This window comes from Crassostrea angulata, chromosome 6, assembly GCF_025612915.1.
Source record: "Crassostrea angulata isolate pt1a10 chromosome 6, ASM2561291v2, whole genome shotgun sequence".
Taxonomy (NCBI): domain Eukaryota; kingdom Metazoa; phylum Mollusca; class Bivalvia; order Ostreida; family Ostreidae; genus Magallana; species Magallana angulata.
This window is the reverse complement of record NC_069116.1, coordinates 3493046-3546518: the sequence shown is the minus strand read 5'-3', so window position 1 is coordinate 3546518 and position 53473 is coordinate 3493046. Positions and strand designations below refer to the sequence as shown.

The 53473-nt window shown below is 31.4% G+C and overlaps 4 protein-coding genes and 1 pseudogene across 4 annotated transcripts; all 5 read left to right on the top strand.

Annotated features, from left to right (window-relative positions):
- Positions 1–4492: 4492 nt before the first annotated feature.
- LOC128190773 (multiple epidermal growth factor-like domains protein 11) lies at positions 4493–13279 on the top strand. Its single transcript, XM_052862963.1, has 7 exons — positions 4493–4840; positions 5147–5199; positions 8106–8267; positions 8543–8599; positions 9353–9434; positions 9527–9558; positions 13260–13279. The coding sequence occupies exons 1-7, from the start codon at positions 4740–4742 to the stop codon at positions 13277–13279; spliced, it is 507 nt and encodes a 168-aa protein (XP_052718923.1). The 5' UTR covers positions 4493–4739.
- Positions 13280–17901: 4622 nt separating this feature from the next.
- On the top strand, positions 17902–20671 carry LOC128188620 (uncharacterized; annotated as a pseudogene).
- Positions 20672–24726: 4055 nt separating this feature from the next.
- Positions 24727–33741, top strand: LOC128190469 (uncharacterized). The gene is made up of 6 exons (XM_052862538.1): positions 24727–24827; positions 25093–25145; positions 28917–29078; positions 32648–32735; positions 32847–32881; positions 33016–33741. The coding sequence occupies exons 1-6, from the start codon at positions 24727–24729 to the stop codon at positions 33651–33653; spliced, it is 1077 nt and encodes a 358-aa protein (XP_052718498.1). The 3' UTR covers positions 33654–33741.
- Positions 33742–35862: 2121 nt separating this feature from the next.
- LOC128190561 (uncharacterized) lies at positions 35863–41852 on the top strand. The gene is made up of 7 exons (XM_052862649.1): positions 35863–35963; positions 36261–36313; positions 38670–38831; positions 38945–39001; positions 40744–40831; positions 40944–40978; positions 41071–41852. Exons 1-7 carry the CDS (start codon positions 35863–35865, stop codon positions 41685–41687), a joined length of 1113 nt encoding a protein of 370 aa, XP_052718609.1. The 3' UTR covers positions 41688–41852.
- A 4378-nt stretch (positions 41853–46230) lies between these two features.
- LOC128190764 (multiple epidermal growth factor-like domains protein 10) lies at positions 46231–49434 on the top strand. The gene is made up of 6 exons (XM_052862941.1): positions 46231–46331; positions 46488–46540; positions 47564–47725; positions 48931–48997; positions 49233–49295; positions 49431–49434. The coding sequence occupies exons 1-6, from the start codon at positions 46231–46233 to the stop codon at positions 49432–49434; spliced, it is 450 nt and encodes a 149-aa protein (XP_052718901.1).
- Positions 49435–53473: the final 4039 nt, after the last annotated feature.

Genomic DNA, 53473 nt, shown 5'->3' with positions numbered 1-53473 from the left:
AAATTTTCAAAAATCTTCTTCTCACGAACCATAAGACCAGGAAAGCATCCTCAGGTAGTTTAGATTCAAAATTGTGAAAATCGTGACCCCGGGGGTGGGTGGGGCCACAATGGGGGGGGGGGTCAAAGTTTAACATATGAATATATAGAGTAAATCTTTAAAAATCTTTTCCTCAGAAACTATTCAGCCACGCGGGTATGATAAGGCAACTCTCAGCGATCAAATTTCTCTGATCGATATGACGTCACAATAAGCAGCATGATGTCATATCTTACTCAGAAACTTGTCGATTTTAACTTTATCTCTGGTTTAAATTATAAAAAGTAAAGGCATAAAATATCACTAGAAACTCTTCTAACTGAATATATCTTCGATTTCTCTCTATTGCGTATAATTATCATTGATGACGTCACAAGCATGTTTAATAGAGAAGATCATGTCGGGAGACAAATCATCGGAATGCAGTGTAAACAATGCCGAAATAAAACTTATTTTATACAGATACCTTAGGTTTAGAAGAGTTAGTTAGGATATAATCAGGATAATACAGGCATGGATATTTTGTTTAATTAGCGAGTTTTATAAGGTAAGCAGATCGACATTTATATGGCTTGACCAGCCTTTCCTCTGTCAGTGTGTACAAAAAAAGACAAAAGTGTAACACTACCCCGGATGTCATGAAAGATGACTTTGGTAAAAATCAACGGTATATGACCTAAACTACTTGAAAAGTGCTGCTAGAATCCTGTGCTTCGATGTTTTAAATGCAAAATACGTAGTATTTTCAATGAAATTATAGAAGTTGAGAGGGTTTCCAATAAATATTTACAATATTTATTTTATGCGATTAACAATAGGATTCTAGCAGTAATACTAATAAACATGAAGTAATTGCCGATCAAATTATTGTACCAAACATACAAATGAACTTCGTGGTAGTGTTACACTTTTTGATTTTTTGTTAAGGTAAAAAAGTGATCTATTTTTAACTGTCACGTGATACCATGGTACGGCAGCTTCAAAGATCGAGTCGAATCCGAAGTTGAAAAATAATATCTTGGTGAACACATTCACTTGGTATTCATATTCCGCACAGTTTTCATAAAAATAAGCAGTTTTTAAATTGATCATAATTTTGACTGTCATTAAACTCGGAGTTGCCTTAACCTACCCGCGCAGGAAAGCTGAAACTTGGGTGAAAGCATCCTCAGGTAGTGTAGATTAAAAAAAAATTATGACCCCCGTGGGTAGGGTGGGGCCACAATGGGTGATCGAAGTTTTACATATGAATATACAGTGTAAATCTTTAAAAATCTTTTCCTCAGAAACTAATCAGCCAGGAAAGCTGCTGACACTTGTGTGGAAGCATCCTCAGGTAGTGTAGATTTAAAGTTGTGAAAATCTTGATCCCCAGAGGTAGGGTGGGGCCACAATGGGGGATCAAAATTTAACATAGGAATATATTGAGTAAATCTTTAAAAATTATCTTCTCAGAAACTAATCAGCCAGAATATTCTTTATAATTGTTAAGACTTTGGCCCCAGGACAATTCTTTGGCCTTACAAGAAGGTTAAGAGTTTGATGAAGCTTTATATCCCGTATATAAACTATTGTTAAGGATCTTTTTGAGAACTGCAATACTCAACATGTGATATGACTATAAAATCATCCTGTTAGAAAAGGGACTAATGATTATAAACATAAGAATATCCAGGGGGGGGGAAGGATTTTATTTATACAGGATCTACATGTATTATTGTACATTGTCCAGATAGTTTATATTGTGACTCCATTAAGCTGATTTTATCATACCTATTGTTCCTCAGGTGAGCGATGTGGCCCATGGGCCTCTTGTTCTTAAAGTATGAGTAAATTCTCTTAACCTTATTTTGTGAAAATAGTGTAATATCTATTTGTTTTGTTAATTAGATACTTGCAACATTAATTCATTTCACTACCACTCAAACGGTATACAAATGCCCTACTATTTCTATTTTTCTTTTAACTTGAAACCGAATGATATTTTTGGTGATTATTTTAATAACTGCATAAAAAACATATATTCTACATTGAATTCATTCGATATTTAAAACTTGTAAGTCTTATTTAAAAGAGTACTCATATTTATGAATATTGTATGTAAGCTTTAGTTTTCAGGTATCTTTGATATGCTTTTTTACTCTTTGATTTATTATTCGATTCTTATGAATGTATATACACTACATGTACATATCACGTTCACAAGTTTTGTTGAAAGTAAAATAAAAAAAAATAAAAATGTTGTTGGTTGTGGACAGACACCGAAAACAACTTTTCCCATTAAGTGACCCATTTCATATTAAAACAAGAAAAGTAGAAACAAAATTCGCCATGATCGACAGCGGATGTAAGAAAATATTTATTCAATGACAAGATTAAGTTCCTGCAATGAACACTACTTTAACAACTCATACCACAGACAACTCAGAAATTGTGACACAATATAAAAAACCGTCAACAATAAAGCAAAACTGAGATATTTTTAGTAGAAGATGATGGAGCGTAAAAGACATTGACACTCAATGACGAGTGATTGGTAAGCTTTGATTTATACCTAACCTAACGTGATTTAACATGGATAACGACAAGTTCACAATAATCCACCGAATGTTTCTATAAATTACTTTTGTTTGTATACCGTATCTGTACTTTGGATACCTATCAAAAGCAAAAAGTGTTTCAATGGTACATTTTTAACATTTGTTACCACGCTGATCAACAACGGAAATCAGACTTTGATCTTTCATAGACTGACTATGTTTTGCTAATGTTGTTACGCAAACGGTATACCTTTTATTTCTAATCTTATCACATATTATGTATTATTTCAATGCATACAACTCATTCTTTTATTTTATTTTTTAAAGTTATTTCAAGGGTTTTATTTCTCGATGCAGGTGTAGAAATTAATATTATAAATCAACAAATTCTGACAGAATTAATGCTTAGTTTTTCATGTTTAGATGACATCTATGGCACAGGAGTGTGCAGGTAGTCCAGAAAGACTGTAATATAGATTGCAGTTAATTTCTCATCGGTCAGAAATGTAAAGCATTTTTTTAAAAGCCCTTCGAACATCTCTTAGTGAATGTAGAGATCAGGTACTGATCAACCGTAGGAGCACAATCAGGTCAAAAGCTCTCTTGAATATTCTTGGTCAAAACAATGACAGAAGTAAGAAATTAACAAGTTTTTAATTTCCTAAGTTATGTATCAATATTTTTAAAGTAATTCATAAGCTGACAAGCATGACTAGAATAAAGGTCTTGTTATTTATTATTTATCTTTGAACGGAAATGCATGTAATAGTACTAATTTTCCTACAGAATCGGATTTAACCAGCTGTTTTTATTTTTCAGGAAGGAAGGTTGAAGTAATTACAAAAACAGAGTTTACGCAACAAAAACAATGCTATATATAAATAGACAGCTGACTTTCTTATACAAACTCCGATTTCATAATCATGAAATGGAATACAACAATTTGTTATCTATTAAATGACGCATTTTCATAACTAGCTATGCTTTGTTTGTGATGTAGGCGTTTCTATGATAGATTCAAAGAGAATTAACCAAATTTTCTTATACCCCATGGTGGCTTTTATCTCAACATAGCAAATGTTCCCTTATAATAAGTTTGGAGTATTGTTCAATATTCCTGTAAAAAATCACATAGTATTTATATTTTAGTAATTATGATACGTTCAAAATATCGTCCATGATTGCTATGTTTAATTAAACAAAAATAATTTATTTGCATTTATTATATCCCTAACTTTTGCTACGCATGATGAAAATGTGATTTGCCAAATCATTAGTCCCAATATATAACAATATTTAATTATGTTGTTCTCTATTATTTGCATTAAAATTCACGTTATGTTGTTGTTATAACGGGTTTAAAATTAGGTTATAATATTTTGAGTTTAACAGCAATATGCTTTAAATTCTACGTTAATTTTTTTCTTCAAAATTGATTGCAAAAATAACGTCAAACAAATGCAATGAGAAGTGCACTTTGTTCAATTAATTAAGATATAAACACGTTAAAACGTTCAAACGATATGAACTTGGTTGGTCACGTAATTAAATTCTGATAAGCCCAAAAGGTATAAAGCATAGGTTGTACATAATTTATCAATGCCATGATGTCGAAGAGTTATTCCCCTTGTCACACTATCTGATTAAACATCAAATCTTTACATGATACATGAAATCTAAACTTTTGAAACTGTTAAAAATTACTTTTGAATAGATTTGGACTTGTTTGTATTCTGATAAAAAAATAGATAATACAACAAAGCCAGATATGCTTATTTCTATGATATTATATTGATTAATGCAGATTTGAACTGTTTGCTTGAACATATACAATTCTTTCTCTGAATGATACGACGCTTAAAATAAGGACGTATGAATTTATAATTAGGACATCATAAGGTACTGCACTTCTACATGAAATATTTTTGATTTTTTTGCCCAAAGTAAGTACACAAAATTAATGATGAGGAAATAAACACGTATGTGTTTGTAATATAATGAAGTGAGCAGTCAAAGTACGCGTATCATTTACTATAAGCTTATGAGCAACAACTAGGAAATACCTCCGACAACGTTTGACCGTTCTTTGTGAAGCACTGTACAAGCGTGTTTCCCTTTGTTTCTTGCTATGTTTCATTTGAACAGCAACCAAAATTAGTAATGGAACACCGTTCATTGATTTGTTTGATGTATTGTGTAAGCTTTTCTTTGACTGTCTGCACAAATATCACTGGACCAGGAGTATGTATGCAACCGAACAGGTTGGTTTATGCTTTAATTGAATTGAATTCTTATCAACGAACGTTTTTCTCAAAATCAAACATTGAACATTTGCAAACATGAACATGAACGACAGAGCAACAATGTGTGAAATAAATCTGCGTAGAATATAATCCACAAGACTGAAAGTGGGCTTGTGCTCATTAACCTTAAAATTATTTGCGATGGGTTTTCATACCATTTAATGAAAAGGTTTAGGGTTAATTACAGGCTTATTTTTTATGCTTGACTATTTTTTGTGCTAACCGTTAATGCTAATGCTAAATTAAAGATATATTATGTTTCAGCTCAATCATCACATGTTGTTTTGGATATGTTCTAAAAGAAAACATGTGTTTCGGTGAGTAAAATTGTAAATCGTTTGAAAGAATGTAGCTTTCATAAAGATATGTTCTTGGATGTGTTAAATTCATTATAAAACGTTTATTTAGTATCACTCTAATCTTCATTTCATACTATTATATTTTTTTAAAATAAATGTTTTGTTTGCTCATTCTCTGTCGACGTTCTACAAAAAACAAACCAACCAAAATTGCTTTATAGAACTAACAACGAGAATTATATTTCAGGTCAATTAGTGTAAATGATTCACGAATTTTATTATCAATCGTCTGTTTATTTGACAATGGATGTAATCCATGTTTAAAAAGATATGATTTGCTCAATATTTTGTCTGTCGATATTAAGACGCTTAGACAATTTTATTTTATCAATCCAATTATTCAGAGATCTATATCAAATTTAAAAATCCGATAATGAAAATTTAATAAACACAGTGTAAGAGATAGTAAAGACTATTGTCTATTATGCAAATACCATTTCAACGGTGGTTTGATCCTATTACGGTGATAAATTTGTAAGAGAATACATTTTATCTTGAAACATTAAAATTCATGAATTTTTTACACTGTCAAACAGATCATATAACCTTATAATTCTATCAGTTCAATCGAATTTTTGCAAAAGGGCCAGGTCGAGGTCACTACCAAGGTCACTTCTCTCAACGAAAATGATGATAAAATTAAATGTAGTTATCTGCAGTTATCTAGACACATGTATCAGATATGAAGTTGCTTTTCTTTAGTGGAATAAAAGGGAAAAAAAGTTTGTCTTTAAGCTTTAACACTACTATATCACAATAATAGACTCGAACTTTTGGCCTTTGATACCGAAAAATAGGAAAAGTACTGAAATTTGTTTTATATATTTTAAAAAATATTTGTCTTAGAAGATTACCATTTTGTTTTTAATTTTTAAATCAATTTTCGCTAATTGATAATCAACAAAAATTGCTCAAAAAATTTCCAAAATCATCTGGATTTTCTGGATTTTACAATCTTGCGCATGCACATTGCATTCTCGCTAAATCACGGGAGGCTTTTTATTTTATGTTTCCACAATTTCACATTTTGCATGGATAAACTCAGAAACGATAATACAAATACGTGTAAATTATTTTCATTGGAAATTTGCTCTATATTCTGTTATTAAAAGAAGTTACGGAAAATTACTCTAGCACATTTCATTTAATTTGATAAATCCCGATGTGTGTACACGGTGTATATTTTTAAAGCGAGTTATAAACGTTAGTGGAAAAAGTGTTGAATTCTTTAATAGTTTGAATTGAATTTTAAGATGAAATGTATCTACAGCCTCAAAATAGTTTGTAAAAATAAAAAAAAAATTGACTGTTTTTTTCAATGCAATTTCATTACTTTTCTCCAAAATCGTTTAGGAAAAATTCTGCAATTTTTTTGCTACATTAGGGTATATGGAGGCATTTTAACTGTGGTGAAATCCTGTTCCGAGACACAGCTTGTTTATTCTAACTAAGCAGAGTATAGTGAAATTAGTTGTAGGCTTAAAGCTTGGTTCTGTAAATGTAAACAATACGGTGTGTCGATGTATCTATTTCATAATGTACATGTAAATTTCCGATAACATATGCAATGTCAACCCGTGCACGCATGGGTCAAAGTCTAGTATAGTACTAAATCGGAAGAAATATTTAAACTTAAATTAATATTGTTAAGCCCGCATTTTGGCTATTTTTTTTAAATTTTGAAAATATTTTGTTTATCTTTTTTATGCTTTAATTATGACAAATGTTTCTGATTTTTACATTAAATGAGAGAGAAAATCCGATATTAGTTTTTCACATAGATCTTTTTATAGAGTGAGGGCTTAAAAGCTAATAAAAATGTTGTTTGATAGTTTAATCAAATTTTAAGAACATATTTGAAACCCAAGTATCTTATCATTAGTTCACATTATTTGCAAAAAAGTGATACCTACGCCAACGTTCCGCCAAAATATGGTCCTTGTTAGATTTTAAACCTTCATTACTATTTCTATCAAAAGTGTTGTGATACTAAAAAAAAAAAAATATGATATTTTAATGTCCTTTTATCTTCATTTAATGAACAATTAATCAAATTAACTTTTGATAAGTCGAAAACAGTGTCTTAACAATATGTAACGACATTTATTCACAAAATTTTAAGAAGTTCATTTCCTTTGCCGCTCTCTACACTTTCGAGCAACTAACCTTTTTTACAATGTTTTTTTCTAATTATTGCAAAGATTACGATTTGCAATTGCCACTTTTATCTATGAACTGAAAACGCAGACTTCTTATTTGGGAAAATTCAGGGTTTTTTTAAAGACGAACAACGCTTGATACATCTTGACATATACAATTTCCTGCTTATACTAATTAGCATTTTAGATCATTTTAGATCAACTGTTTCGTACTGCAACTTCAATAAAACTTATTTCATCTTTTCAGATTTCGCTCGAAAAAATTTCGTTTATTCAATTTTATCTTATGTCATTTATTGATATTTTATCGTTAATGATTTGTTTGTTTTAAGAAAGATTGTTTTATTTGTTAATAGATAAACAAGCAATTTTTTTCTTTCTTTTTTTTTTTTTTTTTTTTTTTTTTTTTTTTGACTTGTCGTATGTACTGTTTGGCGTTCGTTTATAGACATGATAATACATTTATAATTACAACAGTTTAAAATTTTCAGTAATATTGAAGACAGCAATCGATTACAAGTTGTTCTGCTGCAAATTGAGTATCATAAATCAAAGTATATTGCTTTATAAATTATTTCTGTTTTACCCATTAATGTTTTAGCTCATTGTCATGTGTGTAAAATACCTTAATACAATGAAGTTAAATTAGTTAAGACTCACCATTTGGGTTTATTAATCATTCGTAATGACAATAAATCGTTGCAGAGTGTGAACCAGGCACTACAGGTGAAAACTGTTCCAAGACCTGTCAGCCTGGATATTTTGGACTTTTTTGCAGTAAACCATGCCTTTGTGTCTCTGAAATGTTTTGTGATCCTATAAGGGGTTGCCTTTGTAGCTCAAACAGTGTTAACTGTACAGATCAAGGTACTCGTATATCTTTTTAATTTACAAAAAACAAATGCAATACTTAGTAAATCCTAATAATTTTTTACGTGATTTTTGGCACAACATGCCAAAACAAAAACAAAATTATATGCATACGCTTTAGAGATATGATGCACAAAAATGATAACGTAATAGTTTGTGAAGCTCTCTGATATTACTTTTGCAACATAGAAGAAAACCAGAAAATAGGGTTTATTCAAGGAAAATGGAATAACGGTTTAACTCTTTACGGATAGATCAATGTGTATTTACAGATCAGAAATTGTCAACAGAAAATGCCGAGAATTCAACGGTTTATAAGTCAAATCATAGTAAGTACGTACAAAACACCATAAGATTTTGCTAAGCAAGAGCAAGTAAGAAAGAACTATTTAGATTATTCAATCATTTATTATTCTTCTAAATATTGACGAATTCGGCTTTCCTCCGTGGACCTGTTAATGAAACTGGTTAAAATCTGGTTAAAGATTCTTGATTTTGTGGTCCTGGTCTCTATGCTAATTACAAACCAACCACTGTTTAGCTTACGGAATGATTTTTTTCTGGTGTCCTCACGGTGGATTTCCAAATTCATTCCATCACTCTCTGAAATTGAGACGTAGTACACAATTAATAACGTTTAACACTTTTGAAGAGAGCTCGTCTTAAATATTTTCGTTGAATAAGAAAACACTGCACATTTTATCATATTAAGATAGCTTTGTCATTTTATGGACAAGGGTTTTCTGATCCGACCGTTTGGATCAAGGTACTGCTATGATAGATAGATAGATAGATAGATAGATAGATAGATAGATAGATAGATAGATAGATAGATAGATAGATAGATAGATAGATAGATAGATAGATAGATAGATAGATAGATAGATACTGGCATAGGAAAAACATAAAGCATACTTAATTACCTTATGGTCATTGATCTAGCCATATTTGTATTGTATAATTTTAAATATCAAAACAAATATTTACGATAAATTATTTGCCTGCGTCATCCAACGGTCATTTACGGGGTGTTTCATAAAGTATAGTTTGCGTAATTAAGTTGTAACTTTTTTTAAAAACAGAATCACAATTCATTTGGGATAACATCCTCCCCTCGTTGGTATTTGCTATCACAGTATTGGTCATCAGTATTATATGTATCAGGTATGAATATTATTTATCTGAGCATTACAAAAACTGATAAATATATTCATTCCAAATAAGGACTATATGAATACTGTATTTTTGTTATGTAGATTGCTGTATTCAAAGATAATGAAAAGAAAAGGTAAACATGTTGGGATATACCAAGCTAGCTTTAAAATTTTTTTTGTTTTTTGTTTTTTTGGTAAATAAAAGAATGCAATTCAGTGGTACTGGTCAATCGTCAAGCTCTGTAGTAATGATGACACTTTCTATTCAGATATACAATCCGCGCAGAACGCGCAAAACATGCAGACAGACAACCCGGCGCCTTGTCTAGGGTTAAACCCGGATGCCCTTCCACAGCAAACCATAAAAGGTGTAAATATAAACTGCCATCTACAGAATAACACCAAGCAAAGAGATGATGAAGAGATGAATAACATTAGCTGTAAAGCAATTCATAACCAATCGTCAGATCGACAAACAGACAAAAACACACATCCGTGTAAAACAACCATTAACCATTCTGTAAACACAAAACAAGGGAAACAGAAAAATGGCGGTAAAACTGTGATGTTAAAGTTTCCTGACTCAGCGTCTGATTCAGCTTCTCGCAAAAGAAAAATGCAAGTAAAATATTCAGTAACCCAAGAACCGTCTTCCGATAAAGAACTATATGCGAATCAAGCTCATTTGACTCGTGCAAACAAATCTTATACACCAGACAGTCCGATGGACAAATAGGACTCTGAGGTTAAGTAGTCTATATAACATATGACAACATTCCAGCATTGTAAAATTCTAGTCTGTCTGACAAAACAAAGCAGAGGGATTAAAATGATGTTAAAACAATTCATAAAGTACTGAAAGCCGGGCTCTTTTGGTGTGTCTTTACGCATATTGTGTAGTAAAGACTGAAAATCGCTCTCTTTCATACGCATTATATGTGTCCAAAATGCATACTCTTGTTTTTAAAATACGTTATTAATAAGAGAACTAAAAATAGATAGAGAATTCTCTCGAAATTAAAAGGAAACAAAATGCCAACACTTTTGAGAAAACGTGGCTCTTTGTGTAACTATTTGGTATAGCGGAAGCTTTTACTTTGACGCTCTTTAGTTTTCTGTTTACTTTTGAAGTTGTGCTTTTTATAGTAACATTGGCGATTTGCCTGCCTACAGCCAGGACTCTGCTTAAAATGCGAGGAAAGAAGTAAAATGAAAAACTACAAACGTAAATTACAATGTGGAGATATTTATATTTAAACTTAAGCTTGTGTGTATTCTAAATAACGCTAAATTATGTCAAGTAATTCTTACATTTGCAGGCATATTTTAAAGAAAGAAAAATAATTAAATTTAATTCAGTTGAAACAAAAGCATTAACAATGTTACGTTTTGCTTTGTTTAATTTGAATTGTAACATTGTCAGATTGCACAACATTTGCTCCAGTAACCAAGCATTGATATAACACAGATCAACGACTCAATCATTTGACTGCAGAATGAAACTCTGACTGCTTTTATCTTAAATAAAATGTTGTCAAAATTGTACTGCATTGATTTTTCTTAAATTTGTCCAACCTGACATAAAAGTATCTCCGGATGTACATGCACCGAGGGAAATAAGCCTATGACAAATGTAAACCAAGGAAGTTTTCTACGTATTACAGCTGTCTTTTTTAACTGAAACTTGGAACAAATAAGGAAGAACCAGGTATGAGTGTTTTCTTAATCAATCTTAACAATATATACAGTTAAATCAACCATATTTGTGAACATCAAATACGAGTAATACGTGTTTAACAATGTGACATGCTATTTACAAAGTCAATCCTTAAACCTTGCTTCAATCATATTTGGTATTTATTTTCTTTAACATTTAATGTCATCTCATTTATCAACGACGTGTTGAAACAAATTTTTATCAAAACCTTATAAATGTTCATGTGGATCAATTACCTTAAAATTTGGTTTTACTCAGTATATAATCAAAAAATATTGACAAATATATTAATTTCTTTTCAATTTGAATATATGTCCCTTTTAAACAGTTTATTCAAGCATTGCATTAAAATATTCAGATTTCATAAAATATTATTGAACTATTTATTTCTAGTTATAATTGATACTTTTAATTCTAAAAACGAAAACTAATTGAAGTAACATACGGTATACGTGTATTTAATGTATTTCAACCATATTTTATTTTTATCACTTTATAAATGTTAGGTTGTGACAAGATCGTAGTTCTTAACTGTAAAGTCATGCTAGACTTACACTCTAAAAGCAATTACACCGTACATGTATACAAACTTCCCTTTGTATTTTACACATGTTCATACCATTACCATAACCCCTTGGGCCAGGAAGCGGCCACAAAATTAAGTTTTTAACTTTACATATTTATATTCAGTGTATATTACCCCTTATATTTGCATTTGAAATCTGCAACGTTCAATTTTCTATGTTTTCATCTACCAAGTATTATTTCCTCTATTCCTTACGGAAACTTATAGTTAATTAATAGCTGTATAGAAACAGCCCGACTGAAATCTACACGCCCTGTTCATCGATTGGTCAAAATCTACAGCGACCTAAGAAAGATCACGGACTGCATAATATAATCATGATGATGTCAGATTCCAAGTCTCACAAGAGACGATTTCACTGTTTCTTTAAGCTAACGTACTAATGTACATTAACAGTGATTTAGTGAATTTTACTAACTCTTCAAAATCAATTTATTAATTAGCTAAAAGAAAGATGTTAATATAAACAATAAATTGCTTAATTTGATGATTCATTCGGGTTATGAAAATAGCGATTAGTGCAAATAAAATTACATAACCCGCGAACGGGGTTTATGTATTTTTTCTGCAGAAAGGAAAGCATTTTATTGTTTAAATGAATACACTTTGCTAATTCATGCGTCATGGGCACAGATACAAACGTTTTCACGTTTTTTAGTAAATTTATTTTTGTAGGATTGAAAGAAACTTTCAATCTTTCATAACCAAGTCAATATGTACTTTCGAAATACGATTATTAATATAAATCTTCTTCTTCATCAAAAAAGATTTTTCTCCAAAAACTTTCTGGCTTTATACTTTTGTCGCGGAAGCTAACTAAATAACATGTTAATATGGATGTTCCATGTACATGTATGTTTCATATCTTTAAATTAAAGCGCAAATCATGGCTTTAAAGCGGCGATTGACAATATCTCATAAAATTACACATCAGTATGAAAATATAAATATAAGCATTAAATGCTTATTTTTGAATGTCGTCGTTCCTATGACAAACCAATTTCAATTTGTCTGCACCACTTGGTGGTTCATAGGACCGAATATGAAGATGTCCAAGTAGTGTAGTGGACAATGTAATCGCTTGTCACCGCTGCGACTCGAGTTCGATCCTCGTGATCGACAGTGGCTGTAAGTGATAGGGTATGGCTGTCGCCATCTTGGACACGTGGGTTCTCTCCGGGTACTCCGGCTTCTTCCAACCCCAATAACCCCCCCCCCCCCCCCCGCGCTTACATCCGTGCCAACGAGAGATATTAATATGAGTTGTAGAACTTGCTTGTCAATCGTTGTAAAATAAATAAAGATCAGTTTATAGGACCGAAATTACTACTAGAAACGGTCACATCTTTGTAAAAGCGAGCTAATGTATAACATTGTATTCAAATATTAGTCTCAGTTGAACCAATGACCTGGTCCCGACGTCACCAACTTTCCTCAAGTCAATACTCAGCTTCAATTTTGAGATTTGAATTTATGCACTTCTCATATAAGGATTTGTGTTGAGGACTGAGTGCGTGATTTGAACATTTTAGTGGCCGTGGTGCCAGGTTGATTAAAGTTAAGTTTGTTCAAGTCTTGGCTTATAATAATCATAAGGGTCAAAAAGAGGTAATATTACCGACTTTGAATACTTTTCAAATTTACATGGTAATTAATTGGAAAAAAAATGATAAACAATACACATTGTTAGTCTTGTGAGTGCTAGAAAAAAATATAGGATTATCGGATTATGCATACAACTTTCACCTGAAATGACAAGCGACTAATTAAGCATGCCATTTTAATAACTAAAAATCTTTACCTTTTCCGAGCTTTCTTTAAATTTAAACATTGTGAACTAAAACGTTATTGTATTGATGTATGAGCTGCTATGCCTTGTATCTTGAGTCAAACTAAATCTTCCAAGGGTAAATAGAGAGATATCATGGATTGTCACGCTTTGCTAGCGAAGATGATCCCGTTGATATGTCCCAATAATGTACCCTAACGTTTAGATATCATCATATGGATATTTAATCATCACATACTTTGTATATCAAATGAAACTTTTAATTTAGAATCCCATTTAAAAAATTTTAAAAAGTTATTAGAATAAAACTGTATATTAAAACATTGAAATGTACATATTTATTTATATTAGCGACACCGCTTTCTTGCTACATATCTTCAACTAATATAGAAATGCATACCCAACTTTTCCTTTCCTGTCATATTGTTAAAATCACAGACAAATCGTTAAAGTAACAATGTAAAGTAACAATGTAAAAAACCTGTTCTTTGTTACAGTACTTGACTCATATTTAATGAAGAAAAATGAATGGGTGTTTAATTCCAATCCTAAATAATGAATAAATTCCTTTTGATATTCTAACCAAGATCACCATCCTGAAACTATCATTGATACATTAATTTCATAGATTTATTTAATAACATTGTTATTAAATAACTGGAATTATTAAAACTCTTTGGGACACTTTTAAAAAAAAATAAAACAAAACAATAGCCCTACACAATTTGTCAAGTGGTACTTGAGAAATGTCACAGATACCAAACACTTGACTGACACCGCACAATTGCTTCAGATAACGCTCTTCGAAATTTACTTCAGAATATATAAAAATCTAACAAAGGCAACCTCTATCTACAATACTGTTTTGATGTTTATGTGTGTGTAATATGAAAATATACTTTCCTGTAGCAATTAGGTTTAGCTTAAGCTATATCATATATATCTAGGGTTTGTTTTTTGCGTCATTGGTCGTAATAGAAAAGTGGTTTGTTTAATCTTGAGTGTAGTTTGTTATTAAGATTGAGATGATTATCTATTACGACCACAGAGTTACAGCTTTGTAAAACATTGAGTAAATATGCTTTTCTAGACATTCTTCACAGTTCGTACATGTTATCCGCATTGCAGCGGTGTCAGGACAACATTGCACACGATCTTATTGATTGTATATGTGACTAATCCACTCTCAACATCATTTCTTTTTGTTATTAGTTATCTATAATTCAGGGAGAAAAACAGCATTAGATAAGTAGATAACACGATAAATACCGCATTGGAAAATTCGCCATCTAAAAAAAATATGTGATTTTTGGAACAAAAGGGAAACGATTAGTTTAAATTTCAAGTCTGGCAGTACCGTATAGGATACGTTAATTCAATTCATTCATTTATTATTCTATTCTAATTTAACAATGGTTCATCATCCGTGGATCTTTATTTTACATCTTTTAAGCATTTCTTTGGGTGCTTGCCACTCTAACCCTAATATAGGAAATTGTACAGAACCGAACAGGTAAGCAGTTCCTGGAATATATTTTAAATAGTCCTAATATAAGAGTATATAACATTGTTCATCAACAATGAAGGTTTTTAATACTGTCTGTCAAGTATTTTTTACTCTCATTTTCTTGATGGCGCGCTAAGTAACTTTGCATAGGCGATCAAATAGTGTTCTCCATTTATATCGTACAAAGATTTCTCTTCTATTATTATTTTCATTATGATCAGTGTTATCATATACACTTCTTATTGTATTTATAAACACTGTTTATTTTACCCTGTGTGATGATCTGCCTGTTTGAATCACCACATTCGGGGTTTAATCTTTATCAACCCTCTATGAAATTGATGACGTTATACAGAAAAAGCGTTTGTGTTTGTTTGTCTGCTTTGGGTTTTTTGGGGGGTTTGTTTATTTTATTTTTTTTTTTTGGGGGGGGGGTGGTTTTTCTGTGTTTTGATTGTGATTGTTAAACATTACCTGTTTCATTTAAAGGAAACATTGTACAATTGATTTTTAAAAAGGTTGTGTTAGTAGTTTAACCTTTTAATAGATTATATAAATAAAGGTTATCTTACAAATAACAATTGAATTGACCTATAGGGGAGAAGGATCTCCCAGAAGAAATCACTATTGAAAATCAAAGTTTTTTGTTATTTTCTTTCGTACATATTTCTAAATTTTTCGACCGGCCTGCCCCTAAAAGATATTTCGATAGCTTTTGTTCGAAAAAATAAATTAAGATAGTATCTTTAGGAGAACCCGGCTTGGCCCTGCGCTTGAATTTTGCAACAAAAAATTTCGAAAACCAAAGTCTATCATAGTGGTTTATATTAAACCGCTCGCTACGAAACACGTGATGTTTTTGGGCCCTGGTTCGATTCCATTGGGCATACTTTGTTTTAAATTTAACGACATTTATAAACACCTTTTCTTTTTTATGCAGCATTGTTCATTTTGTACATTTAATTTCGATCTTCTTCTTCAATGCAATTTGCACCCTGAATTAAAGATAAAAATGGGGAAAAGTACATGTTTCTACTTAACTACATGTGAAAGCAATCAACCGGAATTATACCTAAGTGTAAGCACGCTTTGTTTGAGGACAAGAATCAATTACTCTGTGTTACTCAAAACAGGTGGCAAGTAAAAAAAAAATAATGCCAAGCAAAAACTATTGCACGTTTGCTTTTCCAGAGCATCTATAGGAAATGGTGCAATTGTGAGAGAAGTACTGCAAAGTAATTGCAGTTCGTTCTTTGCAAAGAATGCCTGCATTGGTAATATTTTATGCCAAAAATTGCAGGAGGAAGGTTAGATTAGAAAAAAGAACTGGGGGGGGGGGGAGTTACAGTTTGAAATCCGTCCCATTTTCATCCCGGCATCAGATAAGCCCTTTATACAAAGGATGCAGCTATTAATACGGAAAATGGGTCAGTTGAATGTACGGTGAATGATGATAGTGTTCGAACGCCTAGTAAAAATCCTTCTACTTCTAAAAACATCATTCTTCCTGTTATTTCTGTTGAAAAAGACTATGTTGTGCAATATTTGTATCAAAGAGTCAAACAGTTTGTGGCCTTCGTCGCGCGAGACTTTCGATAGTTGATTATATGTCCCTGGTTGTAAATAAACGCATATAAAGAGCAGGTGTCGTTTTATAGAAAGTAAACTGAAAACAAAATTATAAAATATTAAAGTTTTAAATACGACCATAACTGATACTGCTCGGGCAACGAGTGTGTAACTTTTTCAATCACTATACATTTTGAGAACTAGAACCTATGAGTTTACTGTATATTGCTTAAGTGTGAAGAAGTGGCATTGAAATCGATATGTTTGTTTTGTAAAAAAAGAAACCAATACCTGTCCTATAGGTCAATTAAATTGTTATTCGCAATAGATCCTTAATAATCCAAATACAACTGTAACTTGATCCAAAGAGCCGGATTACGTCTCGTTGCCAGGCGCGTAGTTTGGATTAAGAGTATTTTTAGACACTTTAAATACAACAGATGAAGTTTTTCAAACGTTTTATGAATGTCTTATTTTAATTTTTTTTTAACCTCAACCATAAGATGTTGTCCAGGGTATTTTTTAAGTGAAAATAAATGTAAAGGTAAGTTTCAATTATCCTTTTTCATCTTCAAAGGTAAAAAATAATCTATGGAATCATCAAAATTTATGGGGACCAATTTTCGTGGATTCCTAAACTATTACATATTCGCAGGGAGGTAATTTCGTGTATTTCTTATACCTACAAAAGGAAATATGGCTACACAAATTTATTAATTCGTGAAAATGATGATTTTCAATTATGTATTTATTTTAAAAAAAAATATTGTTAGCCGTATTTATAACATAAGAACCAAATATGTTGTGTCTTTTTATGCTAGCGTTAATTTGTCACTTATGCGATTAGCGAATAACAATCGAGAATCTGCAATAATATGATTTCCAAACAGGATACAGTGAATTAAAAATGTAACTGGCTAACTACTACATGGTACTTTGCTAACAAGTTTCAGATTCTTGCAAGAATACACAGTTTTAAAAATAATGAGCATTTCGAAACTGAAAATAATATCCTTTTCGATCGGAGAGAATACCAAAGTTTACTTCAAAGCTATCAGTAAGTCGTGCTTTTAATGTCAATCATGTTTTAAACATTGTAAAACTCGTACCGTTTATCAACATCAGGAGAGTAAAGCAAAAACATTGAATGTGATGGAGTATTGTGTATGCTACATCTATCAGTAAGTTCTTCAGTAAACACATGATAAGTCGGTCTGGGCTGTGCCTTAAATTTTCTAAGGATGCCAATCTTTTTTTAGAGTTATCAGTTTTTACAGTTTGACATAAGAAATCCTTTGTAGAGTGTGAGACAGGCTACGTGGGTACAAACTGTTCCAGAACCTGTCCATCCGGGTACTTCGGACGTCGGTGCCTAGGGCTGTGTAACTGTTCACTAGACATGTATTGTAAGGCTGCAAGAGGATGTTTGTGTAACATAACAAGTGGTAACTGTACAGATCAAGGTATAATTCTTTAGTGCGGCTTTTAAAGAAAGGTATGAATATGCATTTAAAAAAAATTTAACACGCTGTACGTTAAATTGTTATTAACCTCTAATCATTATTGACAGAGAAGGAATCTACAAAGGCATTGACAACAGTTGTTAGTCCGACAGCTAGGCTAACTGTTAATAGTAAGTAATTTACTATCAATACCGGACTGGTTTGTCTAAATCTAAGAAAACTAGATAATAATCATAAACATTTATGTTTATAAAGTAATCAGATTTTACATTACATGTGAGGTCATATTAGCGATATAAACACACATGCAAAAAAGAAAGTAATTCAGATCTACACTAAGAATTAAAGAAGGGTTTTACATCAATCCTCAGTTTGTATATATTCAAAGGACAATTTTCCAAGTTGAATCCATCATACACTTATCCTTACTTAAAACATTGTTGTGAAGTCTTTCTATTGGTCATTTAGTCTTATTACACATGGCAAGCTTTTATCAGTGTGTTCAATATAAGTCTAATACTCCACTCTTCAGTATTGATAACTTTCAGAATTAGACAATCACGGATAAATCAATAGATAGCCCAAATTAAAACACGTTGCTGCAAATACGATATATGCATCATAAACGCCCGAAAACACCAGACAGTTTCTGATAACCAAAGCAATCTAATATGTTTTCTTATGGAAGTGCAATTGGCTGTGTCTAATATTAACCGAAATGCCTCAAATATGTTATTTTCTTAAACAAACAATGATGATGATAAGATAACGGTTCTTATCAATTTTCATCCAACACGATTATTATCAATTTTTGTACGTTGTGCTCCATATTTATTAAAACCGATACTGTTCAAAATAAGACATCACATCATATTCGTATTATTTTGTACAAAAATTAAAATATAGTGATCACACACTTTGAACGTTTCACACTGCGAAATGCATTTTTATTTACTTTGTTTATAATATTTGTTTAACACATTGAACGTTTTACACTGCAACATATATTTGAATTTACATTAAGAATAGTTAGAAATATTCATAAATTTCATTGAACAAGCTTAATACCGACAGCGAAAGCAAGACATAAAAGTTGGCGTATATATTGTATCTAATCACATATCGGAAATTTCTAATATAATGGTGATCGAAAAAGAAATTTGCCAAGTGAAAATTAGGCAAGAAAAATTATAATGAATCTTGAATAATACTTTACCATGTATGAATTGTTAATTATAGTTCTCGTTTACTTCTAAAGATATTTTTCCTCTGGCAAATCATAGGTCGTTAATGCTCTTTTCTTGATGGTACTTCGTTATTCATTACTAGAGCAGCCTGATGAAGATGAAGAAAAAATAGAATTTGTAGCCGTTCCTTTAATGATTCCTGTCATCACCTGTCTGGTTTTTGGCACAGTCTGCATCAGGTAAACTTACTTAATATTATATACCATTTTCAAATCATACGTAAAAGTCTAAATTAGTATCAGTGGCAAATCAAATTTTTAGAATTAGATTATGTTGTGTCCTTTTAAGGATGCGATATTCACAAATCTTGAAAAGAAAAACAGGTTAGTATTTTCCAAATCATATCAATGATAAAAAGGTATAAATAGTAATTTATTTTCAATGATGAAGCAAATAATGAAGTGTTTTATATTCCATGCCTAACGGGTTTCTTTTAACATATAAATACATTTCCCATAAAACTTGTAACAGATTCTACAGTCAGAAACCATCGTTCCGAAACAGATGAGTTCAATCCAAGCAACGACATTTACGACCATTTAAACCTTAGAGTGTACCATTCCAACTATTCTATCTATCACAAAGGCAGTATGGCGGTGACTGGGGATACAGCGTCTGGTAGTAATGTCCCTTGCAGCAGGCACAAAATGAGGAAAGCATCCAAAACACATGGCATCCACACGAAAGGGACTTTCAGAGAAGTGAAGAGGGAATTAGTGAAAGTTTAGTGGACGAACCCCACAGGGATGAAACAACAGAGCAACAAGCAAATCTATATTCAACACCATGCAAACGTATCACAAAGAAACCGCTTTCTTGTTGTTCTCAACAAGGGCAACAAGAGAACTGTGGTGAAACTTTGAAATTCGAATATCCAAACTCGACTATTGATACTGTCGTGCTCGAGCCAAAACTACAAACAAATCTATTCCTTTCAAAGTGGACACAAGATTAATAAACATGCAAATGACGGTGTGATTTAGTATTAAAATAGTATTAGGGCAGAAAGTCCATTGGAGAGCGACGAGTATATGCGTCAGTTTTAATGAACAGTTGATGACGTTTTTATATAACAATCAATTGTGTCCACTTGCCTTGTTTAACAGAATCTGATCTCGAAATCTTAAATTAAATCAACTGTGCTGCAATATTAATGTATTTTAATACTGATGTGGGCCAAGATATAACATACTGGCTATTGCTCAGATAATGTATACCGGGAAATATTCACCCCTCTCGCTCTCATTGTCAGCTGGTGAATTTAAGACTGGGAGAGTTCCAATGTTTTATATTATCTTTTTTAAAGACGACTTAGCCTGGGTTAATTCAAAACGGGGCAAAACTTTTTGTAAGTGTAGACGGGCAAAAATTACACTGGGCAAAAGTAACCCTGTATACAGTATCTCGTTGAACTATTTTTCACAAAATAAATATTGTTGTATTTCAAAGTTTTTAAAGAAATGAATCAATTTTTTTCTTTGCAATAGTTACATGTATTACTTGCTTATTCCAAAAGAAGACCTGACAAGATAATTTTCTGTCTGTAAACATGCAGAAGTGCCGAATCGGAAAAAGGCATGAGTACAGTTCCGCAGGGGGTGTAATACGGATCCGTATCAGCCCAAGGGCTAATAAATTGTATCAGTCCCGGAGGCCGATATGAGTTTTGGGGTGTCATCTGTATCACATAAACAAAAAACATGTATTTATTATTAAGGATGTAATAGAATCATATATAAAAATTTTGAAGATATCGACGAACTTTGAGATTGCATGCGATGATCAAAGTCCAAAATTGTACGGACTTTGGTTTTATTTTCACGAAATCAAATTTCTCAAAGAGCATATACATGTTACACACGATGTCCTCAATCAGATGTTTGAATAGTTGTCAACTTAATGCGTAACGCTTAGGTTTATATCATGTTTGATTTTATCAAGATTACAAAGGTTAAATATAGATATATTATTAAACCGGAACAACTTAAGGAAATTAAATTTAAAACATGTAGATCCCCAAAAAGAATTAAAGAAACAAATCTGTATTTTCATCTCATCTTATAATTTGAAATCAGAGTCAACATTCACCATGGTAAATCTATTATGAATTTTTGTAATACAAAAAAGGGTTGTCTGTCAAAATATTGGTTGCTCGAATGTGTGCATGGTACCTAACAAATAAGTAATTCCTTAACTAAATAGAATTCTGATGCGGCTATAATTGTAAATCAATATAGTTTCAATCATCTTTCCCTTTCCAATGATATTGTTGATAAAAAAAATTTTGAAAGTTATTTGTTCAAAGTTTTGTTTTAGCGCTTCTGTTAAATGTTGTACTGGGTGTTATCTTAGTAAGAATAAATTTATAGATAAGTATGGTCGAACATTAATAATCAGAATGGTTGTCTGATATTTATAGGTTCAAAACAAAAACACCAGTTTAATTAAATTGTCAATTCTTGTTGATGATGCTGTAGATAAAAGATTATCTACCTGTGTTTTGCATTAATTAAGATAGAAAAAACACTTATCATTAGCCTGGTTATTTACAAGAGGATATCAGAACCAAATTCATAGATTTGCATTTCTACTGGGGTTTTTTTTTCAAAGTGCCAACTAGGTAAACGTGACTTTTGGTAGTAGTCAGAAACCCGATGAATGCGAACTTGACGACATAAATTTTCAATGTTGATGTAAAAATTAAGTAATTATTTCAATGTTTTATAACACTCCACATTTTAATTTGAAACCAAAATAGAGTTAAAACTATGATTGTACAAAACATAAGTGTAAACCAGGCGCCACAGGTGAGAAATCTCCTACACATGTCCACCAATGCAAAGAACAATCAAATCAAAGTTCTATACCAATATTAAATTATAAAACCTTCAAAACATAGGGTATTCGCTCAAAGCGAATCATTGTGCGGGCAATTATGACACATACCAATGTCCAATGGAAATGTTTGGCATTATGCGAGCAAATTACAGCAGGAAGCTTAATGAGATAACAAACATGGATTTGTCACATGTTATGATTTTGATAATATCAACAGGTGACATTATTACACAAACTCCAGTTTCTCTTCATGATCCTGACTGAACAGCTGTGTATCAAAGGTCACCTCAGAGAGATTTAAAATATTAGATAACTGAAATACCAAAGGGACGCACTTTATTGTGGACGAGTCTGTTTTTGGTAAACACGTTGTTAAACATAGCGTATACAATAACACAAGAGGAGTCAAAGAATTTTACGCAATGAAATACGAATACTGCCTGTAAATAGTATCGATAACTATTCCCAATTAGCACGGACATTTTTTGTACCGTTTACAATGTCTTTATAAAATATTGTGTCTTACCGCTGTAATATAACATTGAAACAAGTATTTTTTAAAAGAATGATCGGCATGTAATATCATTCGTCACAGCTTTGTTGATGTAATGCGAAAGCGTTATGTTACATGCAATAAACATAATTAATAAGATATGTCGCACCGATTTGTTGATATCCGAAATAGGAAGACATGAATAAGCTTTGCTTTAAAAGGGGTGCGCAGCTATCTGTACATTTGAGGATAAGAATTTTAGCATTTCTTGAGGTGGCTTGTTTCTGCCTGATTTTTAAATCTTTAAAATAAGTATGAAGCTGCGCAGTTCGACAGCTGTTTTGAGTGATTAAAAAGACATTGTCCCGTTCTTGTATACATTTTTTTCAAAGTACAAACAAAATGACATGTTTGACTTCAGAAGAAGGCAGAAACAAGCCAGTTCAAGAAATGTTTACATTCCTATCCTCAAATGTACAAGATGGCCGCACATCCCCCTTAAGTAGGCGAATTGTACTTCCTATTAAAGGGACATGGTCACGATTTTGGTCAATTGTTTTTCAGATTTTAATGTTTAAAATGATTTACTAAGGCATTTTTAATAATCGTGACCATGCCCCTTAAATATTCATAAGCATATGTGAAGATAAACGTAATCTAAAACATTATTTATGTAACTGTATAAATGTTTTATACTCTCAGATCAAACGCATTAGAATAACGCTTTTAGTCATTTACATACACGAGGTTGTCATTACATAGTAAATAGTGTAAGGTACAATGCGCGCGCAAATAGTAACATTTGCCGGATGCCTCATATTGACACAATTTTAAAGAACGCGCTTCGTGTCGATGGCTACTTTATGCGATTGATATTAGTTTAGTTACAGTTTCAAATGCAAATAATAAATCTAAATTAATCAAAATTTATTGTGTGCCAATTTAAAACTTTAGTTAGGTATAAAAATGCAGTGAAAAATGCTGGGAATATAAAAGAGATACAGCGTGTATAGTTTAACATAACCCTTATAATGAAATATTTCATCGTAGAATTGTGATTTTACATAAAAAAGTTGCAAATAATTTGGAAATTATTTTAAAAAATTTTTAATAATGTTTTTGTCTATGCTATCCAAATTAAAACAATATTGCCCAGTAACGAAAATATATATAGTTCAAGCCCCGATGTGGTCATCTAACGGTGTAGGTTTTCCTCTAAGACTACATTTCCAATGACACTATCATTTAATGAGTCAATGATTTACATCTACTTATCACTACTTATTATCGCTGTAAGATGTTAAACCTCTGGTTGATCAGCAAATAAACTCATTTACTATAAAAGCAGTTCTATAAAAATGAAATATTTTGATTTGGTATATTAACATACAGCGATGATTTTTTGAGAGTGTTCAGGTTAAGACTTATTATAGTCTTTGGGATCAAAAGGATGTATTATTTTCGAAATTAGGAAACTTTCCAGTTTTACAAAAATATACATCGGAAAAACTATTTTTAAAATGCTAATATTTGTGAACGTTAGATTGCTTGGGAGTCTTTAAACTTCTTGTTATAGTCAGAAAGAGAACGTTACACTTTGGAAGAATAACCAGTCTTAACCAACCAATATTGTTATAGAAACACTTACGAATATTTTCCGAGGACATATATTTTTTGGCAATTATAATTGCAATGTAATAAAACAAACTTTATAATGTTGCAAGTTTTGGCTCACTGGATCATAGAAACGACAAACTTTCAAAACGGGCAAACTTTTGTACTTTTGCTTATTTTCATATATATATTTTCTTAGAAAGATTGAAAGTTTGAAAATAAATGTACTACTTCTTTGATAAGAAGTACTGATATAAACTCAACACTAAAAGTACATTTGGACTAATTAAATCAAATTGGTATGGCGGAAATGTCCAAAGTATGCTTGATGCCTTATCGATTGATAATCACTATATAGATTTATGATTATTGGAACAAACCAGGAAAATATTTAAACTAAAATATTTACTTCAGAAATTAGCCGTTATGTATTACGTGTATATTTCATGGTATTTAATTCCTTTTAATGAAGTTTAACAATGATTCATCAGCCATGGATTATCGTTCTATGCTATTTAAACATTTTTCCGGGTGCATGCCAAACTGCTTCTGATAAAGGTTATTGTAACCTACCAAACAGGTAAGGGGTCCCTTCAAATAGTCTTAAAGAGAGAGAGACGAACCTTAACATGGAATATATATTAACATATAATGTTCAAATATTGACACACCTTTTTGAAAACGGCTTCTGCTTCTCTTCAGAACCCAAAACAAATTAATGTAGTTTCATAGTCTTGAAATACGATTTATGAGTATTTAGATTTTTCAACATTAACATTTTACACATAAATGTACGAGATAAATATTCTTATAAAACTTATGTTCTTCGAACTTACTTTTTTCAGTTTTTCAATAGATTGTTGCACAGGGTTTTACCTAAGCGAAAATAAATGCAAAGGTATGTATCACCTTATATATTTATGTTTATACTTGTATTTGAGATGGCTGACAATATTTGTTGCTTAGTTTTTTGGGGGGTTATTTTGGATTTTATTTGGTTTTGGGTTGTTGTTGTTTGTTTTTTGGGGGGGGGGGGGGGTTTGGGGGGGGGTGTAAATGAAATATTGATAGTTAACATTGTATTGTAAGATATGTATATGAGAATTCAACAAAAGTTCATTCGGAAAGACATGTGGTGATAACGACAATGTTCAAATTCAAATTGATTCATTCTCTGGTCACACCCGCCATGTGCTTTTTATAGTAATCGGGGAAAACGGAAAAAGTCCGTAGACAATTAGGTGATAAATTATGGTCAAACAATTAGTATGAAAATTTGAAAAACGTCAGTCAGCCTGCAACCCAGTGGACGATTGTATTAGCTGACAAGGTCGTTGTATCGACCATAGAACTTACGAAAAAAATTACTTTAAACAAGACTGTTGATAGTCCTGTTTTATCAGCTTGTTTGTCGGTAGCTTGCCTCGCCTTAGAAACTGTTCATACGAAGAAGTGAAGGGCATTCTGGAAGGTGAAACGTATCATTTAAAACAAACACATTTTATTATTATTTAATGAACTGTACTGAGGAATTAATGAGGTTGCTTAGAGGTCACGTGATGGTCAGTATTTAGAGGTATCTCAGGATGTAATGACGTTGATGTTTGGTGTTTAAGCAGTTTGGATTATTTAAGGAGTTTATTACCTATATCAGAACTTTTTATATCCAGTGCAGATTATTGTGTATTGATTGTATGAAGAACGGAAACATTTTGCAGGTCTACCTGTGCAATTAAACGCTGTAAAAGTTAGGAAACGTTTTCCTGAAACTTGATATGATGCCTAACCTAATTCTGGGTGACGAGGCTGGAGCTACACCCAATTCTGGGACATGCAATAATCATGATAATGTAAACGTGACTTTACCCAATTCTGGGTTGAATGATAATGTACCTCATTCTGGGTCTGACATTCTGAATACATCCGATTCTTGATTTAATATTATTTTGACAATGCTATTGTGCAGTCAATTAGTTCTGGATCCAGATATTCCGGGATTACCGTAACGGGAACGATGGCGGCAGCCATACGCGAAGCTTTGCTAGGGACCATTTTGAACCAACAACAAACCTTCTTTAACAATTTAATGTTTGAGATCAAGCAACAGAAATCCAGAACTCCGATTACTTAAAATCGAGTGTAGAGAGTAAACTAGACCTCGGCAAATCAGAATCGGATGTATCTGACGACGACGATATAGAGGAAATTCGGAGGACATTATCACACTAATCTGATATTCATATAGAATAAGTCGATCTTCTCCTCAAAGTCGAACATATAAATCCAGATAAAGATGAAGACCTCATCAAACAAATTGAACATTTTTAAAAACAGGACGAGAAAAGTTCAAGGAAAGATTGGCTAAAATAGTCAACGATAGAAGTTATATTCGTATAAATGATGATGAGAAGGAAGATCAGTTAACTAAACATTACAAGCCTGATAATTGAGAAAATTTACAAGTTCCAAGGGTAAACAAAGGCATCTGGACCTCATTGGGACGAAGATCTCACAAAATTAACAGACACTTGTTTGCAAAGTTTTATATCCATTTTATAGATTTAATGGATTAACTCATGAATACAACCACAAATAAAATCGAGATGAAAACAACAGATGTAAAAAATCACTTAGCCTTAGCTAATGACACCCTCACAATGATGCAAATAGCATTCGCTGATTTATCACAACGCCGTTGCCATTTTCTCAAGCCAGACCTGACCAAAGAATTTAAAACATTGTGTGCTGTGGACAATTCCGTTACCAGCAAACTCGTTTGTGATGATCTTGACAATCATATCAATGAAATCACAGATGCGCGTCAATTAAGCAGAAAAATCGTTCACTCAAATAGAGCGAAGAGAAACAATCGGAAATATATGCCCTTTGATTAACAAAAACATCTTTATTAAGATCTTGACACAAGCAATTGGTCAACGAAATACGAAGTCGACATTTTTAGACAGGCGCCAACAGCCAAAGATATCCAGGAACCAAAACTAATTACATAAGAAGTAGACCAACATGTAAGTGAGTTACAATATATGATTGGGATTTATTCTGTGGTGATCTAAGATTATTGTGTCCTAAACTTTTTATTTTGTTAGCTTTGTTGTCAGGTCAACGAAGTCAAACATTTCAATTGATAGATTGATATTAGAAATGTACAACTTGATAGTTTTGGTGTAAATATTTATATTGGTGATATTTTGAAACAAACTTGCCCTGAATATCATTTGACACCTCTTGAGTTCAAGTATTTTACAAATGAAACCTTTTGTGCTGTGATGACTTCCCATGTATATATTGAAAGAACAAAAAGATTAAGAAAGAATGAAACTCAATTGTTTATAAGTACAATTAATCCATTCCACAAGATATGTAAACAGACAGTGGCAAATTGGATAAAAAATGTGCTTTGTAAATCAGGGATTGATGTGATACAATTCTCACCTCATAGTACATAAAGTGCAGCAGTCAATGCTGCATAACAGTATAATGTATCAATTCATATCATTTTCAAATCAGCAGACTTGGCATCAGGTTATGTATTCAGAAAATTTTCTCATAAAGACATTATTACTCATTAAAGTATGGGAGAAAATCTTATGAAAAAGGCTTAAAAAAAGACTTAAGTTATTGTTTTATAATAGAATAGTAGATGGTATGATATTAACTGTTGTACATTTGCTGTTGTAAATATTAGATATGTATATATTGAGAATAAGATGTTTTGTTTTTGAATTATTAAATACTTTTGATGAATCTAATATCTCATTGATTCCTCAGTACAGATGGTTTGATATAATTGAAATTTAAATGAATAGTCTATTGAATATAAAATTTAATGACAATTTTACCAATCAACATACTATTGAGGGATCAAATGCTTATTCCAATTAATTTTGGTTCCCTCTTTATAAATTACATGAATAAGTCTGAAAATGAAATTTGTAAATTTATAATTACATCAAATGTATAATGTATTTTCTTTGAAGACTGACCATCACGTAAACTCTAAACCTATTTTTTTTTAATCCTCTCAAAATGTATTAAGAATACACACACACACACACACACACACACACACACACACACACACACACACACACACACACACACACACATATATATATATATATATATATATATATATATATATATATATATATATATATATATATATATATATATATATATATATATATATATATATATATATATATATATATACTGCCACAAAATCGATGGGAAAAGACACTTTGGTGTCATCTTAAATGCTCCAATACTTACATGTATCATTCCCTCAATGGATTACATACTGTAGATCCCTAATCTAATTCGAGGAGATAATTTCCGCGTTAAATCGCGAGAAGCAACCCTAGCTGATTTTAGAATCTCGCTTTTATTTTTCAGACAGTTTTTAACTAAAATTTATTTTTTTTAAATGATGCTCGCGTTTTAATATTCTCGCAATTTCATACAAACCAGCGGAATTGCAGGATTAAGTACTCGCGTAAAAAATAAATTAACAGTAATACAACCAATCAATGCGTTCAGCATTAAAAATTTGAGAACACTTAATCGATTTGAAATGTTGTTTAAAAGGATTTCACTCCCTTTTGAACCCTATTATGGTTAAAGTTAGATAAAAGAAATATGCTAGTAGAATGTGAGCCAGGCTTCATTGGTAAGAACTGCTCCTTAACCTGTCAAATAGGATACTTTGGACTTCAATGCAAAGAACTTTGTAACTGCTCCCCGGATAATTATTGTGATCCAAGAAGAGGGTGTGTGTGTAACACAACCAGTGTTAACTGTACAGATCCAGGTAGGATTCCTACTTACAATACGGATGATAAAGAAACACAAGTACATTATTAACATACAAAACGCTTATATTACTTGATTTTCACTTTCGTATTATTGTTGACTATGCAGTCTTTAATTCGGAGATTGTTTATACCGCTAGTAAAACCCTAAAGGCATCAAAGTAAAGATGATTTATTTTATTAAGATAGTGCCCAAATAGTAAGAAAACTGAAAATAACAAAACACTCTATTACAATTCAATCTCAAATAACAATACCTAAAAAATAACCTTGCAGAATTATGACAGTTATTAGTGACCATACTTTCAAAATGTAAACAAAAATTCCCTACAAAATGAGTAATTTTAACAGGATATATCCCATAAGTATAAAATATAACTTTCTTACCTTTAATGACTTATCAAAATTTAAACAGTGTGCACTCAATATCATGACACAATTTCACAATAAACATTTGACAAACAAAAACATATGTAGGGTATTGCAGAAGTAATAAAGTTTACAGATGTATCAAAGATCCATATACATGTATATATATATGAAATGTATCAATATATTTAGAATACTTAGTAGTGAATTGACCGCACCCATAAAAATGGAATGACCTGACATCCCTTGGAATGAACTGTTCCAAGGGTATATAAGTCGGCTCTGCCGGCAGCTGAGGCAGTCTGGCTGAGAAGCTCAAAGGCGACGCATTGGAGAAGCCTGAGCAGAAGAAGAAGAGTATTAGGAAGGCAATAGTTAGGAAATTAGAGGTTAGGGCATCTTCGTTAGCCAAGGGTTTTCGGTCCACTTTGCTCCCCATAAACCCTTGGCGGATTTCATTACGAAAACTCGGTGACAAGCTCCGTTTTATGATTGGCTACAGCTGCGAGTAGCTGATCCAATCGCAGTGCTTGTAAATATAAACTTTAAAAGAAAACACATGTGTGATCTTTCGTAAAACATTCGGTGCTTTTAACATTTTAACTTTTGCCTCCCCAACGATGGTCTAACCAGATCGCTTTAAAAACCTATATATTTTACTGGGATTGACCATAGTTCTAAAACCTTGTCAAGGCTCGCGTAATAGCATGGGAAGTAAACATGGCGAATGTAGAAGTTGCCTATCCCGTTCGTATATACGTTCCTGCTTATAGTTATTTCTTTTTAAGGTTCAGTGAGCTCTGTTTTATTTAATTTCTTTGGTCTGCAATATTCACGACAACGATACCTGATTTTATGGCATGAAAGCTTTCATATAAATCGGCGACTTTTTCACTCCCGGTACAGGTCCTTACAAAACACTATGAATAAAATATTCCGTGTTTTCATTACGTTATAACTTAATTCGTATTTAATAGCATCGTTAATTATGTTCCGATATTCGGTAGTCAACATGTTTTCAAGTTGTATTAATTTCGTAGTGTGTATATAACCAGTTGTTTAATTCGAATAAATTGTAAATATGCAAGGGGCGCAACTCAAGTTGCTCGCTAGATAGCGCCACCACATCACCGAGTTTTCGTAATGAAATCCGCCAAGGGTTTATGGGGAGCAAAGTGGACCGAAAACCCTTGGCTAGCGAAGATGAGGCTAGGGTGGGAATTCGAAAACGTTTCACCAGCAGTATTGGTGTCTGGGGAATTAAGTTGGGAATCAAGACGTAGTAGATCTGCATAAGATTGAGGCACATGGTTCCCAATATTAATAGGAACCCATTACCGGTAAGTCTGCGGTGCAGTATACCCAGTCTTTAGAATACCTGGTAAAGTCTTTGATAAATCATTTTTATAGAAGCAAATCATAAAAAACTCAGGAAGAGTAGCGGAAAATCTTTTTATAATCGGATCAATCAAAATACTCAGAGTATCTTCGGAAAATTATATATCCCTAAAAAAGAACCCTTATATTAATTGTAGTTAGAGAAGCACGTTACAGTAGTTATGTTAAAAGATAGGAAAAAATGTATGAATTGTACAATTATGTACCATAAGTTCATTCCGAATTTTCTCTTACAATTTAAATAGCATGGTGTTATATATTTGGACTAGTAAATAAACTACATTAACAAACTTATAATTATAACAACGTTTCTGTATTATGAAAGAAAAACACAAACCCAGACAAAATTGAAAATTATTCCGGAGACGGAACATTGACAGTGTATAAATCGACACAAGAAATGACAATAAATTCGACCACTATGCAGTCTGTTGAACGTTATTTACACAATAACATCCCTAGAGAACGTTGTTATTGAGGGTATGAACGCATTGAGCATTACGGAAAAAATACATTACCCCATTATATTAATATCATTTGCTTCATTTTTCTTTAACAAATTTGTAAATTATCGTTCTTGTTCTTGTAAATCTGGTGTTACACCGAACTTATCTTATTAGTCATTACAACTACTTGTAACTCTGAGGTAGCAAGGGACAGTTTCGAATAAAGTACCCGTCAATATTTTTGTAAAATTGAGAGTTGCTGTACTTGAAGGTTTATGAGTGTTGCTAAAATTCATGAAATGATTTTTAATGAATATCACTAGTTAGAGGGGTGTCTCTTGTTGAAATTGATATGCAATATGTAGGCCCCTTATGTTAGGTACATGAGAATCAGAAGTAAAATGCGAAACCTGCGGCTTTGACTGTTGTGCTGACTTTACACAGTGAAATTGCAAGTTACAGACGGGAGGTAAAATAACACGAAAAGTAGGTGGATGGGACATTGTAAACTATACACCGGTAAGTTTCTGACATGTGATAGTGCAGCATGCACGCGGTACGGAAGGTCAACCCTCTGCAGGGAATTAGCTGGGGGAGGTCTAAAAAGCTGAAAAATCATGAAAAATTAGCAAAATATGAAAGGGTCAAAATCTCATAAAAACCAGTATGTAGAGAATTTTACAGGTTTTGATTAGCAATTTTCTTCAGAAATTGGTAATTGGCCTTATAAAGAGTGAATTAAAGGTATTTGTGCTGAATGGGAACTGAGGAAACTCTAGTTCCGAAGACATGCATCCCTTGGCTACAATGAATTGGATCAAAAAAACTGTCCCCTGCCACCTGAGGTCAACCAATGCAGGTTCATGGAGTTCGTGGAGTTCGTGCTCTCATTGAGGTTTCTATTGGTTACTATGTCAACGTTAAACGCTTCACTTTTTCGAGTACCATGAGAACTGGTGCTTGAGAAGCGATGCACCAAATCGAGTGACGAGGAAAAAGTTTAACAACATACTTAGTACATGTTTTGCACGAGAAATTATTTTTTTATATTTCAGTCTATTTATTGTTTTTAAGTTGTGTTATATTTTACCAAATCAAGGAAATATTAGGAGTTAAATGTATTAGTCCAAAAGGTCTCTTTGAATAACGAGATTATCATGTTTTTTTATTTAATTTAGAATAGAAACTTCATTCAACACGATTGTAAAAGTTTTATTTTTCAAAGTTGCAATCATTAATATTGCAAATACATGGTGTAGAGTTGTATATCGTCAGCTCATTAAAGAACATTTTATTATTGCTTAGCCTGGGTGGCCTATTTTTTTGACAACTGTTATTTATATATTCAACACTAGCTGCTGCTGATAGTATAGCAACTCTAAAAGTCGTCCCTTTACTGATAACCGCCATCACCTGTCTAGTTCTCGGCACAATCTGCATCAGGTAAATTTACTTAATATAATTGACCATTTTCACAACATCACAAGTATATTTTAATTGTAATCATTGACAAATTAATTTTGTTAATAAACGGTACATGTTGCATCTTTTAAGAATGCGGTATTCAGAAATGATGAAGAGAAAGAAAGGTAACTATGAACACATTGATACTAATGAAAGATAAGTATGAATGGTACATTTGATAATATAACTGTTTTGATTTTTAAAAATTGAAAATAATTGCAAAATATATCTTATCAATATGTCTTCTTTTAATATTAAGATCTATTTTCCATGCAAAATGTGGCCAACTTTACGGTCAGAAACCATCCTTCAGAAACAGAAGAGGAAAATCCGCACGAAGATATTTACGACCATGTAAACCTTAAAGTGCAGTATTCCAACCACTCTATCTGTAACACAGGCAGTACGGTAGATACAGGGGACTCGAGTCTCGGATTGACTAGTGCAGTCCTTTTACAGCCGTACGAAAGTGTAAAAGGTATTCAGAACAAATGGCGTCTACACGACGAGCAGTTTGGTGAAAGTACTGTGGACGAACCTGATGTAGAAACTGTTGACAACAAGACAACAGATAGAAAAGCAGATATATATTCAACACCATGCAAATTCATTACAACGAAACCAATACATCGCTATTCAGAACAAAGACAACAAAGAAATAACAATGAACCTGTGACATTTGAATATCCAAACTCGATTATTGATGCAATCGTTCACGACCCAGAATCACAAACAAAACCAAGTTCCCCTCTAAAGTGGACACAAGATGAAGAAATATATACAAACAATGACATTTTAGCTCATACTAACAACTCTTTAAGACTAAATAGCCCAATGGAAAGCGATGAGTCTGAAGAATACTTTGATGTCAGTTATGAAGGACAGCAAACGACGTAGTTACACAAAAATGAAAAGCTTGACCTTGTTTGTCAAAACCTGGTCCCAAAACGTTAAGTTAGATCAACTGTCCTGCAAGAATTTTTTTTCGTATATCAATACACATAAAATTGCAAAGAATTGTACCTGAATTGATATGTTTTAATTTTCATATTAAATAAGTTTTACTTATTTAAATACATTTGTTAATGTCAAATTTGTTTAAAAGAAGTTAAATCACAATTAAAAATAAGAATTCAGATAAAGTGTTTCAAGCATTAATACTTTTATGACAAGGAATTAATCTTATATATATATTACTTTGATGGAATTTTTGACTAACGAGATTCAAATGTTTACACAGAAATATATATTTCTTGAAAATCTTTACGGCAATATGAGGGTAGATTTATTGCAGTTTTATGCAAAATTGTATGAAAAGAAAATTACCTTATATTCAGTGATCTTGTGAAAGCTAGAAATGAGCCATATATTGGATCTAAATGCCTAACATATACATTGAAACACCTAAAATAACCAAATGGATTTACACATTTTTTAACTTATTTGCAAAGTTACTATATCATTTTCCAAATCCGTATAATATAAAACAAAATCTACCTTGATATATAGAAATTAAATATCAAATAGTCATTGTATTGTTACACGATTTGCTACAGTATTTTGTGGCGAGCCCATGGATGAGTCCCCATGCTGCACCCCTCTGTGGATGTATGAGTATGCCGTCATTGTATTCTAAATAAATGTAATAATTTTTAGGACCAATTTCAAATTTTTGAGGAAAAAAAAACAATAGAACCTAACTGTATTTCCCGTCAAAGAAATATTAATATTCCATTCAAACCAGGGACACCGTAAAATTGCTTCAAAAAAGTAAGGTTCTAAGTTAAAACACGTAATTTAAATAATCAACTCATTTAAATATATGTTCAACTCATCCTTTCTTTGTTTAAATCACAAATAATTAGTACATAATAAAAATACAATTAAATGAATGGGTTTTTTTTGGTGATTCATGCCAAATACGAAGGTGTCGACATTGCGAAAAAACGCTAGCGGATTAAGTAACTTTTGTTTACAATGATCGCTACCTTCATAACCCGCATGAATCATTAAAAAGCATTTTCTTTTTTATATTTACCTCTATTACTAATAAATAAATTTATTATTAAAAGTAAGTCACTAAATTACGGTTAATGTACTTCAATACGTTAGCTAAATGAAACAGACAAATTGTCTCCTATCTAATTTCTAGTCTGACATCATCATGATTATTTTGTGCAGTCCGTGATTAAGTCGCTGTAGCTTGGCATGTACATGTCATTCCTATCAGATTCCTGATATTATCAGCCTTTGTAGATTTCGACCCATCGATAAACGAGGCTTGTTGATTTCAGTCTGGCTGTTTATATAGAGCTATGAATTACATTATATATATATATCCAAATAAAATAAAAAGTCACAGTGTCCGGTAATATATATTCAAATAAAAATTAACAACACTAATCGCAAAACGTAAGCACTTTCATTTCTTCCTCAGACGTTTCACAATACATTTAAAAATAAGTGACGTTAAAATTATATATATATATATATATATATATATATATATATATATATATATATATATATATATATATATATATATATATATATATATATATATATATATATATATATATATATATATATATATATATATATATAATATTTATATTCAATAAATCAATTTTTCTTGGTACCGGGGATGAATAAACACAAAAATAAGTCCAATGCTCAAACTACTTTTATCTATAGCGCTTTCGCCCTACCAGGCTCTTCAGTAGATTTCTACTTGTGTTTAGATAGATAGATAGATAGATAGATAGATAGATAGATAGATAGATAGATAGATAGATAGATAGATACATAGATAGATAGATAGATAGATAGATAGATAGATAGATAGATAGATAGATAGATAGATAGATAATATTAACATGTTTAGAATTATACATTCATTCTTAACACTGAAAGTTAAATCTGTTAATTCAAATCCAGTTCATACAGAGGAAATGGAAATGTAGGCTAATCATTACATTGCAAAAAAAGGAGAAAAAAAACATACGATGCATTAAAATTAGATTTATGATTACTGGAACAAAACAGGAAGCATTGTAACTGCAATTTTTATTTGAAGTTGGGCACTTGTGAATAAAGTACAATTAGAATGATACATCAGCAATGGATGGCCGTTCAATGTTGCTTAATCATATTCCCGGCTGCTTGTCTTACCATTCGAGATCCTGGCAATTGTACGCTACCAAACAGGTAAGCTGTGCCTTAGAGTAGTCTTAAAGACAGTAAAATTAGGATAGAATAAAAAAAATTACAACACATTATTTTTACTTATTTTTGCATCTGTCGGTCCGTAGCAATTTTTCCCTTCGTTTTAAATGGTGAACTATTTTGAAAACATAAAAAAATTAAATATATATTACCAATTTTTGTTTTTGAAATCTGACTTAAGAGTGTGTTAACACCATTTATCATTAAACAAAATGTATATAATTTTTTAAAAAGAAATAATTGTATCAAAATAATACTTTCTAAAACTTTAATTTTCAGTTTTTTCGTTAAATGTTGCCCAGGTTATTTTCAAAATGAAAATAAATGTAAAGGTATGTATGGCCTACTTAGTATATACTGATTTCTTCATGCATACATTTGACGTAAGCTGCAAAATTTGCTTTTACAAAAATAAGATTTAAAAGTTAGTATACAATGTAATTGTGAACTCCACAACAGATTAGTAGGAAATGAGAGGCATTCTATAATATGAAACGTCCTGTTAAACGAGGTACCAGATGAATTGTTAGCACTGCGCCAGTTTCCCTCATGTTACCGATTTTATGATTAGTCAGCAATGTTGCTGACTTGTTAAGTTAGGATGAAACTTCAAATGCAATAGCGAATGAATTCGAATGAGATATATATTTATTGTATCTCAAAAGGTTATGTTTTTACTCTTTACCTAAAAATTGATATCCCAATGGCTTACTTTCTTAGCTTTTTAAATCGCTAACATTGTATGGCCTTTTTAAAAAACTATGTGGTTTTGCAACGCTACTATGAAACAAGAGGCTTAATAATTAGTGTATGCTACTTTTTGTTGGCATGGACACAATTACGTAAAAATGTTATCGATAAACAATTGATTATTTAGTGACATTCTGTCCAAATAGTTTTATATTTTCAGAAGAGGTATAATTCCCATTTTTATAAAACAAATCGAAGTAATCACTTATTAATCGATTACATGTAACAAAGTAATCGATTACAGGACGAACATGGGTATAACAGATTATAGACAGAATTCCACTAAGTTTAAGTTTGGTAAAACTTTGACCTCGTACCTTTCGCTATCGTAATAACTCTGTTGTGTTTGATTTCTTTGAATTTGAATTTGATGAAGATATTCTTGGCAATTTGCAAAGACGTTTGAGGGAATCTTTCTTAATTATTTGAATGATATTATAATAGATTCTTATTGGGTGTATTTAAATTGTAATCTAAACATAAGGATGGTCATACCTCATAAACTGCATTGTGGATTTCTTAACTTAACAGGACAAACACACTTAGTGACACTAACACAACCTATTGTCTATTCCTATTGCAAAACAAAAAATATAAATAATTTTCTCTCTCTCTCTCTCTCTCTCTCTCTCTCTTTCTCTCTCTCTCTCTCTCTCTCTCTCTCTCTCTCTCTCTCTCTCTCTCTCTCTCTCTCCAATGGTATATCATCAGGAACACATTAGGTTAAATTAATTTAAAAATCTGCAAGGAAGTATGAAGTAGTTTGACCCGCTGAATATTTACTCATTTTCAACAATATTTATATTTATTAAGTGAAAAATCAAAATGAATGAATATAAATACTTTAAATCCATGAATTATAATATAAACATCACTGGCGAATTTTTTCATACCAAATGTGCATTACAATATATTAATGTGAAGAGTAATAGAAAGTAATAAAAAAACTAAGTATAATTACACTGAAAATTTTAGATGTCGTCGATATAAGTACGATTACAAGTAACCGATGATCTCTAATTACAGAATATTTACATTTTCAACTGTCTTTGTCTGTGATAACATTAACATTAACATTAATTTTGAACCCTCAAACCCATTAACTTTATAAAACATGAGTGACACAAAATGGGCGTGTCTTATACAATTACAGAAAAACTGTGTTGTCTGCGCCGCGTATCTATACATAGCACATGTAACATAAAAAGAAATAATGGTTTTAAAAATAATGTTGTTTTAAAGTTTACAAATTGGAAATAATATAAATATAAGTAATAAGGGATCGTTCTTTGCATATTATGATGAGCTTTATGATAGATTTGACCAAGCTCCGACCGACATTATCACCTCAGAATATTCAAAGAATGATTCCTTATTCCTTAATCACTGTCGATTGCTTCAAAATGAGCAATCATTACAATTACCCCATGTCTACCCCCTTGAAGCTTTGCGGAGAGAGAGAGAGAGAGAGAGAGAGAGAGAGAGAGAGAGAGAGAGAGAGAGAGAGAGACTGGTTCAACAAGAAATATTAAGAAAATGTTATAAATTTATAAAAGTGACAATACGGTAAAATTGGTGTTTCGTAAACATTTTGAAAACGTTTTCAACAAACTTATAGAACCTTTAAAAATATGATTTTTTGATTACATATTGAGTAAAGAATAAAATTAATAGTGTATATAAGTTTTGTAATGCAGAAACACAAATGGTTCGCGGCAGTTCTTCTGCAACTGTGTTAATGTGTTTCTTGTACGATACTTGAAGTCACATACATAGCATGCGATAAACACAAGATATATACAATTATTTTATTTTGGAAATGTTACAGCAATTGCTAATAATATCAAGGCCAAGTGTTGTTATTATAATTTCAAAGAAATCCGGTTCCTTTTGAATCTTATCAGATTAGAGTGTACAGTACAAAATATTTGATTGTAGAGTGTGAACCAGGCTACTTTGGTGAGAACTGCTCAATGACATGTCCTCCTGATTACTATGGTCGTCAGTGTAGAGAACATTGTGACTGCTCCACGGACATGTATTGTGAACCGACTAGAGGATGCTTGTGTAACACAACCAGGGTTAACTGTACAGATCCAGGTAGAATTCCTTCTTACAATACGGATGAGAAAGAAACACAATAATATGAATGACAAATTATGTGCGTTTGAACGATTACTTCATGCATCTTTACTTTTGACTATTGTTCACAGAGCATGAATTAACACAGGAAATGACAATATATTCAACATCTATGCAATCTGTTAAACGTGAGTATCATTCACACAAAAACATACATCGAGGGTATGAAGGTAGTGAGCATTACAGAAACAATTTAAAAACAACGAAATTTTAACCCAACAAAATATGTAATTCTACAGAATAACCCGCTTTAGCCGACATGAGACACCAACAAAAAGTTGTCAATATTAATATCAGTCGTTTCATTTTTCCATGCGGGTGAGTGAAAAAAGTACAACATGTTACACAAATGTAAACAGATAGCCATGCTATGACCTTGAATTGCTAGTATTACATAATGGTCACTATGATATTTATGTGTACCTAAATACTGCGCACTGAATGGTATTAATGATAATTAACAGAATGAACTCTGTGACTCTTGTAGCAATGCGTAGTATTCCTAAATGATGTTATGAAACCAGGTGCATAATACGGGCATAATAATATCTAAATTGAGAGTTTAACAACATGTGACATATTTGGCGATTCTGTGTCTGCAACAATAGCTCTAGTACTCTATATTGAGTCGTGTTTTGTGTATTCTATATATTAACCTTTGTAACCTTTTATGCCGTGTATGAATGACCGTATTGTGAGTAAGTGATGCCTCATACTAGGTGGGGGACTACGAGACCAAGGACTCGGAGACTCACATCCTGCATCCAGACTCTTTGATTGGCAGTTTTGACGGTTTTGTTACTTTATTTAGAAATAAAATATTGATCTTAATTTTGAACACTAAATGTTCACTCATGATCGTCGTAAACGGGCCGAACTAGTCAGAACTGTCCATCATAAGTAAAATGTTATATATACCCATGTAAAATGATGTTGAACAGATTGAGATTTAGAGAGATTTAGAGAGATTTAGAGAGATTCCGCTTATAGAGATTCTTAGACTCCTGATTTGGGCTGCTATTAGCTGAAGTAATTGTTACTATACGATCGCGCTTAATAAAACCGCTTGAGAAAGAAATACTGGACTTGTAATCACTAAGTTTGAGCTGACCCTCAATTGGATCCGTAAGACAGAAGGCTTACACAAACTACTATTAACATAACTACTGTAGTAGCACATATTTTCGTTGGGTTCAAGTTTCGTTCTTTTAAACCAAACACAATTTTGCTGGCATTTAAATTTTGTCATATTGTAATTCCTTAAATGTATCAACTTTGTATTTTTATAATACTTCGGTTAAAATTCGTCATGAATTTAAACAAGTTTAAATACCTATTGAGCATTACTTATACCAATGAACTTAGTATAAGTGTAACATCAGATAATTTTAAAATAATTTCAAAGCGTTCCTCTAAGTACGATTCATGTATAGTCTTGTTCATTTCTGGGTCATAAACTCATCATATAGTGAAAAAAGTCCGAAGAAATCAGTTTTAAATATCGACAATTCTATATTTATAAAGAACTCTTCGTCTGAAAACAATTAATGTCTGAAAATTGCCATAAATGGTAAGTCCTCATAATAAGAATAACTTATTTGTTAATGGCAAATCCTGTTTGCAATGTGAAATTATCATGTACATGACAATTGTGTTTATTTTTTTCTTAATCTTAAACAGAGACTTTATTTAACCTGATTGTTTAGTTTTATTATTTAATTGGATTTAATTTCATTGCAATCATGAATATTGCAAAAAGATGGCGTTACATTCTATCGTCTAAACTAATTAGAAACACATTTTAGTAAGGCTTCGCCTGGGTGGCGTATTTCTTTCTTGACAACTTTTATTTTAAATATTCAAAAACTAGCTGCTGCTGACAGTATAAAATCTCGTCTGGTCGTCACTTTATTGATACCTGTCATCGCCTGTCTGGTTTTCGCCACAGTCTGTATCGGGTAAACTAACAATATAATAGACCTTTTTGAAAACATAATACTTAGAAGATTTGAATTGTAATCATCGGTAAATGAATTTTGTTTATAAACGGTACATTTTGTGTCTTTTAAGAATATGGTATTCTCAAATGATGAAGAGAAATAAAGGTAACAATGAACACAATGATATTAATGGCATATACTTTATGAATGGTAAATTTAATAACATGACTTTTTAATATACTTCTTTTAAAATGTAGATCTATTTTCCATCCAAAATGTGGCCGACTTTACGGTCAGAAACCATCGTTCAGAAACGGAAGAGCAAAATCCAAACGACGATATTTACGACCATGTAAACCTTAGAGTGGATCAATCCAGCCACTCTATCTATAACACAGACGATACGGTAGATGCAGGGGACTCGAGTCTCGGATTGACTAGTGCTGTCCTTTTACAGCATTACCAAAGTGTAAAAGGAATTCAGAACAAATGGCGTCTACACGACGAGCAGTTTGGTGAAAGTATTGTGGACGAACCTGACGTAGAAACTGTTGGCAACAAGACAACGGATAGAGAAGCAGATATATATTCAACACCATGCAAATTCATGACAAAGAAACCAATACATCGCTATTCAGAACAAAGACAACAAGGAAAAAGCAATGAAACTGTGACATTCGAATACCCAAACTCGATTATTGATACAATTGTTCACGATCCAGAATCACGAACAAGACAGTTTGGTGAAAGTACTGTGGACGAACCTGAAGTTGAAATTGTTTACAACAAGACAATAGATCGACAGACAGATATATATTCCACACCATGCAAACGCAAATGCATGGCAAATGCAAAAGGACAGCTGCCGGTGTAATTACAGAAAACAATGACAAGGGTAAGCTTGTTTGTCAAAACCTGGTCCCTTAAAGGTTAGAACAACTGTGCTGCAATAAGGTTTTTCTGTATATCAATACTCTTAAAACTGGGAAGAATTGTAGCTGATTAGATATATTTTAATTTATATATTAGATAAGTTTTACTAATTAAAGTGCATATCATGATTTCAGATTTGTTTAATAAAAGTTAAATCACATTAACGAGATTTTATTTTTTATTCTATTCTATTTTATTTCTGTAATATATGATACTTATTTGCATATTTGCATAATCACATTGACGAGATTTTATTTTTATTTTATTCTATTCATTGTCTGTAGGATATGATACTTATTTGCATATTTGCATGATGCTGTGCGAAAATAAGTACAGATAAGAGAAGAATTCATAATGTTAAGTAAAACAGTGAGATTAAACCAAAGTACTCTATAAGTGACAAATAAAATTAATGATAAAGTCGAGTAATATTTGTAATTTGTAGATTTAACACATTAGTGGCACTGGTAACGATAACATCTCCCAAATTGCTTATCGGCATTAGAGCCAAAACAGTTAAACTGAAAAGCTATAAAAATTTTCGGAATCAACATAATTCAGCATTATATCATGTGTATAAGATAGTATCAACAAGTGATATAATTGGAAACGTTGTGTTAAGGATAATATAAACAGCTGATATAATAAGAAACGTTGGCTTTTGATGATTGTGTCTAGCAAGCACCTGTCCCTTAAGTCGCCTGTTCCTGTCTAAACACGGTTATAAACTTAATCTTGTTTATAGTATGTTCTAGTGTTTTAATTCTTCATTCATATTGATTAATTTCTTTACTGTCATTTAGAACGAGAAGAGGGTAAGCAAAGATGCATTCTATTTAACGGTATTTCATTAATATTGAATGCTAATAGAAGGTTGCCTGTCCAGTTCTCTCATTATGTCTTTTCTAATTTATACCCTTTGTCTTTTTAATATCACTTACATTGTGTCGAGGTACATTCTTTTGGTACAATTTAGTAAATATATGAGGGATAAAAATTGGACAATGGACAATAAGAAACCTAGAGAGGTCTGTTTTTCTTAAAAGGTTGATGGTCATGAAATTAACCATCAAATCTTCCGGAACTTTAAGGTCAGAGGACAAGTTCCTCAATTTTATATAACATTTTCAAGGAATTTGTTAATGGTTTACTACTACTCCGACGAGCTTTCTTGCAAAAAATTAGGATAACTTACCAGAAATTTCTGCAAAATACTAGAGAATGCAATTTCCTATGTAATCTTCTTGAAAATACACATGAATTGCTGATTCAAAATTATAATACAGCACAGGGAAATTCACTATATTGGGCCGGGCTTTGAACTCACAACCTCTAGAGCCTACGCTCATGGCAGAGAGCGGCCACGGCTCTAACCACTCGACCATCTAGGCATATAACCATGCACAAGTAAATTTTAATCATTTTAAAAAATCATTATAAAAATAATAACTTTTATTTGAACTCTTTATTACGAGGAGATACAAAAAAGTTGCTCGAAGAACGTGTTCTCTGACCTTAATAAATGAACTGTTATGCTAAATATTATGATGTGTAAGAAAAAAAACCAAATAATTAACCTTTTAAATTTGGGTATTTTCCTTCATTCTGATACGGACCTCTTCATAGAAAAAAGATCAATACAGTCTAAAAATGGCCAGGACCATCAGTCCGCTGAAGATTTTTGAAGAAAAACTTTGAACCTTTGAAAGAGTGGTTGAAAATTGTTGGAAAATCGAAATCTGTTTCGTCTATTCTAATTTTTTCAGTTAATGTATTGGTACTTTATGAGTTATCAGCTTAAATTTACGGGGTTTTTTTTATCTTTACTACTATATTAAAATAATAGACTCGAATTTTTGGGCTTTAATACCGATAAATCGGAAGAGTACTGCCTTTTGTTTCATATACATGTATTTTAAACATCATTGGTACTTGAAGATTACCAATTTGGTTTTTTTTATTTTTTTCTAAATTAAGCTTCTCTAATTAATAATCAGTGAAAATTCCTCAAAATGTCCCAGATATCATCTGAATTTTTTGGATTTTACAATCTAGCGCATGCGCAATACATTCACGCTAACGGGATCTTTAGTTTATGTTTCCACAATATCATATTTGCATTAATAAACTCATAAACGATAATACAATTACGTGTTAATTTTCATTGGAAATTTAATTGCTATATATTCTGTTCATATATATTTATGATTTTTTAATGAGAGAAATTATAAAATAACAAATATACATATCTACTTAGTACTTACTTTTGTCTTCGTGATGGCAAATAAAATATTTGATTTCATGCATTCAAATTCACAATATATTTCTTAAGAGAGTGAAGATGTAAAATATAGAATGTTTTATCGTTCAATGATAAAATATATATTTATGTCCTACGGATCCGGTTTTACGATAGAATACGTTCCGTGTATTGTCCTTGTAGCAAAGAAAATACGTGTATGCGTTGTTGAAAAAGTGTTGAATTTTTACATTATATGGATTAAATGTTTAGATGAAAGGTATTTACCCCTGAAATTAATTATATGAAATATTTTCTCAAATACACAAAATAATGACTTAATATTATGTAAAAATTAATTTCAGCCCATTATCTTAAGAATAAAATGTAAATCCTACCCATCAATTACTCAAGGCCAAATAAATTTAGGATACAACGTATTTCGAATATTTTGAAACATACATTTGGATGGTGTTCATATGACTTTTATGCAATTTAGCCTTATATCATTTAAAATGCGTAACTTGTGTTCTGTTCATAGTAAAGACCTGAAATTTGGACACAACCACCACCAGTGTTTAGGCTTTATTTCAAACAAATTTCAAGGTCATATCAACAGGTCAAAGGTCAAATATGATGACGTCATCTAGGATTTTTATCAATTTAAACATACTTAAACCTTAATTAATCTAAAACCAATGGTTAAATTTTCTTTATTTTGATATATTTTAATTACAGGGTCAACACAATCATACTATTCAATTTTATTCAAATTTGAATTATAGATTTTCTTTTTAGATACCGTTAAGTGCTGCAAATTTTCGTCTTAAAAGAGTATCACAAGCACTAGTTTTACATTATATCGCATGAAAAATTATCTTAAGTTACCATGCAGTTAGAATTTATTTCAGTATCTTTAACTAAGAAAAAGGTTTCCTGTTTAAATAGCAGCACAAATATTTGTAATATCTTGAAAAATGATTTTATGGCATAGGAAATTATAACAATGACTATTTCGTTTTACACTCCACTGAAAGGAGGTTCCAATGATAGGTTTGGGGCAATGTGCGCAAAAATTGTGAGGTCGGATTTTTTTCAAATTTTATGTATTGAAAGATTTTATTGCAAAGAAAAAATACAAAAATTTCAGAAAAATTGAATTATAGGAAGAATTTAGCTTATCTGTTTTGTACTACCTTAAACGTGAAAGGGACACACAAAATTATATTCAATTCACCATTACGTCGTTCAAATTGATGAGATCTTTAAGATTTCTTTCAATATCCTTCATATTTCTATCATGTTTCTATCCAAAATAATACATTGTGTCCTTTAAAGCACTTGCATAATGCTGATATACATTCCTTCTGTAAAATTTAAGAAAATACTACAGAAATGAAAAAAAGATGAAAGGTTTTTTTTATATTTAGCATATATATATATATATATATATATATATATATATATATATATATATATATATATATATATATATATATATATATATATATATATATATATATATATATATATATATCAAAATTTTCATTATATATATATATATATATATATATATATATATATATATATATATATATATATATATATATATATATATATATATATATATATATATATATATATCAAAATTTTCATTAAATTTGAGTTAATGCGTAAACTCTTTTTTTACAAACGATTATACTCAAAAAATACACTTTATAAGAACTTATGAGGATGACATAACCCTTTTACTTCTGTAAAACGTCTATAAGACAGATCGAGTGGTGACGTACCAGAAAAAACATAATCATCATGTTTTAATAATTATCATAAATAAACTTCTAAAGGATAACGTCTGAATTGGTATATTAAAACTCTTAAATTTGGACGATATTGACGCGTTTTGATAATGCATGCAATGATTAAAGTCTAAATATGCAAGTACTTTCGTTTAATTTTAAATGAACCAAATTTCTCAAAACGCAATGTAACATAGGAAGTACCTAATCATGTGTTTGAACAGTTGTTAACTTGATGCATAACGTTTGGAAAACATCGTGTTTGATTATAATTAGATAACAAAATTCACAGTTTAAAAATAAAGATATATTATTACACAGGAATAACTCGAGGAAAATGAAATTCACAAAATGTAGATCCATGAAAATAGAAATGTAGCAATAAATCGGTATTTTCCTGTCATCTTATTAGTACGTTCCTATCATAATGAACATTTACTAGTATCATGGTAAAACTATTATGGATTTTTTTAATACATTATTTGAACATTTCTATGATTGTCTGTCAAAATATTGGTGGGTCGAATGTCTGCATGGTGATTAACAGGTAAGCAATTTTCCTGACTTAATAGAATTTTAATGCGACACTGATTTTAAATTTATTTCGAATTGTTTTGAAATATTATTTGAAACACATTGTAATGTCAATAATCTTGCCATTCATACAAGCGTTTAAACGTTATCTTTTAATGTTTTGTTTTAGCCCCTATGTCAGATGTTGCACTGGGTTTTATCTGAGTCAGGATAAATGTATAGGTAAGTATGATCAGCCGTTAATACAATCGGACCAGTGGTCAAATTTATATAAGCTCAAAAATTGAGAACAAAAACAAAAAGATCAGATTACCCATATCGCCCATTCTTTATTGGTGGTAATTTAGATACAAGATCATTTACGTATGTTTTACGTTAAATAATTAGCATGAAAAAGATCATTGGCCTAGTATTTTAAAATGAATTACAATACTAAATTCATAAGTCTGCATTGTCCATTGGAGCTTTGTTTATCAAGTTTGTTTCATTTAAGTAATACATTGGTAATGATCAGAAACCCGATAAGCGCGTATGTTTTGATGTAAATTATCACTGTGGCGATTCAAATCAAGTAATTTTTTTATTATGGTTTGCAAGGTTTTTTCTGATAGCTCTCGTTAAAGCTGCCTAGTAGTGTAGTTTATTTTTATTTTAGTATAAAGAGATATATCATGCATTGGACTTGGACACGATTTTAGATCAATTTTGTTTTAATTTTTTATGTATAAAATGGTTTACAGGTGCATTTTAAATGATTGACCAAATTATTGAATGTTAAAGCCAAGTTACAAGCGAAATACAGAGGTAAAAATTGACTGTTATGTAAACAAAGCTCGAGTCTTATAGTTGTTTACAAAAAATGTAATGTAGAGAATTACCATTTCTTAGACAAAATGACATGTATAAAACAATTTAAACTTATTCAATATCTTTACAAATACTATTATCAACAAAAGAAAGATACAATTGATTGCAACTTATAATTACACCAATACAACACGTGTAAAAAAATGACAATTTTTGAGCTTTGTTTACAAAACAAAGAATTATGAACTCTGTATCTTGCTTATAACTTGATATTTGACTTTAAAATTTTGACATAGCAATATAAACTTCTTTATTTATCAATATAAAACATTGAAAATGGAAAAATGAAATTTGAAAATTTTAAGTCAAAACATGTTTTTTTATGTTTTATAATACTCTACATTTGAAACTAATGGAGTGTTATAACTATGATTGTAGAGTGTGAACCAGGCACCACAGGTGAGAACTGCTCCATACCCTGTGCACCTGGTTATTTCGGACGTCAGTGTAATGAACGATGTCACTGCCCACCGGGCAAGTTCTGTGACCCAATGAAAGGGTGTCTGTGTAACTCAACAAGTGTTAAATGTACAGATCCAGGTAGGGTTTTCCAACACAAACAATGAACAATTATAATGTTGTCTTGTTTGCTTATTGATTTTTTTTGGAGGGGGTTTATTTATTTTTTGTATGAATCATTGGTAGAAACGTCTATAAACATACACAGTGAATGTGTCATAGATTTTCGAGCGGAATTAATTAAAATTTATATTTACTGTAAGACAAAGAATAAGACAATATTTTTACATTGTTTTTACATATTTAATTTAGTTTGAATCGATACATATTGAAAGTAATTGTCATAGTATGGAAACTGGTAAGGTCCTTCACTGTAGTCTATTGCCACTTGGTCTTAACAAGAATGGACTGGTAGGGTCAATGTTCTCTACTGGCCACTTAGACTACACAAGACGTCACCAATATTCGGCCACAATCGATGAAAGTGGTTTACACAATGGCAGGAAAAAGGGACCTGCGCCAACATAGTACACAAACACATTAAGTACAAGACAAAAGCAACTGTGGCTTTTACACCAATACGCACCATACTTTACTTACAGGCTATACGGTCATGAATGACACACTTAGCATAGACGCTTATTACACACAAAATACTGATATACAGTCTTAAAGAAGACTTACAATAAAGCATGTTAGCTTTTACACTCACAAAATACTAACTCAATTACTTAAATGCAATGTTGCATAATACTACTCATTACTACAAAAGGAATATGACCATAATAGTCCGCCATACTTATAATAGTTTCAAACACGTGTATCTAAACATAGACATTTAAATTCAAACAAATAAGCATAAAAACGATTTGAATACCATGACTGGGTGTTTTAGAACAGTAATGAACGAAATGACGATAAAATTGACAATTAATAAACCTCACATCAGAAAAAGCCAGTACCAGGTTCACTCCAGAGTTAGCACACAGCTATTTATATTAACAACATGCATAGTGACTGGATGGTATGCACGAGAGAAGTATAAGTACGTCCTTCCCTCTGGACTGCCGCGTCCAAACTGATACTGCACGGACTGGCGGGTTAAAGGCCCAGTGAACTGAGGTTCAATATGGGTATTTACAAATACGTAGACTAAAATACTAAGGGGCTCACCACGGGATATGTGGTTAAGTTAAAATACGACACTACATATATAAAATGATGAATTTTAATGTGACAGAATGTTTTATCAAGTATTCAACTTATAGTAATATTTGCATTGACAGAACCGGCAATGACTGAAACAGTGACCAAGGCAACAGTTCCTCAGTCCAATTACTGTGAGCAATACTAGTCTAAAAACGTATTTTATATTTTAATAAACTTTGAATACACATATAGAAAGAAAAACATACTGTTTTAAATAATACTTTTTGTCAAGATCTACTGAAGATGATTACGTGAATTACACAATCAAACGCAACAAACAACAATTGCATTTTATTATTTAAAACAATCGCTTTCCTTGTTGATTTTTGTTATAAGATTGACTGTTTACAGTTTGTTTTTGTAATTTTTCATCTGAGAGTAAGTTCCTTCTTTTCTCGATATCAGTCATCACCCTGCTGTTCATGGCCATGCTTTCTGTCAGGTATTGTTACTTTAAAATTTAAGCCATTGTGAATGTTGAATCTAAAAATTGATATCCATAACTCTAATTTCATTGTACTTTGATGTATGCTTTAAGGTTACGATGTGATTTAGATATTTTTAAATATTGTTTAAGATGAATATTTCATATAGTTTATACTCAGAACAAACGTTTTATTTTTGTATACTATTTTGGATTTGTATGAAAGCAAAGGTGTAGACGAATATGATTGTATTTGATGATGTAATTGTTCGTTACATAATGACGATTACGTCAAATTCGAACAATAACTATGAAGCATAAGTTTTGGAGATCGCATATTTAATGTGAATTGTAAAACATGATATTGATATGGTATAAAGTTATTGCCATTTCTGGTTTAAATGAGGAGTATAATATGACAGTTGTAATTTAGATATTTTATCCCGACTTCCAATAAACGCTTAAACTATGGTGATCTCATACATAGGGAAACATTGATTGTTACGCAATTAAACATGTCCTCATTAATTTCTATTCATGATGCATGAGAAGCAAGTAAAACACTTCCATAGTTTTGTTGAATTAAATTTGATGTAATAATATCATGTATCTAAACATGCATGTGAACAAACAAATTTAGATTTTATCGGTGTGAAATTTGTTGTGTTGCGAAATGAGTTCTGAGTCAAAAACTAAACCTTAAATCAAAACAATGACAGAAGGTAAGACATTAACAATTGTTCAATTTCCTAGATCAGCTATCAATATCTTTAAAGTAATTCATAAGGCGACAAGCTTAAATACTAGTAGAATAGAGGTCTTGTAATTTATTATTTATTCGAAAACGGAAATGCATGTAACAGTACTAATTTTCCCATAGAATCGGATTTACCGAGCTGTTTTGATTTTTAAGCATAGGAAGGAAGGTTTATGTGATAACAAAAAAAAGAGTGTACGCTACAATTATAGAACTATACATAAAGAAACAGGTGACTTTATGATTTCATAATTTTATGATTATCATAATGAAGTACAACAATTTGTAATCTACTAATGACTCATTTGCATGACTATTTATGCATTGTTTGTGATGTAAGCGTTTCTATGATAGAATCAAAGAGAATTAAACAAACTTTCTTATACCCCATTGTTGCTTTTTTTTAACATGGCAAATGATTCCTTATATAAAGTTTGGAGCATTGTGCAATATTCCTGTAGGAAATCGCTAATAGTATTTATATTTTAGTAATCATAATACGTTCAGAATATCGTCCATGATTGCTATGTTTTATTAAACAAAAATAACTAATTTGGAGACATGTACGGTACATCATGAAAATATGATTTGCAAAATCAAAAATCTCTATACTTAATAACATTTAACTATTTTGTTCTCTATTAATTGCAATCAAATTCAATAAAGTTATATTGATGTTATCACGAGTTTACAATTAAGTTTTAATATTTTGAGTTTAACAGCAATATGCTTTAAATTCTCCACAATTAATTGCAAAAATAACGTCAAACAAGTGCAATGACTAGTACACCTTGTTCAGATAATTAGGATATAAAAAGTCCAAACGATATAAACTTGGTTCGTCACGTAATTAAATTCTGATAAGCCCGAAAGGTATTTACGTTTGTAAAGGTTATTCGTTCAGAATTATTAACATAAACTTGTGTTTATGTTTACAATGATGCAACAATTAAACGAGAAACGCGCAAAGTAATCATAAACTAGATGCTGTCATTGGACAGTAATACCCGCACCAAGTGTTTGCCCCTAAAAAACACTGTTTTGTACCAGTTTAGTTAAAAATGAAGGCCACGTGCAAACTCCGGAACTACATTTAAAAATTATAATTTTCATAACTGAAGGATGAGATCCCTTTCCATATGATAATACATATGGGCAGAACAATAACTATGAAGCATAAGTTTTGGAGATCGCATATTTAATGTGAATTGTAAAACATGATATTGATATGGTATAAAGTTATTGCCATTTCTGGTTTAAATGAGGAGTATAATATGACAGTTGTAATTTAGATATTTTATCCCGACTTCCAATAAACGCTTAAACTATGGTGATCTCATACATAGGGAAACATTGATTGTTACGCAATTAAACATGTCCTCATTAATTTCTATTCATGATGCATGAGAAGCAAGTAAAACACTTCCATAGTTTTGTTGAATTAAATTTGATGTAATAATATCATGTATCTAAACATGCATGTGAACAAACAAATTTAGATTTTATCGGTGTGAAATTTGTTGTGTTGCGAAATGAGTTCTGAGTCAAAAACTAAACCTTAAATCAAAACAATGACAGAAGGTAAGACATTAACAATTGTTCAATTTCCTAGATCAGCTATCAATATTTTTAAAGTAATTCATAAGGCGACAAGCTTAAATACTAGTAGAATAGAGGTCTTGTAATTTATTATTTATTCGAAAACGGAAATGCATGTAACAGTACTAATTTTCCCATAGAATCGGATTTACCGAGCTGTTTTGATTTTTAAGCATAGGAAGGAAGGTTTATGTGATAACAAAAAAAAGAGTTTACGCTACAATTATAGAACTATACATAAAGAAACAGGTGACTTTATGATTTCATAATTTTATGATTATCATAATGAAGTACAACAATTTGTAATCTACTAATGACTCATTTGCATGACTATTTATGCATTGTTTGTGATGTAAGCGTTTCTATGATAGAATCAAAGAGAATTAAACAAACTTTCTTATACCCCATTGTTGCTTTTTTTTAACATGGCAAATGATTCCTTATATAAAGTTTGGAGCATTGTGCAATATTCCTGTAGGAAATCGCTAATAGTATTTATATTTTAGTAATCATAATACGTTCAGAATATCGTCCATGATTGCTATGTTTTATTAAACAAAAATAACTAATTTGGAGACATGTACGGTACATCATGAAAATATGATTTGCAAAATCAAAAATCTCTATACTTAATAACATTTAACTATTTTGTTCTCTATTAATTGCAATCAAATTCAATAAAGTTATATTGATGTTATCACGAGTTTACAATTAAGTTTTAATATTTTGAGTTTAACAGCAATATGCTTTAAATTCTCCACAATTAATTGCAAAAATAACGTCAAACAAGTGCAATGACTAGTACACCTTGTTCAGATAATTAGGATATAAAAAGTCCAAACGATATAAACTTGGTTCGTCACGTAATTAAATTCTGATAAGCCCGAAAGGTATTTACGTTTGTAAAGGTTATTCGTTCAGAATTATTAACATAAACTTGTGTTTATGTTTACAATGATGCAACAATTAAACGAGAAACGCGCAAAGTAATCATAAACTAGATGCTGTCATTGGACAGTAATACCCGCACCAAGTGTTTGCCCCTAAAAAACACTGTTTTGTACCAGTTTAGTTAAAAATGAAGGCCACGTGCAAACTCCGGAACTACATTTAAAAATTATAATCTCATAACTGAAGGATGAGATCCCTTTCCATATGATAATACATATGGGCAGCACTTTATGTGCAATTTGGGGTTGAAATTTTTGCAGTGAATTTTCAGTTAATCAATTATCTTAACATTTCCTGTCATAGAAAGTATAACAGTCTATATAATTATTACAAACAAAATAAAAAATTAAATTATGCCCCCTCCCCGTGGCGGTTGCCGGCTTTAGATTTGCTTCTGCGTGCCTACATGTACATCATCGTGTGCACAGATTTAGAGAAGGGGTGGGAGTGAGGGGTCCAGACCCCCCCCCCCCATGAAAATTCATTTGTATCAATTGTAAAATTACCAAAAATACACCTTGGACCCCAATTCTCTTACAGACATGTAAACGCTCTAACCCATTGCGCTTCAATGTTACGTAATATTTTTTTTTTTGGGGGGGGGGGTAAATATTTTATTAATAATTAATATACTTTATTGTTTATCTCAATAGGAAGTATACATCGATCACAATATGCAGGTGTCCTGCACCACCTTAAAGCTGTTATTTACCTAATAAAATGGTACAAGTGGATTTGAAGAATAGGTCATAAAAATACATGCATATTACAAATAACTGATCTTTATCTGAAGTTCCGTACACAACACAGGTCTGCAGATCTTATTAGCGGGTACTAGTTTTACCCAGCTCTTCGATTAGATGGGTTCACGTGTATACATACATGTCTG

Coding starts and splice junctions, on each gene's coding strand:
- LOC128190469 (XM_052862538.1), top strand. CDS start 24,727: ATGATTCATCAGCCATGGATTATCGTTCTATGCTATTTAAACATTTTT. Junction 25,146..28,916: donor AAGCGAAAATAAATGCAAAG/GTATGTATCACC, acceptor ATATGCTAGTAG/AATGTGAGCCAGGCTTCATT. Junction 32,736..32,846: donor CTCGGCACAATCTGCATCAG/GTAAATTTACTT, acceptor GCATCTTTTAAG/AATGCGGTATTCAGAAATGA.
- LOC128190561 (XM_052862649.1), top strand. CDS start 35,863: ATGATACATCAGCAATGGATGGCCGTTCAATGTTGCTTAATCATATTC. Junction 35,964..36,260: donor AATTGTACGCTACCAAACAG/GTAAGCTGTGCC, acceptor TTTAATTTTCAG/TTTTTTCGTTAAATGTTGCC. Junction 36,314..38,669: donor AAATGAAAATAAATGTAAAG/GTATGTATGGCC, acceptor ATTTGATTGTAG/AGTGTGAACCAGGCTACTTT.
- LOC128190764 (XM_052862941.1), top strand. CDS start 46,231: ATGGTAAAACTATTATGGATTTTTTTAATACATTATTTGAACATTTCT. Junction 46,332..46,487: donor GTCTGCATGGTGATTAACAG/GTAAGCAATTTT, acceptor GTTTTGTTTTAG/CCCCTATGTCAGATGTTGCA. Junction 46,541..47,563: donor GAGTCAGGATAAATGTATAG/GTAAGTATGATC, acceptor CTATGATTGTAG/AGTGTGAACCAGGCACCACA.
- LOC128190773 (XM_052862963.1), top strand. CDS start 4,740: ATGGAACACCGTTCATTGATTTGTTTGATGTATTGTGTAAGCTTTTCT. Junction 4,841..5,146: donor GTATGTATGCAACCGAACAG/GTTGGTTTATGC, acceptor ATTATGTTTCAG/CTCAATCATCACATGTTGTT. Junction 9,559..13,259: donor AAAGATAATGAAAAGAAAAG/GTAAACATGTTG, acceptor TGAACATTTTAG/TGGCCGTGGTGCCAGGTTGA.